The sequence below is a fragment of the Benincasa hispida genome, chromosome 2 (genome assembly GCF_009727055.1).
Source record: "Benincasa hispida cultivar B227 chromosome 2, ASM972705v1, whole genome shotgun sequence".
NCBI classification, from domain to species: Eukaryota; Viridiplantae; Streptophyta; class Magnoliopsida; order Cucurbitales; family Cucurbitaceae; genus Benincasa; species Benincasa hispida.
In genome coordinates, this window is record NC_052350.1 from 3,638,358 (window position 1) to 3,710,446 (window position 72,089).

The window sequence follows — 72,089 nt, forward strand, 5'->3', positions numbered from 1 at the left end:
CGCAAAAAGTAGGAGACTTCTATAGATCCTAATTTTAAAATATTCAAACTCATAGGATAATTAAATGCGTATTATTGGATTCGATGTTCATATAAATTACATCTATCTTGACTCGAGCCTACATAGAATGAGTCATGATTTATTGGTTTTCCTACAACGACCTAAATTTGATTGTTTTATTAATTAATACTCAGTATCGGTTGGTGGATAGATATAATTAATATGAAAATCAGAGATCGAAAAGGTTATATAATTAAGAGACTACATGGTCACGAAAGCTTGATTGTAATGACTGAATAACGCTAAATAATTTGTGATTAGATAATTCACCGCTTTAACATTTTACAATAGAATCTACTGTATACATTTTATTAATGATAAATTATATTTCTCTCTTGTTTTATAGTTAAATAATTGATTTTGTTGAAAACTTGAAGTTGAAAATTTAATCACTCGTGTATCGTGTAATCTATTCACTCATAGGAAATAATAATTAAGTACTGGTAGCTAATTCTCTCTTACAACCAAGTAGTAGGGGAGAATGCTGCGCTTTTACAATAGATATCTATCGAATATTGTGTGTCTCGAAAGTCAACCAACATATCTTGGATTTCCAAAGATCTGATCCTAAACATGCTCTTCTAATTATAACTACTACCACGAAACAGTACCTTTTACAAATGTGAAATAGAGTCAAAAGCTAGCTCTCCTAAACACAATTGGTCATTTAAGTTCGATCGATCTCATATTATTGATCTTTTAGTGTAGATGACTAAAGTATAGCAACAACTGTGAGCTCACTTGATCTAAGCTCGAGACTACGAATTAAGAATATGAAGAGCGTGTTATAGTCGCCAAATCAATTTGAATGATTAGAGCGATTCATAGGAGATGCATCATTTTTACGCATCTACGATTTTCGGAAAATGGAAGAAGAACGCAACTCTATCAGGAGACACAAAAATAACGGTAACTCTCGTGAGGCAGTGACGAAGGAGGGTGCGAAACTAGTCAACTTTTGAGTTCATTATATATAGTAAGAGAATAAACAAACAATTATTTATTATATATGAGCAACGATGTTCGCATATCGATGCACACGAAACAGAGTCCAGGCTAGCAAGTACGATAGGAAGCAGAGACGTTTTTGAAAAATGGCGGAAGAGTCATTTTTGTCGCCATAATATTGTTCAGTTCTTCACTTATGCCGATAAATCCTTGTGTACATTGATTATTCTATCGTACTATCTGGATCTATCCATAAATCTATTACGGGTAATTTTCATCACGGTTCTTCAGAACTCAAAGACAATTATATATAAGAATTCATCAAGATGGCGAATCTCAGATACTGCTCGTGACATTCATTGATGCCTTTATTTCTACATCTGTTCACTCTCTTAATATGCTATGAGTAGCTAACTAGTCGAATGGGTTTGAGAAAACAGCTACATGACCTAGGAAGTTCTTGTTCGATTGTCTTATTTATGTTGTGCAAAATACCCCCTTTAGAGTTACTCGAGAGAGAGCTTAAAGAAAGAACCTAATGTCACGAGAGAGCTAGGTTAGAATCTGGACTCGAGAGAGCAAGATTAGAACTGCATAAATAAGAGATAGGGACTTAGAGATAAGCTCTGTTTGTCAACCTGCATCGCATGCATCCTAGAGATGGGAATGATATTATGTGGTCACATATTTTTGTGGATGTCATGTTGTCATCGCATAAATAGAAATAGAGGTTTATGTATAGACCCTGTAGACTTATCGCATATATCGCATGCGTTCTAGCCTTAGAAGCCGTGGTATTCACACCGAGAGGTGGTTTACTGTTGTATGCATGTTGCATGATCGCATAGCATGAACACATTCTAGGGAGTGTTAGCCGAAACCCTTCTCAACCCGTTCACCGCATATTCATCGCATCTCCTATTTACCAACTCTTTTCAAACTCTGTCGTATTTATTTACTTTTCATCAACGCAAACAACAAACCTAACACTTTATTTATTTATTCAGTTACCGCAAAGTGTTTATAAAAATTACCAATACAATCTGTTTTCACAAGTCCCTGTGAGGAATTTAGACTTGAATTCCGCTGGGAAAACTTGAGTGCACAATGCAATTCCATCAACGCATATCATCCACATTTCCACTTCATAAAATACAAGCATCAATGGCCATTGACGCATGACTATCAACACATATCTTAAGAACATGCATCACATACCGCGTCCAAGGGATTTTAGTTGTCGAGTAAAATTGACTTCTAATTTCCCGTCATCACCTATACAAAGAGTTTGTATAAGATCTGAACCACGAGATGACTAGACTCTGTATATAACGTCGTTGATACTAGAGACTTACATCTCACCTAAACGACCATAGGTGGCACGACTTCAATCCTCAGTGTTTTGGGAACTCCTGCCTTTGAGGGCGGTTCTTTGATTAGTATAGGTAAGAGTGGCCAGATTGCCAACTCAACATGTCTGCCTTTTTGGGGACTTGTCTAATCTTGGAGCTGGGAACTCAATCCACAATATAGAATTCACTCCTTTCCTGAGGTAGGGATAAGTAGAGAGATTGCTCCCTTAAGGGCTGATTCCGGGGCTTGAACATAGTGGCCACAACTTCTCTTTGGAAGAGAAGACTCAGTCATAGTAGGACTATGATTTATGTTCATTAAAGAGATCAATGGTACTTAAGGAGATAGATGTAACTATAGGGGCATAACGGTTATTGGCTCAGCTGTACAAACAAGCGATCTGTGAAGCTGCTGATTGGTTAAGATGGACACATAATATATCTATAGTAAGGAGAGTTCAGCTATCGGTCTTTAGTGGAGTGTTTGGCAATTAACGGATGGTAGATCCCATGACTAAAGAGTTTAGTCAATTATTCACGTACCGTTAGAGCTTCAGAGCTATAGGTCCATGAGGTCCTTTGGTAGCTTGGATTCTGTTGAGGATCAGTTCTTGGTGTTGATTTGAAATGTTCAAATTGACAAGAGGTATTTTGATTATATATGATATAATCGGTATGATGTATGAGATACATCTAGTGGAGGATTGATGTAAATGAGATTTACATTAAGTACCATGGAATAGAAAAAGAACTATGGTTTATATGTTTAATGAGATGAAATATTAAAACTATAGGTTATAAATATAGTATGATAAGTTGGTTATCATTTATATTATAACAATATTAATTATTGGATAAATAATACTTCTTCTTTTAAATAACCAAAGTAGTGGTGGTTATTGGATCATGGTAACCATGAGTTTAAAGGAAAGTGGTTCCATTTTGAAAAAGAAGTTTTACAAAAAGTTTGAAAAGGATTTTGAGTTTTCTCTCGCGAAAAAGAAACTCACGAAGTCATCAAGAAATACAGATTTACTAAACGACGGGGGCGAGCTAAACGGTCGTAAAAAGTGCAAGCTAAATGATCCTGCAGTATTACTAAACAATCATATAGCTTTGCTAGACGATCACTGGCCAGGTAAACGATCGTGTAGAGTCTGTACGCGACAACTGAGCTAAACAGTCACATAACTTTGCTACATGATCGCATAACTTTATCTAAACGATTGGGCATCGACTATATGATAAGTCTCTGCCATCTCCCACTTGCCCAGTCGAGTAGGACCATTGTTCCCTCCCTTCGTCTGCCTCATACCAAGTCCGAACAAAGCTCACCCTCTGGATTCTCACACCGAGAATACCAAGGTCGCCTTTTGGTGGTCAGACTCAACTCGACACTGTTGAGGTTTCTGGAGGCCGTTCGTGGTGTTGTGGAGGTTGTTTTTGTTGCAGAGAGTTCGTGACTGAGGAGATCGTTGAGGACAAGCGCGAGTTGTTGTGGTGTGTGCGGTCGTTGTAATCTAGCACTCGTGGTTGCTGTTGTTTGATCAGAGTCACGCAACGAAGCATGGAGACGTTTCCTCATATGTGCATAGAGTTTGATCTCTGTTTATTTGTTGTCCATGCTGTAATTTCTACATTGTAATTTGTATAACCGTTTGTATTCAAGTCGACTGTAAATATATGTTCATTCATGATTGTAATTTGGAATAGTCTTGTTCCGCTACTCATGGAAATCGCGCTTCCGATTTCCTTCACATATAAGGGAGCACAGTCCATGCAGTAAAGTCATGTTACGTGAGCTTTCCAGCGAAACTACTGAAAGTTCAACAAGATTTGTTGAAGGGTCTACTTCATCAGCAAGAGTTATTGATGATAGTTCATCTAGTAGATCGGTTCCACCTCAAGAGTTGAGGGAACCTTGACGTAGTGGGAGGGTTGTGAACCGCCCGTTCGCTATCTGGGTTTCACAAAAATCCTCGCTATGGTAGCAGATGGCGACTTGAGGATCCGTTGTCTTATCAGAAGGTAATGGAGGATATAGACCGGGATGAATGGCTCAAAGCCATGGATCTCGAGATGGAGTTGATGTACTTCAACTAAGTATGAGATCTTGTAAATCAGCCTGATGGGGTAAGACCTATAGGTTGTAAATGGATCTATAAGTGCAAACAGGGTGCTGATGGGAAGGTGCAAACTTTCAAGGCTCGACTTGTGGCAAAGGATTATACCCAGGTAGAGGGAGTCGACTATAAGGAGACTTTCTTGCTTGTTTCCATGTTAAAGTCGATCTGTATCCTCCTGTCCATTGTAGCTTATTATAATTATGAGATCTAGAAAATGAACGTCAAGACAACCTTTCTGAATGGCAATCTTGAGGAGATCATTTACATGGTGCAATCCGAGGGATTCATTGCCCAAGGTCAAGAGCAAAAAGTTTGCAAACTGAATCGGTCCATTTATGGGCCGAAACAAGCGTCTCGATCTTGGAACATTCAGTTTGATGCTGCGATTAAATCGTATGGCTTTGACCAAAACTTTGATGAACCTTGTGTCTACAAGAAGATCGTCAACGGTTCAGTAGTTTTCTTAGTGTTGTATGTAAACGATATCCTACTCATTGGGAATGGTGTAGGTCTACTGACTGTAGTTAAGAACTGGCTAATGACCCAATTCCAAATGAAAGATTTGAGAGAGACTCAGTTTATTCTGGGTATAAAGATCTTTCAGGATCGTAAGAACAAAGTGCTAGCACTGTCTCAAGCATTATACATTGACAAGATGTTGCTCAAGTAATCGATGCAGGACTCCAAACGGGGCCTACTACCGTTCAGGCATAAAGTCACTTTGTCTAAGGACATGTGTCCTAAGACGCCTCAAGAAGTTGAGGAGATGAGACAGATCTCATATGCATCTGCCGTTGACAGTTTGATGTACGCGATGCTCTATACTAGGTCAGACATCTGCTACGCTATGGGAATAGTTAGTAGGTATCAGTTTAACCCAAGCCAGGGTAACTGGACCACAGTGAAAAACATCCTCAAGTATCTTCGAAGAACGAAGGACTACATGCTCGTGTATGGATCTAGGGATTTGATTCTTACTGGATATATGGACTCTGACTTTCAGACTGATAGGGACTCTTGCAAGTCCACTTTAGGGTCAGTTTTTACTCTCAACGGAGGAGCTATAGTATGGCGAAGCACTAAGCAGGGGTGCATCGCCGATTCCATTATGGAGGCGGAGTACGTAATCGCCGATTCCATTTGGCTTAGGAAGTTCCTGAAAAAGCTGGAAGTTTTTCCAGATATGTCTAGGCTCATCACTCTCTATTGTGACAATAGTAGTGTTGTGGCGAACTCCAAGAAGCCCAGGAGTCACAGGCGCAACAAACACATAGAGCGGAAGTATCACCTGATTTGCGAGATAGTGCATCGAGGGGGCGTGATTGTCATGAAGATCGCTTCGGAGCACAATGTTGCTGACCCATTTACGAAGGCTCTCACAACTACAGTGTTTAAGGGTCACCTTTAGAGCATGGGTCTATGGGACCGCCGCGGCTGGACTAGTGCAAGTGGGAGATTTTATTATATTTTGCCTTTGTGCCCTAGTTTATTGTTTTGTACTAGTTTTTGTACATCCCACTCGCTTTAGGACAAGTGGGAGATTATTGGGAATGATGCTCTAAAGTCTCATGTCTTTTAGTTTGTAAATAGTTTGAACCAATGCTTGTGATGTATAATATATGATATTTACTTCACTTCTTGACTTTGCATATTGGATGTTTTATTTGCTTTACCACAAACCAATAAACTAAAATCCCTGATGGTCTTTATGTAACTTAAGCATGTATATGATGACTGAAGGAACTCTTAATGAAGAGCATCCATAAGCGCATTCGGTTATTTCCAATTTCATTGTGACCGAAATACAACACATACATTCTAACAGATAGTTATGCAATTTAACACTAATTAACGACATGCTCTTATAAATAAAGAACAATGGAATGAGTTCTCATACCAGTTGAAGACTCTTTTCAAAACTCAAACTCAACGTAATAGAATAACCTCTATGCACTCTATCGCCCAACAAATTAGTTGGCTACGACAGCATGATCGTCTACACGAACAAACATGAATAAGTTAGAAGTGGGGACGACACCACTAGTTGGAGCCTTTGGTAGAGTGAGAATCCAAAGTGTGGTCTTTGGTGAATTTGGTAGAGGTCGGAGGAAAAGTTGATCGTGTAGACAATAAGAAAGTGAGAGATACGAAGACAGCTATCGTATAGCAAGGATGCTTATCGTTTAAACAAAGCTACACGATCGTATAGGTTTTACTAAGCGATTGTCTAGTAAAAGGTATACGATCGTTTAGAAAACACAACATGCTAGGCGATTGTTTAGGAAAGCTAAGCGATGGTTTAGGGAAAGGCGTGTGATCGTTTAGACGCTGGTGTGCGATCGTTTAGACGATGAGACTCTATCGTATAGGCTCTCAAGCTAAGCGATCATTTACGTTTCCACATCGATTGCGAATTTTCAAACTTTTTGCCAAATGAAACAAATTTTCATTTTATTCTTCGATTACTATAACCGAACACGGCTGCTCCCACTAACGCATGATTGAGGAGAATATGTCGGTCAATTATCCCATTATTAACCAATTTAATAATAAATGAATATAATCATATTATATTCTTATCCTATAGTTTAATATCACATATTTACTATAGTAATTTCTCCTCCATTTGATATAAATAACATTTATATCTAATTTCCTCTAAAAGAATGTATATCATACATTTAGCCAATTTTATCATATATAATTAACCAGTTCAATTATATCATATATAATCGAACTCCCTCTTGTCAATTTGAACATTTCAAACTGACCCAAACACTGATTCTCGACTTTATCCAATGGTTCGTAAATAGCTGACTAAACTCTTTAGCCACGAGATCCACCATCAGTTAACTGCTAGGCATTCCACTCAAGACCAATAGCTGAACTCTTCTTACCATAGATATATTTCTGTGTCCATCGGATATAACCAATCATGAAGATGATGCCCCTTCATAGATGCTCATAAGTACAGTTGGGCCAATTTACCGTTTAGCCCCTATAGTTACATCTCACTCCTTAAGTACCACTGATTTCTCTAATGAACAATACAACATAGTCTAACTATGTGTGAACACCTCTCGAGCCAAGAAAAGGTGTATGGCGCCACATCGTTCAAGCCCTGGAATCAACCCTTAAGGGAGCTCTCTATCTACTTACCCTTGCCTCGGGGAAGGAGAGAATTCCATCTTGTATAGCTGAGTTCCCAGCTCCCAAATTAATCGAATCCCCAAAATAGTAGGTTTGAATCGGCGACCTGGCCACTCGCACCCATACAAATCAAAGGACCGCCCTAAATGGCAGGAGTTCCCAACTCATTTAGGATTGAGGTCATGTTACCTATGGCCATCCTAGTGAAGTGAAGTCTCTGTCATGAATGGTGTTATATAACGAGACGTTAACACTTCGTGATCAGGTCTTATACAAACTCTTTGTATAGGATGCCCCCGCTCGCATGTCCCCTACACGAATGATCAGGATCAGATCATCTGTGACAAGTCACAACACTTGTGATCATTCCATAAAGCAAACCACATTCGTAGCGTTATCAGGATAAGGTTTCCCTCATATATCCATATACTACAGACCATTTTGGTTATCACTCAAGACATGATCCAATTGTATGTCACCACATACATGCTTAAGTTAAATACAGATAACTAGGGATTTTATGTTTATTGGTTTGTGGTAAAGCAAATAAAACATACAACTGAGCAAAATCAAGATGTGAAGTAAATATCATATATTATACAACACAAACGTTCGTACAAATAGTTTACAAACTATAGGACATGAGACTTTAGGGCATCAATCCCAACAATCTCCCACTTGTCTTATAGCAAAGTGGGGTGTACATAAAATTAGTACAAAACAATAAACTAGTCCATAAAAGCCCAATACAAAAAAATCTCCCACTTGCCTTAGTCCAGTCACGAGCGATCCTATAGACCCGTGCTCTAAAGGTAACCCTCAAACACTGTAGCCATGAGAGCCTTTATAAACAAGTCAGCAACATTGTGCTCCGAAGTGATCTTCGTGACGATCACGTCCCCTCGATGCACTATCTCGCGGATCAGATGATACTTCCACTCTATGTGTTTGTCGCGCCTGTGACTTCTAGTCTCTATGTGTTTGTCGGTCTTTAGTGGAATACCTGGAAGTTAACAGATGGTGGATCTCATGGCTAAAGAGGTTAGTCAGCTATTTATATACCGTTGAAGCTTCGAGCCATAGGTTCATAAGATCCCCTTGGTAGCTTGGATACAAGTTGAGAATAAGTTTTTGGATCAGTTTGAAATGTTCAAATTGACAAGAGGGAGTTCGATTATATATGATATAATTGAACTGGTTAATTATATATGATATGATTGACTAAATGTATGGATACATTAATTTGGAGGAAATTGGATATAAATATAATTTATATCAAGTAGAGAAGAAAACACTATGGTTGATATATGATATCAAACTATAGGTTATAAATATAATATGATTATATTTTTTTATTTTATTAAATGGACAGTTATGGGATAATTGCCCGACATTTTCTCCGTAACCATAAGATAGTGGGAAGTTCAATTTGGTTTTCGTAACTGAAGAATAAAATGAAAATTGTTTTCATTTTGAAAAGAATATATGCATAATTACTCACGGTGTGATTTGCAATCGATCGCATAGTAATTCAGAGCCTATACAATAGCGCATCATTTACTAAACGATCGCACACACGCATGCACATTCTATAAACAATCGCTTAGCGTCTGAGCCTTACTAAACGATCGTATAGACGATCACCTAGTTTTTCCTACATGATTGTGTACCTTGCCTAAACGATCAAGCACCCTGACTATACGATAGTCGTTCCCTTCTCTCATTTGCTTGATCTTTGTACACGATACCTTTCCTCCTCACCTCTACCAATTCCCGAACAAAGCCCACACTTTGGATTTTCACTCTGAGAATACTAAGGGCTCCAAGTGGTGGTGTCGTCCCCATTTTCCTGTTGGTCATTGAAGTCGTTCGTGGTAGACGACCGGGGTGTTGTTGAACGATTACCTGACGTTTTAGCAAGAGCGCAAGGAATTCGTTCATGTGAGAGCAAGATTTGTTCTAAAGAAAGTTTTCAACTGGTAAGTCCTCGTTCTCTTGTTTATTTATCTGAAAGCATGCCAGTAATTTAGTTGTTAATGCATATCTGTATGTTTGAATGTATATGTGGAAACTCTGTCACAGTGAACTGGAAAGATCCGCTTTCACTCAAAGGTACTCTTGTATAAGAGTTCTTTTAAAGATTATCTTGGTATTCTCGGTGTGAAAATCTAAGAGTTATGGGCTCTGTATGAATTTGGATAGAGGGATGGAGGAAGTAAACAATCAAGTATGCGATGAACAATCGTATAGAAGAAGAAGTATATCGTATAGACTTGATACTCGATCGCATAGAGGAAGAAGTCTATTGTATAGATTTGATACTCGATCGTATAGGCTCTGTAAGACTATCGTGTAGTAAAACTCCTTTTACTCAGTAGAATTATATGAGATGAATACTTAATGATTTGAAGAGCAATTTTTCCTTTTTATCTCATAGTTAACATAAAACTGTGTATAACCACCCACTCAAGTCCGTTATTATCATACAATAGCTAACTTATCATATTATATTTATAACCTATAGTTTTAAATTGCATCATACGCAATATATAAACCAGAGTTTTTTTTTCCTATTTTATGGCATTTAATCTAAATCATATTTATATTAATTCATCCAATCAAATAATGTATCAAATACATCATATCAATTATATCATATATAATTGAATTAATTTAATTATATCATATATAATCAAATTCCCTCTTGTTAATTTGAACATTTCAAACTAACCTAAAATCTGATTCTCATCTTGAATCCATTGAGCTACCAAGGGGACCTTATAGACCTGTAGCTTGAAGCTCCAACGGTACGTGAATAACTGACTAAACTCTTTAATAAGGATATCCACCATCCGTTAACTGTCGGACATTCCACTAAAGACCGACAATAGCACTCTTCGCACTATAGATATATTTTTGTGCCCATTGGATATAACCAATCAACAGTGCGATGACCCTTCATAAATCGCTCGTAAGTACAACTAGGCCAAATTATCGTTTTGCCCCTATAGTTACATCTAACTCCTTAAGTACTACTGATTTCTCTAATGAACAATAAGTCATAGTCCCACTATGATTGAGTTCTCTCTTCCCAAGAGAGGGTGTGGCCATTATGTTCAAGACCTGGAATCAGCCCTTACAGGAGCAATTTATCTACTTACCCCTATATCGGGGAAGGAGTGAATTCTGTCTTGTGAAGCTGAGTTCCCAACTCCTTAATCAGACAAATCCCCAAAATGGTGGGCTTGTTGAGTTGGCAATCTGTCCACTCTCACCCATAGAAATCAAAGGACCGCCTTCATGAGTAGGAGTTCCCATCTCACTCAGGATTCAGGTCATGTCACCTATGGTCATCCTAGTGAAATGTAAGTCTCTATTATCAACGGTATTATATAAAGAGACTAATCATTTTGTGGTCCGGTCATATACAAACTCTTTATATAGGATATTCCTACTCACATGTCTCCACATGAATGATCAGGATCAGATCATTTGTAGCACTTTACAACATTTGTAACTCCTACAAAGTGAGGTTGTACCCAACCTTATCCATCTACTACAGACCATTTAGGTTATTATTTAAACAAGATCAACCTGTATGTCTTTACATACTTATTTAAATTTACATAAAATAACCTCAGATCTTAGTTTATTGGATTGAGTAAATGATTATAAAATAACACTTATTTTATTAATAACAATATATTTATACAAATTACACACTACGAGACTACAAGGAGATTTAGGACACCATTCCTAACAGCCCCACCCTTGCATTGGCCCGAAAGGGGCTCGGTTTAGTGATTGGATCACAAACCAGTTGTCATTAGAGGATCAGTGGGACTTAAGGAGCAAGATTTAATCTTGAGGGTTAAACAACTTTTGACCTAGTCGTCATTATGTGTGAAGGGTTGACTTACTTATCATGGTTATATCAAATAGATACATAATATATCTACAGTGAGGGGAGTGCAACTACAGGCTATAGTGGACAGTCCTGTTAGTTAACGAATGTTGATTAACTAGGTTAAAGAGTTTGACAGGTTAGACTCAGATCGTTGGAGTCCATGATCTGTATGTCCATCGGGTCTCCTTACTAGCTCAATACGGACAAAATTGAAGAACTAGGTGAAGTAAGAATTTGAAATGTTCAAATTCGGGTTTTAGGGAAAATTGTATTTTATATGAGATATAACTTACAATTAAATAATTAATTAATTATTTTTTAGAGCATACTTGATCATAGTATGAAAGTGCTTTTTAAACCTGATTAATGTGATTAATCAAAACTAGGTGTCATAAACAATTTAATATGTGATATTAAATTTGTTTATTTTTTTTAATTGAAATTATTTTAATTAAATAATTTCTTAATTTGAAAAATTGTATTTCATTTTTTTAATAAAAAATTAGTCAGTGGAAAAATCCAATTGTTGGATTTTCCTACTAAATAAGTGGACTTTGAAGTGACAATTCCCATGCTTGACACCTAAAGTTTACATGCTAGTGGAGTTTGAGGTGGAAGACATGCAAAATGGGATTTTGCATATGTTTTATCTATAACTGGCTTTATTTTTTAAATTTACAAGACTAATGCTTCCACAACTTTTGACCTAAACTCTTCCACCTCAACTCTCTTTTACTCTCATTCTTTCTATAGTGAAATTTCCTTATTTTCACTAACATAATGGTCCCACCACCGTGTTCTTCAACTGAAGAATAGGAAGATTTTTCGTTGGTGGTGTCGATCGAGCTCGGGAGAGGAAGTTTGCGGTGAAATCTTTAAAGGTAGTATTTTCTATCCCTTTTGCATGCTTATTCTTGTTTTTATTACAATTAGAACGTTATCAATTCTTGCTTCCGATGTTCATGTATTTTTTTTATTCCATCAATTAATAGACGCACCCAGTAGATGGTCACACATATGCTTATTATCAAGTTCGAAATCTTGCATTTGCAAGATTACTTGCTCAAATAATTAAGTTAAAAGCACAATTTCCTAATTAAGAACATTCGTCTCGATAATGCTGGTGAATTTATATCTCAAGCTTTTGATGATTATTGTATGTCAATTAGGATAAGTTTGAACATTCTGTAGCTCATGTTCATACACAAAATGGTTTGGCAGAATTATTCATAAAACTTTTGCAGTTTGCTAGACCATTGCTTATGACAACTAAGCTTCCTACATATGTATGAGGACATACTATTTTGCATGCAGCATCACTTGTACGCATTAGGTCAGTAGCTTATCATAAGTACTCGCCATTACAATTAGCTTATGACCATGAGCCAAATATTTTCCATCTGAGAATTTTTTATGTGCAGTCTATGTTCCAATTGCTCCACCACAATGTACTAAGATGGGTCCTCGAAGGAGGTTAGGAGTATATATTGGATATGATTTCCCATCGATTGTCAAATATCTTGAACCCCTGACGGGTGATGTATTTACTACACGATTTGTTGATTGTCATTATAATAAGACAAATTTTCCAATATTAGAGAGAGGAATTAAGAAGTTGGAAAAAGAAATTACATGGAATGCATTGTTATTGTCTCATTTATATCCCTGTATAGATCAGTGTGAATTTGAAGTTCACAAGATAATTCATTTTCAAAACATAGCAAATAAGTCACCATATGCATTTATAGATAGAAAGAAAGTAACTAAGTCACATATACCAATTGCACATATTCCATTAAAAATTGATATCCCAACACAACAAGTTGTCACTAATAAGTCTGGAACACGCCAGAAGCAAGGTAAACTAGTGGGTTCCAAAAAATAAAAAACCTCGAAAAACAAAAATAATAAATAGTCAAGAAGACTTGGTTGAAGATATAAATACCTATGAAAAAAATATTTGACATGACTACTGAAGAATGTGAAATACTTAAAGATAATAATAAGATTTCAATAAACTATATCATGATAGGAAAAAGATTGAATAGAATTAATGTAGTTATTGACAACATTTTTGCATATAATGTTACTCTTGATATTATATCTGAAAGTGAAGATTCTGAACCAAAATCTGTTGAAGAATGTTGACATAGAAAAGATTGACGTCAGTGGAAAGAAGCAATTGAGGCATAATTAAATTCATTTTCAAAATGATAGGTTTTTGGACCAGTAGTCCGAACCCTAAAAGGTGTCAAACCTGTGGGATACAAATGGGTATTTGTGAGGAAAAGAAATAAAAATAATAAGGTCACAATATATGAAGCAAGACTGGTTGCATAAGATTTTTCACAAAGACATGGTATTAATTATGAGGAGACGTATTCTCCGATGGTGGATGCAATTACATTAAGATGTTTAATTGATCTGACTATGCTTGAAAATCTGGACAGGCATCGTATGGATATAGTCACAACATATTTATATGGATCTCTTAGCAATGATATTCATATGAGAATCCCACAAGGATTTAAGGTACCTAAACATATAAATCAAATTCCTGGAAATTGTATTCAATAAAGTGACAAAAACCGATATATGGATTGAAACAATCAGGACGAATATAGTACAATCGCCTTAGTGGATATTTGTTGAAATAAGGATATCAAAACAATCTAATATGTCCATGTGTTTTTATAAAGAAATCACGACCAAGATTTGCTATTATAACTATATATGTTGATGATTTAAATATAAGTGGAACTCTTTAAAAGCTTTCAAAGGCAATAGAATATCTTAAGAAAGATTTTGAGATGAAAAATCTTGAAAAATAACAAAATTTTGCCTTGATTTGTAAATTGGGCATTTAGCAGATGAGATATTTGTTCATTAATCGACTTATACAGAAAAAGTTTTGAAAAGGTTTTATATGGACAAAGCTCATTTATTGAACATTCCAATGGAAGTTCATTCACTATATGTGAAGAAAATATATTTCGACCTCAAGACGAGAAGGAAGAACTTCTTGGTCCTAAAGTAACATATCTTTTGTTAATAATACAAGATTAGATATTGTATTTTCATTAAATTTATTAGCAAGATATAGTTATTCTCCAACAAAAAGACATTGGAATGGAATTAAGCATATACTCCATTATCTCCGAAGAATGATTGATATGAGTTTGTTTTATTCAAATAAATCGAATTTTGATCTAGTTGGTTATACAGATTTTGGATATTTATCTAATCCACACAAAACTAGATCTTAAACAGGTTATCTATTCACATATGGAGGAATTGCTGCATTGTCGCGGTCAGTGAAACAGAGCATAACGGCTACTTTCTCAAATCATGTTGAAATTCTTGCAATTCGCGAGGCTAGTCGAGAATGTGTACAACTAAGATTAGTGACTCAGCACATTCGTGGAATATGTGGTTTGTTTTCTAGTAAAAATCTTCCAACAATATTATTCGAAGACAACACAGCATGCATATCTCAAATCAAAGGAGATAGAACAAAACATATTTCACCAAAGCTTTTCTACGCTCATGATCTTGAAGAAAATGACAATATCACTATACAACAAATTTGTTCGAAAGATAACTTGGCAAACTTATTTACAAAGGTATCACCTACTACAATCTTTGAAAAATTGGTGCACAATTTTAGAATGCGGCGACTTAGAGATCTCAAGTGATGTTTCTATGAGAGAGAGTAAATATGTTGTATTCTTTTTAAGAATATTAGATTATGAAATATGTATTCTTTTTCCTTTACTAAGATTTTTTTTCCAATGGGTTTTTTCCTAATAAAGTTTTAGCGAGACATATTTCATATATATAATAGACATCTAAAGGGGAGTATTATAAATATTATGATAATAGATGTCCATCAGACGCTCATGCTCAGTGTCTATTAACTATGTGTTATGCCTTCATTTCCTAAAATATTGTCTATGTATCTCAAGATTACACATCACCAAATTACCTATAAATAGTGGTATTTGGTGAGTTTTTTAAGACATGGGTAAAGTCCATTAAAATTGGAGAAAGTGGAGAATTTAGAAAATTTTTTATTTTTTATTTTGTTAATTTATATATTATGTTTAATTATATTAATATTTATCTATTTTATTATTATATTATATTTATTATAATATTATATTTTATTCGTATTCATGTTTCCGTTGTCTTTGTCAAGTTCACAACAAAATAAACTTATTATAAAAAAAATGATTAAACTTTTTAGGACCCGTAACACGCAAAAGACACACGAACGTGGCTTAACCCTTAAGCAAAGTCGACGTCATCAAGTCAAGTGGAAATATCAAATATGCAATATGCATCCACATAAAGCGTGTTAAATGAGATGGCGACACGTGGACTAACGGGAATGTAAACAAAAATAAATCGAATTTGTGAAATTTAAAATGATAAATAAACATTAGTATCATTTCTTACACGACAGTAGATGCCCCAACCCCAACCGCCTAGAGAAAACGTGGTGCACGGAGAAATCACGTGAAATTGCTGAAAATTCGTCCAATTACAAAATTGCAATATATTGATTTATTTTAAGATACAATTTTATAGTACTTGTATTATTTGAAAGTTGCTCGTTCAGAATTATTTTTATTTGTTTTTCATGGAATAATATTAATTTACCCCTAAACTTTCTTTTTAATCTTTTTAGATTAAAATAAGATTCGTTAAATTTTAATAGATATACATTTTACTTTTTATTATATATCAATATTTTTTACTATAGAAATTAGAAACGTATGCACACACAGTATTTTTTCCCCTAAAATTATAGTTATTATTTAACTAATTTTCACAAAAAAAAATAATTTCGAAGAACTAAGTTTAAGATTTATGTAAAGTATAAATACTAAAAATGAAGAAACTCTAAAGTATAAGGACTAAAATGACATCGAAGATTAAAAATCATTCATGTATTAATCAAAACCATTAATATTCATTTGATTTTCAACATTTATCACTAATATTTTTTTTAGCACAACAAATGTGAAGATGAATGATCAAATGTTCAACTTCAAAGTAAGGACTATATTTCAATTACGGTCGAGTTAAACTCACTCTAACCTCCCCTTAATATTACATTATTAATTTAATGAACTACTTTTTTCTATTGACAATATATGAGGTGAGGGAATTGAATCTACAACTTTAAGATTAGTAATATAAATACTATGTGAGTTGAACTATGCTCCTTTGACGATTTAATGAACTTTAATAAACATGTAAAAACGGTTAACAATTTAGTTTTCATACTATGAAAATTGTTCAAATTTTAATTTCTATATTTTTAATTATCTGATTTTATTATTCCGTATTTTCAATAAATATTAAATTTAGTTATTCAAATTAATTTTTATCAGAATTGATTAAATAATAATAATAATTTTCATAAAGAAAATAAACTATGTGCACATATTTTCAAACTTTACAGTAAAAATGCTATAGATAAACTAACAACTAAAATGGAACATTATATTTTAACCTAACAATTTTTAAATAATAGAATTACATTTACTCGAATGAGGTTTTAAGTGGCAGAACCCGGAGTTTGGGTTTATTAATTGATTTATTTTCCTTTTTTATTTTCGATTTTTGTTGGTTTATTTTTGTAAAATAATTTTTGTTTTTATAAATAAAGAAATATTATATATATATATATATATATATAATATATATTGGGAGCTCACCGGCAGATCTCATATCCCGTTGGGACAGGTGACAACAGCCGGATATTTTTGGGCGTTGTCCATCTTGGGAATTGCGAGCGAACGAACGAACGAACGAACGAACGAACGGAGAGTCCCATTTCGTTCTTCTATTCTGAGCTCACCATCAATCAACCAAGGGGAGACACAGAAAAGAGGTTATAGATTATTTCTAGTAATTTATTCTTTTAAATGCATTTCTCTTTTTATTGATCCTCTTTTCTTCTTTCTTCGTTTTTTAAATTTCTTGATCTGCTTTTCTGCTGATTCTCTGACGCATCTGGAACTATGAGCTTCCATTTCCCTCCATAGATTTTGTTATATCAATCACCTTCCTTCTTCACAGGTTTCGTTGTTGCTGCTTGTTTTAGATCCCAATGATTTCGATCCATTTTTGTTTTGCATTTGTATTTGTAACTTGTTCAGATTTGGGATTCGATTAATCTGGAAATTCTGGGGTTTCTACGCGCTATTTCTTTAATTTCTGAGCTTGCTTGGCCAGCATTCAGACGAATCTGCATCATTATGTTATCAGAATGTTGCGTTTTCTTTCCATATTCTCTATGTTTTGGTTGGTATCGAATTTCGTTTGTACTTTGGATTTATAATTACTGACTAGAAGATGCTCGACGGTTTATATATGTAATTGTACTATATGTAGTCAAGAATTCGACTATCCATTGACGACTATGTTTTTTGTTGATTGCTAATTTGATTCTTGCTGAAAACATAACTAATTTGCAAAATATTTCCCTTATTAGAATTAGTTGTTGATGAAGTTGATTTGCTTGTTGACAGGTTGCAGTTTTTGTGTCTCCTCTTCGAAGCTTAAAAAGGAAAAAGGTGTTTAGAGAATTTAGAAGCATATGGGACCGATGGATTACGAAAGTAACAGTTGGATATGGGATGGTGTATACTACTACCCACATTTGTTTGGTGGTTTAATGCTCACAGCGGCCTTGCTTGGATTTTCCACGAGTTATTTTAGTGGGATCGGAGTACCATCTTTGCCATTCTTCTGGTCTGATTTTGGGATTTTCCACAAAAGAAAGAGTGAAAAAAAGCGCATTAGGGTTTACATGGATGGTTGTTTTGATCTCATGCATTTTGGTCATGCCAATGCGTTGAGACAAGCTAAGGCTCTGGGAGATGAATTGGTGGTGGGTGTTGTAAGTGATGAAGAAATCATAGCAAATAAGGGCCCTCCAGTGTTACCAATGGAAGAAAGGTATTGGCGAAATCTTAATTATTTTGTTCTACCCATCTCCACTCCTTATAAATTCCAGCAAAGCATATAAAAGATTGTGCTCTTTCCTGCCAGTGTAATCATGGGCAAGATACTAGATGATCAAAAGAAAACACGTTATGAATTTGTAGGTTGCCTTGTTCTACTTAAATCTTTGGCACATTAGACCCTTTACTGAGAATGTTTGGGAATGGGTTTTGTTTTATTTTTGTTTTCTGTTATTGGAATTATTTTTAACTTTTCATTAGTTGCCTCGTGCAACCCACTCTACTGAAGTCACAAAATTTAGAATGTGTACAGAACTAGAAATTTTCCTCAATAGTTTGCTCAGTTTCTTCTAACCGAAGGCTCCTTTTAGGCTGGCTCTTGTTAGTGGTTTGAAGTGGGTGGATGAAGTTATTGCCAATGCCCCGTATGCAATTACTGAGCAATTCATGAACAAACTCTTTAATGAGCATAAGATTGACTATATTATTCACGGAGATGATCCATGCCTACTTCCAGATGGAACTGATGCTTATGCCTTAGCTAAGAAAGCTGGCCGGTACAAGCAGATCAAGCGTACTGAAGGAGTCTCCAGCACCGATATAGTAGGTACTGTGTTTCTCAGTCTTCTGTAAGCAGTTTCTGGTTCCCCCCCCCCCCTTTTTTTCTTGCCATTCTCTCTCTCTCTTGCTATCCCCATTCATCTCCTTGGTGCATATGTAGGTAAGTATCATGAGAAGCACATGTTATGATATATAATTAAATATGCCTTTACCCATGAACTTAAGCTTTTGGATCAATTGGTGATTTAAGATGGAAATCAGAGCAGGTTGGTTTAGGATGTTCTGTGTTCAAGCCCCTACGATATTTGTGTCTTCCTCAATTAATATTGATTTCCACTTGTTGGACTTTTTTCATATTTCAAGCCCACAAGTGAGGGGGAGTGTTATGATAAATAAATAAATATGTCTTTACCCATGAGCTTAAACTTTTGAGTCAATTGGTGATTTAAGAGTACATACTAAATTTGCTTGCTTTTTGAGTTCTTGAATGTAATTGGGTTTTGCATTTTCTTATACTTCATTTTAAAAAAATTTTCACAGAAAAATTTAACCTGTCATTAATTTCTTGGTGTAGGAAGGATACTCACTTCCATGAATGATGCTACGAATTCTGAAGATCATAATGAAACATCCCAGAATGGAGATTCTAGGAACGGAAGTCCATCCCATGGTGCTCTTTCTCACTTTCTACCAACATCACACCGTATTGTACAGTTTTCAAATGGAAGGGTATGGTTCTCTAGTGACCTAACTATTCTTGAAGCATTACATCAGACCATTGCTTTCCAATGCATACTAGTTCTCCTATCTGGTCAATTAGGTGTTTGTTGTGACAAAAAATTGGCAAGCCCTTGATTGAGTTAGTAACTGATGGGTGTGATAATCTAGAATTCTCGTGTAGAGAGAACTTATTGCAGTTATGCTTTTACTTAGGTTGTGGTAGTCTGGTTGTTAGGGAAACATAGGGGCTCGTTAAATATCACGGAAGCTGTATTTGTGATAATATTCTGAAATCTAGGAGATTCTATCATTTAGTTTGCATGATGTGGGTCTAATATTTATTATTCATTTTCAATAATATCAAATTTCTAATTATAATCCAACGTTTGAACTTTATATTTTATAGTTTATCTATTCATATATAAAGAATTTGATAAACTGGATGACAGAAAAGGTCAATTCTTTTGTAGAAAAGGTTTGTGGACAGTAGACAACACAAAAATGCCCTAAAATGTTGTTTTAGTAATGTTTCAACGAATAAATCACTTCTTAAAAGAGTACAATGGAAGTGAGGGAGTACATGCAATGTTTCAAGTACATGAAAATTTAGAAATGCATGCTAATCCTAAAAAAAAAAACATGCAAGATAAAAATGTTTCGAGAAACCATTTTCAAGAATTTTGCATGCCAAACTCTAGTCCTTATGTTAGTCTATCTATTTTGTAAATTTTGGGTGTTTAAAAAATTAATCTAGGATGATTGTGTTCCTTTCATGCCTCTATGAATACATTTTTCCAGATTCTGATTGTGTTTGGCCTCTGTATTAACCTTCTCTATGTCCATGTCCTGTGAGTAAAAATAGTATTCTTTCCTCTCTTCGAATTTTTCTAGCTAGGGTGGTTTTCTCACCCCTGCTTTGTGGTAAATTTTCTGTTTTCTAGCCAATCCATTAATGCTGACAAATTATCATCTCCAATGATAGGGGCCTGGACCAAATGCTCGTATTGTGTACATTGATGGGGCTTTTGATCTTTTTCATGCAGGTCATATTGAGGTATGGTTCTTTACAAATTCCACAATCGCTTCTCTATCCATCCTTCTCTCCAGACTGCTTTTATGTTTAACTTACCTTGGTTTGGTTTTTGGTATTTCATGATGATGTGTGTGTGCCACCACAATAATTGATTTGTGTTATGGAAACTTACTATTTTGAATAGTATTTGTGTTTTCATTTAGCGTTGCACATGCCTTGTCAGTATTTCAATACGCCATAATTTTAAACTATTAGGATTTAGCTGGGAAAGATTATGTCACTTAGGATACTGCTCTCAGAATTGTGCAAAGCTTTTAAAGTTTAGCTAAGGGCCGTAAAGGTTTATGACTCATAGAGGTCAACTTTTTCTGTTTGTAAAAAATCCTTCACGATTAACTCATAAACATTGCAGAGGTTAGTAGCTATGTTACACCTGTGGTGTGACGTGTGAGTCTGACACTGATTAAAGGACAGCAGGAATATGAAAAATTGTCTCAGTTTAATTTTTGAAGGCAGAATTTGCATGAGATCCATCGCGCTTAGTGTGCTTTATTTGACAGCTGCAGATTTCATTATGAGCTTGTATCATTTGTTAATGACCTCATGCCAATACATTTGCATCATTGCTTTCTTTTAAAGTGAACAAGTGGCAATTGAATATTCTCTGCATTCTTTTCCCCAATTTCAATTCAATTTTGTATGAATTTGATTTGCGCTTTACATGCTCATTAGTAATAACAGAAGTTTTTCAGACTATCATTTTGTGATCTTATCATCTTTTCTCTTTTCAGATTCTCAAGATTGCTAGGCAGCTTGGAGACTTTTTACTAGTTGGCATACATCACGATCAGACTGTGAGGTACCTTATTTTTCTTCTCAAGAATTGACCTAGTTGAGTTTCTGGCGCATTTCTCTCTTCCAGATGTTTTGAATACCTTTCCTGAGATTATGGATATGGCTTTTGCCTTAGATGTTAATGAGTCGGAAAAGTAGAAGTTAATAACTCATCTTCTCCTGCAGTAAACTCAGAGGGAAACAATTTCCAATTATGCATTTACATGAACGCAGTCTCAGCGTCCTGGGTTGCCGGTATGTTGATGAGGTGATCATCGGCGCACCTTGGGAAATTACAAGAGACATGGTAAGTTGTATGCTCATGCTCCTGTTTTGGTTTTGTTTTTCTTTAAACATAATACGGGGATGTCATCCTCATTGCTCCCCCCTCCCTGCATGGGTGAGGAGCAAAGAAACAAATAGAATTTAGAATTTAGGCCTGCACCGATTGATTACTTGTTAGAGTCATCGGCTTTGAGCATCATCTGTGAAGTTCTAATTAACTGAAGCACTCTTTTGCTGGCAGATAACTACTTTCAATATATCTTTAGTTGTGCATGGGACTGTTGCTGAACACAACTCTTTTGCTGTAAGTACATCTATTCTTACTGTTGATGAGATGGGACTTTTCGTTGTGTTTCTTTAAGTTCATATTTACAAAACCGTAACAAGGTGAGCTCGTTTGTATCAGGGCGACAGTGACCCGTATGCCATTCCAAAGAGTATGGGAATTTTCAAGTTGCTTGAAAGCCCTAAAAACATTACCACTACTTCAATAGCCAAAAGGATAGTCGCCAACCACGATGCTTTTAAGGTACTCACTCTATGCTCCTTTTATTCTTGACCCTTACCGTCAGAAAGGAATCTATGTACTATGGTTTTATAGAAAGTGAAAACACCACTCTTGAAGTATAGTGGTAAATGTAATTACATTCTCAAGCTTTTAATTGTAAAAATTGAGCCCTCAAATTTATGCAAGTGTTAAAATTGGACCCTTAAACTCATTATAGTCGTAGAAATTAAACCCCCAAATGATAGAAATTGAACTTACAATCTTCTACCATTGTTACAATGCCTACAATTACATAAGTTTGAGGGACTAAATTTTTGCAATTGAAATTTTGAAGGTACAATTGCAACTACTACCATATTTTAGAGGTGACTTCTGCAATTTACCCAAATATAAACATGCTATTTGCTGTCAATAAAGAATACTTTTAGAAGTCTAATTGAGAATGCATTTGGACGTGTTTGCATGACTTTTGAAATGCTTTTAAAAAGTGTTTTTAAACACTTACAAAAAACCCTTTATATTAATCAGACACTTGGACGCCTTTTTCTGCTTTCTAAACTTTTTAGTCTGATGAACTTGTTGGACTTATATACCGCAGAAACGCAATGCCAAAAAAATGGAAAGCGAGAAGAAATATTACGCAGAGAAGAAATACATATGTGGGGATTAAATGGTTTTTACTTTTTACAATTTACTGTTCGGCGTTTAGTGTTGGTAACTCTTGTTTCTGAAGATCTTCAGTACAGAATTTTCCCATGAAGATAGGTTTTAGAATATGGAAGGAGTTACATCCTTTTTCGAAGAATACTTCACCAGAATTTGACATGGCAATTAACTTTGTAATTTCATTGTAGGCTATAACCTGCAGTTAGAATAGATAAAAGTGGGACACTCAAAACTGTGAACTACACAATGATTTGATATTATGCATGTAAACATCTAAATCGTATAGGTATCATCTTGTGCCTTTAATGGCATTGTTTTCTTCTTTTCCTATTTTTTTCCCCCCAAGTAATGTAGGTGTTGTATTGTTTGAAAGAAGCAAAAGCTATATTTATTATTTGATTGCTATGGGATTAACATTCATTTCCCACAACTCATACTTTTTGCTGCATATTTGATTTGTGTTTGTCCTTACACCAGATTTTTGTATCTAAGAACTCATGGATATTTATACAATCTATAAAACAAATCCTGATTAAGTAAGGTCGTTACACCAGATTCTTGTATTATTTAATTTGTTAAGGTTTACAAGTTTAATTTTTGAACTTTGATGTTTGTTATTTGGTTTCTGAATTTTCAAAGTTTAATAGTTCTATATTTTACGACAGGGAAGTTCTCAAACTTTGAAAAATATCTAATAAGTCTTTATATTTTTAATTTTGTGTCAATAGATTTTTGAATTTTCAATTATGTGCTTGATAACCTATTGAGCTTATGTACATAGATTACATAGATCAATCGATCAATTAATTTTTAAAAAATGTACATAGATTACATAGATCAATCGATCAATTAATTTTTAAAAAATTGAATATGACAGAGATTATTAAACACAAAATTGAAAGTCACATTAGACATTTTCTAATTCACAGGTCTTGCAATCAAAATTTCAGGACTGAAACTTCTAATGCAACCATCTGTATGCTTTTGGAAGTTTTTGAGTTATGTCAACTTTATAAAGGGGTTTCTCAATTGGATAGCAGTAACTAGTCTTTTTTCTGGGTTGAGCACATAAATAATTAGATAAATAACTAAATGTTGATGGCTGAATTTCAAAAGAACCTATAATATAGTTTCTTTGTAAAAATACCTAATACTTCATTTTAGTAAACTTTGTTGGATTCATGATATTATGCTATTTTTTAGCAACTACTTCAATGCCTATAAAAAAGAACTAACAAAAAATTCTTATAAAAAATAAAACAACATAAACAAAAATTTTAATTGAATCAAATAAATTCAAATACTAACAATCCCTACTAAACACAATTTCACATTCAAAATCACTAATTTCTCTCTATTTATCTTCAAACTCAGACATATATGTGCATGTTGTGCATATGCATCGATAAAATGATACTAATGTTATTTACTATAATACAGTAGAGATGTATATATACATAAATACAGTTATATCCAAATACAACTAATAAAAAAATATCAACTATCGAGGGATAAATAAATAGTCGAAAATTATTAATTCCCCCCTAACTATCTCCAATCTTACATACAACTTATAGGACCTATCAAGGGGTAAATAAATTTTTGGAAAAACTTGTCTTATGGATGAATTCCACAAAGTATATATGCATGGATATAACGGGTTAGATTATAAATAACGTGGAGTATATATGTAAACTTATAATAATATTCAAGAAAGTGGGATTACAATGGTATATATAGACGACTTATAAAATTTATGTGGCTGCGTTACAATGGGATATAGAGAAAAGATTTTTTTAGTAATGATTGCATGCAAGAATTAAAGCTAATCTACCTCAATGGCTTCGTAGAGCGCACTCCTCCATTTGAAATTAAAAATCCACCTTACCCTCCAATCTCAAACCCTTTAATTTGTTTCCATGACTACGATTGCAATTGGAATGTAGAACTTCTACTAGAGTTTTGTAGTAATGAGGTTGTTGTTGGGGTTGATGCCCTAAATCTCATGGGTTTCGTAGTTTGTTATTTTTTATACGAATTATTTATTTAATAAAATAAGATGTTATTTTATTCAACATTTAGTTGGCATTAACCCAATCAAATAAACTAAAATCCAAGGTTATTTCATGTAACTTAAACATGTATGTGGTTGACATACATGAATCTAAACGGCCTATATTATATGGATAAGGTTGGGTACTTTATCTTTGTGACATTACGGATACAACCCACTTTGTAATTGTTAAAATAGTTGTAAAGTATTATAAACGATTTGATCCTAATTGCTCATATCGAGACATGTGAGTGGGGGGTATTCTATACAAATGTTAGGTGACTTTCGGCAATTAATGAATGTTGATTAATTTAATTAAAGAGTTTAGTTAATTAATCTCGTATAATTGAAGTTTCTAATTTATAGATCCATAAGGTCCCCTTGTTAGTTCATTAAGGATAAAACAAGGAATAATTGCTTTTGGAATATTTTGAATTATTCAAATTATTTAAGGAAATTAAAGGTATTAATTATATTGATGTGATTAGTATAAAATATAATATATATTGTTACATTATAGTATACAGTTAATTATAAATATAATTTATAATTAAAACTATATAACATGTAAGAGATAAATATTTAAGATTCAAATATTATTTATATGAATAAGATTCATATAAATACTATAGGTTAAATTTAATGTGATTAAGATGCATAATATATGGTTAATTAATTAGTGGTTAGTTAATTAATCATATATTATATTATTAATATTATGTGATATTTCAACTCCCCTAGAGGGGTTATTGTAACTCCCTTCCCTATTCTGTCTTATCTGTGTTTTTGCACAGAACTACCAGGTAAAGAGCAGAAGTAGAAAACACAGAAAAATATAGAAATCTCTCCCTTAACAAAAAGCTCTCAAGATTCCCTGCAATTTCACATTCCTTCTCCCAAAAACTCTAAAGGAGACCACACATCTTTATTCCTTGTCCGAGAATAGCAAGATCACTGTTTGAAAGTGTCATGAGATTTGATTTTAGTTCTTTGAAGTGTTCGAACGTTCGTGGAGAGGATTTGTACATGATCTTGGAGGGAAAAATTTTGTGAAGAAAGTATTCTACAAAGGTGAATCTTCACTTCTTTTTCTTCGATGTAGAAATGCATGCGTATAGGTTTTAATTAAATGTTTATGTATGTTTTCCTTCTCTATATTCTGGTAATTTCTAAATTGAAAATCAATTCCACGAAGTTCACACGCTTCTACGAGGAATTCAATTCCTCCAGTTGCACATAAGATATGATGAAAGGTTCACAACGTCATGCCTAAATATATGCACAAGTTCTATTTCTTTCAATCTAGTAGAAGGCACAATTGAGGTAGATCCGAAGGCAAGAAGAGAACGAAACTTCATCAAGACACTGTACTTTTCTCTCACTCCTTCACCCTAATCTACCCCATTTGTTTTTGTTTTGTTGTTGTCAATGAAGTAATTCTGTAGTATAATTAGAGGACAAACAAATGGTAAACAGAAAAATAAAAATGAGAAATCTCAACATAAAATATAGACAATAATAATTATTATATATATAAATATATTTGCAATATTCCGTTGATCTTGGGTTATGGAGAATATATATTATTTAAATATTCCTGAAAATCTCTTACTTCTAATAGAAATAATCATATTTCTACTGTGGCACTATATTTGTAACAGATATATAGAGGTATAACTAGAAAATCTGATACGTATTTTTGGAATATTACCACCGTTTAGTCGTACCTCAACGATGGATATTTTAAGTAGGTATTTATTATACTTTTTTTTTTCTTTTTTTTCCCTTTCTTTTCTTGTGAAAATGGCCCAATAAATTATGGGCCATATCACAAAGAAGCCCATCCATATAGCTTCAAGTGTGAAGTCCCATGAAAATTAGAAGAGATGATTTTTGGTGGAAAAAGTAAGATGCAATTATCTATTGAGATTTGGGAATAAACTTTACTTTGTACTGCCACACCATGCATTATCCTGTCTGCCACATTCAATTTAACCCTATCTGCAGTGAGTCATAAATCACACAACATTTATTATACCTTTATAAACAAATACATGATTGACACTTATCTAAGGAATATAACCGTCTTTTTTCATTGAAATCAACTACTTTTAAAGTCAAAAGCCACAGGTACTGAGTTATTTCCCAAGACTTTCCTCTCTTTTTTAAGGACAAATGTCTTGACATAATTATTATTCTCTATTTCCTTTTAATATTATCGTTCTATACTATCTTCATTTATTGCTTACGATAAAAAAACGATATTTAAGAATTACATAAAATCTATAAAGGGAATACAAACTATTATTGAATTAAATTTTATCCTAATCCCTTACGTAGCATCACTTATCAGGCATTACATAAGTACCCTTCTTAGTATTTTTACAACACTTCCCCATATGCTATGACTTAATTTATATATCTATATATGCATATAAACCTTAGTTGAAGAATGAAACTCTCTTTCAAATAAGAAACTAACAAAATCAAAAGATTACTATTGTATTAGATACCATATCAAGCATTGTTAAAAGTAAAACAACAGCAACAGCTTGCCACGTTGAGGGATTGATGGGTCCTATACAAATTTGTCTTATTATCATCTATGTTCCATTTTATCGTGGATTGTTCAAAGTAAGGCATAGGCCACATGTATGCCCAAGCTCAAGGGCATCTCAGGACTACGTCTAGAAGTCCACACATACCTAAATGAAAAGTTAAAGGCTCGAGTGTTGGATTGGTCGTGCCACTCGCCAAACTTGATCCCTATCACTTAAGGGATAATAATTGAGCTGAGCTTGTTGACTGAAAACATGTAGCATAGAAGATTACAACTAACGTCACAGATATTACACATATACCAAGTGGATATGAGACGATGGACTCCATAATAGTCCCATTCATTCCCATCCAGGGGTAAACAATATTCTGAGTGCTTAGCTAAACTAAACACTTCATGTACTAACTTAGACATCGCAGTATGATCAGGCTCAGCAGTACACCAGTACGAGTTCTTTTGCATGTCGGTCCAAATGTATTTGCAAGTCTAAAGGAGCTCCATTCGTGGACCTCAATGAGATTTGCATGCCAGCAATTTTCAATGAATTACTAAAACTCCATTTGCTAACTATTTAAATTTTAGCTTTCAGGCTTTAAATTTTATTTTTATTTTCTCACAATTTCGTAATCATGATTTTTATATTTCCAAAGTGAACATTTGAGTTCTTAGTCAAACTAAAGAAATAAAAGTTTTTAAAAACTATCACTAACACTCATTTTGATAACCATTTGATTTTTTTATTTTTGAAACTTAAGCTAATAAACACTACTTACATCCATAAATTTCTTATGTTTTGTTATCCATTTTCTACTATAGCCAAGTTTTAAAAAACTAAAAGACGAAGTTTCAAAAAATTTGTTTTTCTTTCAAAATTTGACTAGAAATTCAAACGTTTATTTAAGATAGATGAAAACCATAATAAAAAAAAATCTAAAGAAAACAAGCATAAATTTTAAAAACTAGAAGTAAAAAAATAAACCAAAACCAAATTAAGCTTAAGATGAAAAAAAAAAAAAGTAGCAGTATTTTTTTAGGCTTAATTTTTTAAAAAACAAAAAATCAGAAATAAAAATCAAATTATTATTAAAGAACAAAATCCTAAAATATAAATCGAAAGAACCTTTGATTTTTGATAAGATAGACTTATTCTTTATGAGTTCAACAATTACAATTGGAGGGACGAAGAATATAATAATCACATCTTATCAATTCAACTATGCTTGGATTGGTGGTGAAAAATCCTATCTTAAAATTACTAAATCAAACTTAAATGGTTACATAAGATATCTCAAACTAAATCCCATCTCAAAACAAATTTTATTAAAAAGAAGAAGGGAGGAAACAGCCTTTGATTGCCTAGTAAATTTGTAAAACGAGTTCTTTATAGAATTTCTTTGAGAAAATATTATTTAATAGAGCATCTCTCAAAATGACAAATGAGGAACTTCCATTTTCAAAGCGTTCAACCCCCCACCTAGGAAATCAGGTTTTTTCAAATAATTTAAATAATTAATTATAAAATTAGGACCCATAAAACTATCACAAAAAAAGATTACTAACTAGACATGGTAAACAAATTAGATAATTTGTATATCCCATTCATGAACACATTAATAAAACGTGAACGCGATACACAATTTAAAAGCAAGTCATGTACTATGTACACAAATTACATTACTTGGACAATATCTCTATCATGTTTGTGCTTGACAAACATGTATATAGTACACGATTTACACCGTTCGAGAAAAACATGAATGCGTACAAAAATTTCGTGGCCAACCAACATGAAACTAGGTGATGTGGATTGGTAAATTTGTGTACATGGTATACAAGTATCCTACCCAAATTCCTGGATAATTTTCTCCTTCACAAATCACAAATTTATTCATTTTTTTCGCATTATTGAAGATATCCTTTACATAATTACCTTATATTTATCCTTTCTTAAACTGAAAACAAATAAATAACATTACCTCATTGTCATTTCGCATGATCCCACCCAAGTTCGAACTAGACTGTAATGATAATTGAAAAGTGATTTTTTGACAAATTCAGCAACACTCCAAAAAAAAAAAATCCTAATCATTTAAAATTGTCCATCAATTATCCCTCAAACATTAAGAGGTGCGACAATAATTTTGTTAAAACTCTACTCGATAACAATTTCATTTTGAATTTAAGACGTGCGATAATAATTTTGTCCTATATACTTGATAAAATTTTGAACCTAAAATAAAGACTCTACTCGATATCAATTTCATTTTCAATTTTTTGTTTCTTAATTTATGCTGGTTTTATTCTATCGTCACAATCTTGGTTTTCACTTTTGAAAAAAAAAAAAAAAAAACAAAAGGATGTTCATAAACTTAATTTAAAAAATAAACATCCAACCAAAATAGTTGCCAAAAAAAAAAAAACTCTAGTTTTCAAAACATTTTTTGAAGAAAGTGGACAACAAATCTAGTGAGACAAAGATACACATAGGTAGTAGTAATAGTGTTTACCAACTTAACTTTCAAATACTAAAAACAAACCATTGTCAAATTAGACAAATTAATTTTGAGTAATATAACAAAAAGTGATGCCAACCCTTTCAAAATCACTCCCCCAACCCCAACAATGCCCTAAAGCAATTAGACAACTCTGGTTCATTAGAATCCAACTAGGAAGTTCTTTTTTTTTTTTTTTTTGGGGGGGGGGGGGGCATGATGATGAACAAAAGAGCAATGGCAACAGGGCAATCATGTTTATACCCAATATGTTCTTCAACTCAAATTTGCTCCAAATTTATCCTACTATCTAACAACCCCATGATATCAAAATATGGTATTCTTCACTATGTACGGATCTACCTACCATCAACGAAACCAAGTTATGGGCGAAGAAGTTTGTTGTGGCAGCTGTGGAATCATGCAGTGCTGTTGGTGCCATTGATGAATAGCATTAGCTCCATCCATTCCACCATAATAGCCATAAGCTTGTTGACTGCTGCTCAAGTTGTCTTCTTCAATCTCCATTGTTGCCTCTCCAACTTCTTCGGCTTCCATCAACTGTGGAGCTTCCTCTTGGGGGACATCCATGCTTGTGGGAGCAGGAACCTGCAAACGAGGAACCCAAGGAACAACAGCAAGATTCTTGTTCTCGATCCCCATTTCCTCATCATCTTCATCAAATCTCACCCGGCCATCATAACGATTCTCACGAAGAAATTCGCCTAATAATTGTCAGATACATGGAGATCAGAATCATTGTACATCGTCCCATTTTAAGAGAAGATAATACAGGAACTTAACAATCTCTCATTCTTAAGATAAGTTGTTCGTTCATCAATCCAACATCAGATCGGCTTAGAAGCTAAGTAGTTCAAATATAGGATTCAAAAGTCGAAACGGAAGTGAGAAAAATACAAAGAAACTAGGTGGAAATCAGTACTTACTCTTGAAACCAGATATAATGTCGGAATCGACAGATACCGAAAGCGGAGAAGACTGCAAGAAAGGCGAATTAACAGGCTTAAACAGAACAATAGCCCTCTCTTGATTGTCGCAGAAAGGACGATCTTCCATAGCATAAGCTGAAGCAGAAACAGAAGAAACATTCGGTAGTTCCTCAATCCTCAGACTATTTCCATCTACTACAAAATTCTCAGGAATCAAAGGCTCTTTACTTAAAACAGCAATTTCCGGCGGTTCTTCTTCTTCTATAATAGGCGGTAAACCAACATCCTAGATAAATCGAAGAAAATTCTCAAAACAAAGCTCCAAAAACTCAATCGAAAGAAACAACAATCGCAAAATTTTTTTTTAAAAAAGTACCAGACGGCGAATCTTCCTGGCAGGCGAGGAGAGGGAGAAATCTGAGAACTCATCGTTGATTTGATCGAGATCTTTTCTTTTCATCTTCATCTTCATCGACTCCTATCCTAAATTTCTAGTGTTAATACTTCACAGAACTTTCCTTTTCCTTACCGAACCCTTTGAAAAAATCTGATTCCCTTGCTAAAAACTTGGATGAAGCGAAAATGGATTCTGAAGGTGTTTATAAAGAAGAGAAGGAAGAACACAGAAGAATTGTTGAAGAAGAAGAAGAAAGAGGAAAAAGGATTTCAGTTTTTCTGGCTGTCTCTAGAGAGCTCTGGAAAGGCCCCACTGATAGAGAAGGTGAAGCCCAATTTAATTTACCTTTTTTTCTTTTCTTTTTTTCTTTTTTTCTTTTTTATTAATTATTGTTATTACGCGGCTAATCAGAATTTTTTGTTAACGTGGCGTATCATTATTGGAGAAGATGGGGTAACTTATTTCACTTTCCCGCGTTCTTTCCTGGGCTTCACACGTGCCAGTTATTAGCACAATTATCTACTTCTAATTAGATGCTCGACTCATTCGATGTTTGTTTGATTTTTTTTTCAATTTTTAAGAAAAATTAAATATTTAGGCTATGTTTATAATAAAATTGGTGTAATACTATTCCATTTATGGATTGAGTCTAAATCGCAAATGTGATTGAATTGTTTTTCATCTGTTGTTACTAATAATTATGAATGCGACACATTTATTGTTACTGTTATCATTTGACCTTAATAGTAACGATAATAGTAACATTTAACAATAATAGTAATGATAAAGATAAATGTGACAAATTCATAATTTTCATATTGTTATAGTAACAGTATCTACAATGGGAATAATAACAGTAAATATAGTGGGTTCCAAGTAATTTTCGAACAAAATCAGATTGAGCACCCTTCGTTTCTCAATCAAATTATGTGTTCTAATTACAAATTTGGAGGAATATAGGTAAACAACAACAAAACATAATCAAATGTGACCCATTTTTTCAAATTACCATTGATGGATTACGTTTCACTTGCTATAAACATGACCTTGTTTGAAAGAAAGAAACACATAAAAAAAAAAAAAATTAAACATGAAAAAAGTTGTTTCACATTATTTTGATTTTATCTACAAGTTCTACCCAAGGTTCGAAATATCGTTATCGATGGAAATATCGAGGTTCCAATTTTATAGAAATATCAATATCGATAGAAAATTCAGGAAACTTTATGACGATATTTGACATTTTTTAATCATTATTTCTATAAAGTAAGACAATATTTAGAGGCATAGTGTAAATATCTGTGTAAATGTCAATTGGAGAGTAGAAATTTAAAAAATAAATGGAAAAATAATTTCAAAATAATGTCAAATATTGGCAATTAATTGCAAAATTAAAGGACATGAAATGTTCCATACAAAATAATTGTAAATTATTTCTTATAAAACCTACATATCTAATACCAAAAAGATGACCTTGGAGCATGTAATCTAGAATCTTGATAATTCTAGTAGAAACTATATTGATCCAAGGTCATTCTATATTGAAAATGTTGAAGATAGTTACTTAAATGAAAATGATAGAACTTGTATGACCAACATATAAACCCTATTGGTAGATACATCTCATTGGTCGATGATCTTCCTTCTTCAAATGGATAGTAACTATCCGGTGGAAAGTTAGGCTGAAAATTATTATGGTCAAAGTCTTAAAGGACCATCATAATCTGAGTAAGAATAATTACCTTGATCATAATCTGAAAAAAGTTTGAATGAAACTAAAAATAAATATATTTCCTTTTTATTAATTTTGGTTTCTTAGAAATGAAAGCTTTGAATGGAGGAAAAAAAAAAACTTACATCAATCTAATTTTGAGGTGAAATGATGTGAAAGTTCAATGGAAAAGAGTTTGAAGTTAAAAATAAATATATGTTATTATTTTTCCCAGTTTTGGTTTATTGAAAATGAAAGCTATGGTTGATAAAAACAAAACTTACTTCAATTCAGTTTTGATGTGAAATGATGTGAAAAATCAATGAAAAAAGTTTGAATGAAGTTAAAAATAAATATATGTTATTATTTTTCTCAATTTTGGTTTCTTTTGAAATGAAAGCTTTGGATGATTAAAAAAACAAAACTTAGGCCACGTTTATATGGGGGAATAGGTATAAATTAATCACAATTCGTTTTGTGGGCCCCATCAGATTACTTTAGAATTTGTATACACATTCATCTGTAATAGTAATTAAAAGCGGGGTCCACCATACCATCCGTAATGAAATTTTGTAATCTGATTGAGCTTCGGAAGTTCCTCAATCCAATTGTGTTCAAATATGCAGTGGGACCCATATATTTGGTAAGAATATTTTTGTGTCAATTTCCGTATTTTCCCTTTGAAATCAGGCAATACCGCTTTACAGATGAAAGTATTGATAGTGGTTTCGACCGCTTTAACTGTTTTATAACCTCCTTTCCTTGGTCTTACTGATCTACCGGTTACTCGAAGTATCGATAGCGATTTCAGCTGCTTTAACTATTTTATAACCCAATTTCTTCGTCTAACTGATCTACCGGTTATAATGGTGAAGGCGATAGCAGTTAAGAGCTTGATGCTTTTATTAGTTTTATTTTGTTTCTACGGTCCAAATGTTGAATTTTTAAATTCTTGATATAACCACATTAATGCTTTGATTATCGATCTACCATTATAATATTCTGTCGATAGGAAAATTTTAACGTGGTTGATCGATTAAGCCTCATGCATATGGATTTACCAGTTCCTTCATACTCATGCAATCCCACAAACTAGATATTGATGAACAAAAGAAAAAAAAATAACAGACAATCAAAATAGAAATATTAATTCCATTTCTAGAAAAAAAAATTATCACAAAATTAGTAGATGATCATATAAAAGAAAGTTAATGAGGTCGGATTCGCTATTCACTAAACCAGAAAAAAAAAAGAATATGCAAACTCCGACCCCCAGCCCCACCATAAGAAGGACCCTAATCAAAGTCACTAGATATAACCACCAGTGTTCATTTGGGTTTCTTCTTCTGGACATTCGTGTCGCTTGGCCCTTCTCTGGTACGAGTCTTCCTCGCCACCTCCGCGTTCTTTCCTGGGCTTCTCTTTTCGATCTTCAGGCAGTTGATCGATATCAATGATGTTTTGCGAGGGGATGACTGGTTCACACTTGGTTGTGAACCAATGAAATTAGTTCCCATTTTCGGAGGAGTGGGACTTTGTGGAGGTTGTCCTTCTATGGTGCTCGCATTCCTTTCATTCTTGTCCGCTAGTTCATCACCTTCACCGGTCTTTTCTGGCTTCGGCATGGTGAGACGGGTGTGAGTGTTGAATTCGTCTGAACTCTAAGTCCATTGTCAAATGGGTAGTCCGAGAAGCGACATTCCGAGGAGTCGTCATCTTCCCCAGACAGCTCCTCCGTTGGTGGTGTGATGGGGCTTGGTGGGTCAAAATTGGGAAGATCAGTAATCAAACCAGACATTCCCGTCCGAATTATAGCTTTAATCGAACCACATTTTCCTATTTTTTCGACTGTAAAAAATTGAAGAAAAATTAAGACGGAATATGAAGGGTTAGTGATGGATTAGGATGAAGATGGGTTTTAATATATAGCCAATTAACTCGTCTCTTTAGTTTATTTTACTAGCCTTCAATGTAAAGATTGGCATGAAGCGTGCATTAAATACTATTGATCAAAAATCGATTTCATCAGCAATAAATGCAAACGTGTCTGATGCGCATGACAGACACGTCATCATTTTTACCAATTGCATGTTCTTCACATATCACATAATTTTGGTACGTTTAATGGTCAGTAAAGTTGCCGAGAAATTAATGTGCCTTCAGGTTTTCTTCTATTGATGCACAATAAGCGGCACGTTATGATCATTATAGTGAGGTCATTGTCAAATGGGGTTTTAAATGAGCGGTAGTGATGTCGGTAATCTAATCAGTAAAGGAGTAAATTTCAACCAAGCTTCCAATGCATACTATTCGACAGTAGCGATAAAAGTATAGATTGAGTCATTGGTAGAAGTAAGCTCGTTGATCGACATATCAATATCTGTCACACTTAGGGTCATTCGATCACTGTCTACTAAGGTTTTAAATGATTGGTACAAATCGATAGCCGTCAATAATCACCATTCTCACAATTTTTAAAATAATTATTTTTAAGAATTATTTGATTTTCTTTATCTTACGTCAGAAGCTGTTGTTTCTCATTTGACATTGGTTAGACACATTCCTTGCTTCCGCCATCCACGGAAGTTGAGAGGTATAAATCTTGAATCACTAAAATTTCATTTTATTATCGACTCTATCACCTTTGGCATATTAGACCAATATTATTCTGGTTTAGACTTTTCGAAAATGAAATTTACATTGGAGTCGTATATGTATTTGATTTTTTTTTTCTATGTTCATTTTTCTATTAGTTTGTTAGATGTTCGTTTTCACTATCTAAACTTGTCCTATTGCTTGCACTTTATATATTTTTTGGGTTGTCAAACATAGTCTCCCATGGCTGACATTAATGGTAAAATTTTGTTCATACAAGTTAGAGTAAAAATGTCTTGACTTATTGATCAAAAGAGGGAAAAGGTATTATTGTTATACAAGTGTGGTATTCCTACTCCAAGCCGGATTTGCAGCTTGTTGTGCTTTATGTTACTACATTCCAGGTTGTGTGTTATGAACTAGATTAGACGATCAATTCCTTAGGTTGACTTATCAAATATGCCACTTGTAATCTTTAATTGAGGTGAATGACGTTAATTGTGTGAATACTCTTAGTATGGATAGACAAATGTTCCACAAGTTATGTTGTATTTTTGTTATAAGAGGTAAGTTAAAGATGAATAGGAATATTTGTGTCGAGGAGATGGTTGCCATCTTTTTGCATATATTGGTGCACCATGTCAAGAATAGAGTTGTTGGATTCACCTTCAAGAGATTTGGTCGAACTGTTATTAAATGTTTTAACGAATATCTAAAGTCAATTCTTCGATGTCAATGACTATTTTGAAAGATCCCCGTTCCCATCCTAACAAATTCAACTGACTCTCGATGGAGGTAATTTAAGGTAATTAAAAAGTACTAGTTGAGATGTCAGTTGGCATTTGTAGGTGTTTGTTTAGGAGGGTTTATATATTCTTCATTAGGGTTGCCTAGGTGCTCTAGATGGGACACATATCAAGGTTCGTATCCCAGAAAGCGTGAAACCTAAATACATAACCCAAAAGAATGAGATTGCCATAAATGTATTGGGAGTTTGTTTGCCGGATATGCAATTCATATATGTCTTATTTGGATGGGAAGTTTGGCACATGATGGTCGTGTTCTAAAGTACGCAATAACTCGGAGACATGGTTTAAGAGTCCCGCGAGGTATATTATGGGTTAAATTAGATTAATTTCTCTATTTTAATATGTTCTTACACTAAGTAAAATGGAAAAGTGTTCATGTCTTTATAATGGATAGGAAACTACTATTTAGTTGACTATGGTTACATGAATAGCAATGGATTTCTTGCACCCTTTAGAGGACAACGATATCTCTGAGAGAGTGGTTGGATGGTTCCATGCCTGTATCAATTGAGGAGTTCTTCAATATAAAACATGCATCGGTTAGAAATTGTATTGAACGAGCATTTAGGTTGCTTAAGATGCGTTGGTTCATATAACAGAGTCTTTCTTTCTACGATATCATCATGCAATGAGGATCATATCGATATGTTGCATGCTCCACAACTTCATTCGAACAGAAATGCCAATGACCCAATAGAGGACCTATGCAATATGGAACAAGGTCCTGTACTTGAAGACGAACATGGTGACGATTACATTAACTCAATTGATAAATCTGATGAATGGACGGACTGGAGGCAAAACTTGGCAATTCATGTTAGAGTAATCATGCAATATACGGAAGCTAACATAATCATTAAGCAATCTAATTACATTAGTTTAAGTAACAAGTATGCAAACTCATAGTTTCAAAACAATAGGGTTTCAATATTACTACCTTTGTAGATTTCCACTTAATCCTTGCAAGCTCCACAAAATTGGCCTTCAATCGCTTCCTTAGACTACTAAGAGTGTCTTCTCTACTAATCTCAGCCTTGGATTGAGTGGTGAAACTCTTAATTGAGATGGAATTGGAAGTGGTTTGGAGAGGGTTTGAGAGAAAAGCAATTGCAGCAAAATTTTCTTTCAAAATTCAGTTGCATCCACTTTTACACTGATGGATTCAGCCTTTTAATCAGATTAAGCATGCAAGTATTTCAATAAACAGCTGATTGACACTTCAAAGAGCATTATACAAGTGGGCTAGGTGTTAATTTGTGGATAAGTTTATTATGAAAGTGAATTTAGGGTAAATTCACTATTATAAATAATTTCCAATTTCAAGTACATTTAATTTAAAATTAAATTAAACATAATTTAAATTCAATTTCTGAAAATTAAATTTCTTTTAAAATTGAATTGAATTTAATTAATTAAAAAAAACAATAATTTAATATCAAATATTAAATTGATTAAAACACCTAATTCAAACATGGATCCCTATTCATGTAATCAATATTTAAATCTTTATTTAAATATATTCAACTCTCCAAATATGCTTAATTTCAATAAATTTAAAAGTTTAATTATATCCAATATAATTATCCGAACCCTAAATTGATTTTAAACATTTCAAATTCACTCAATATTCTAATCTAAGGTTTAATCTTTTAGGAGCTAGTAAAGGGACTGACCTACAAATCATGAGCTTCAATGATTTTAGATTAATTGGCTAAACTCTTTAAATCGAATTAATCAATATTCATTAACTACTAAGACATACCACTATAGCTCAATAATCGCACTATTCTCACTATAGATATATTTTTGTCCATTTGATTTAACCATAATCAATAAGTCGATCCTTCACAGGTCGTTCATATTTATAACTAGGTCAAAATTACCGTTTTACCCCTATAAATACATCTTGCTCCTTAAGTCTGATCCTCTATTGAACAATTGGTTTATAGTCCAACTAATAAACCATATCCCTCGCTGTCATGAAAGGGCAGAGCCCCTTTGTTCAAGTCCAGGAATCAGTACTTAAGAGAATAACCTATCTACTAACCTTAAGACGGGTAGGAGCAAATTCCTTCTTGCAAGACTATGTCCCCAGCTATCTATCCGGTTTTATCCCTAAAATGGGAGGTTTATTGAGCGGTGATTTTGAACCACTCACACCTATGCATAGATTAAAGGATAATCCTGAATAAATAAGAGTTCATAGTTAGCTTAGGATTAAGATCGAGTTACCTTAGGTCATCAATTTGAAATAGTCAGTTTTAACAATAAACGGTTTTTATAAAGAAAAGTGACTATTTCGTGGTCCAATCTTATGCAAACGTCTTTTGCATAGGATGTCTCTACTTGCATGTCTCCTCATGAACGATTTTGGGATCACATCGTTTGTATCAATATGCAAAGTGAGTCGCATTCATAATGTCCCCAAGATGAGGTGCCCAACCTCAACCATATACTTATATAGACCTTTTTGGCTATGTACTAAAACTTGATCCTCTTTTATGTCTCTACATAAAGTTCAAGTATTCATAGTATAGTTGTGAGTTTGTTTATTAGATTTTATAACAAAATGCAATTTCAATAACACCTTTATTGAATGAAGTCTCAATAATACTTTTATTGAAATAATAGAATATATTTAAAAATTACGAACTGCGAGTTTTAAGACATTTCCAACCGTTCAAATGTACAATTCGTGGCGGTCTGGAGCATTGGGTTGGCACATGACCAATGCAATACGTCTTTTCATTCAATAGTCCTATCATTGTTTGCTTATAAATGGAATTCAATTTTCGTATTATCTCTGTACACAAATTTTAGAGTTATGCTATTTCAAAATGTCTGATCACTAGTGTTTTCCATATTTTTTCTTATCTTGGTTCTTTATTATTTATTTTTATAATCATTTGTGTTTTGCATACATGAATAAATTTTTTTATACCTCTTAAATCATATTTATGTTTCTGTTCTGTATATATATATATATATATATATATATATTTATATATTATATATATATATATATACTTTGGTTTTTTTCCTTCGTTGTTTATATATTTTTTCACGAAATAGAATGGATGTAATTAACAGTTCGACAAGAACACCAAGAGGGAGGATCTAAACAAACATTTTTGGACTATGACTGAAGATGCAATACTAGTCCAAGCATTGCAAGAGATTAGTACAAGCACCCATTAGAGAGCAGACAATGGAATTCAGAATGGTTATTTGAATAAAATATAATGGATACCTGGTTGTACACTAAAAGCTTCACCATACATTGACTCTCTATTGTGTACAATGAAATTCAAATATAATGCAGTCACGGATATGCGGAACAAAAGTGGGATATGATGGAGCGATGAGACCATGACGTTTCAATATGAGAAGCCGGTGTATGACGAATGGGTTAAGACATTGAAATATTAGTTACATTGTTTTGTAAGTTAATATATGCATATAAAGTTTGAATGTCCTCTAACGTTCCTTTTTTTGTCATACAATCACACAAGGACACGACTAGATTATTTGGTAAACCTTTCCCCCACTCCCACATGCTTAGCGAAGTATATGGTTGAGATAGAGCTACAAGTTTGAATGCAGGTGCAACTAGAGTGGATGAAGAGGTTATTCGCCAGGACGATGCAACATCAGGGTATGATGGGAACGAAGTTGACTTGAACACAAAATTTGATCAATTTATGTCATAGACTGACGCGGTGATGGTACTGGATATCTGATACCCTAGTTTATAGTATTTATTCTCTCATTACTAAATAAACTGGAGTTTTAGTTTAAGTGGGAGTTTGTTGGGTTGTATGTCCTAAAACTCGCAGTTTATAAAGTTAAACATATTCTATTATCAATAAAAGATGTTATTGACACTTATTCAATAAAGTTGTTGTTGAATATGTAAATTGCACTTGTAAAGACTAAATCTAGTAAACTAAAGATCCATGACTATTATATGAATACTTGAACTTTATGTAGTGACATAAAGATCGATCAAGTTTGAGTAAATAGCCAAAACGGTCTATAGTATATGAATAAGGTTGGGTGTCTTATTCTAGTATCACTATCGGATGTGACCCGCTTTGTAGATAGTACAAACGAAGTGATCTTGATTCGTTCATGTAGTGACATGAGTAGTAGGGGCATCCTATGCAATGAGCTTGCATAAGATCAAACCAAGAAATAAGTCACTCTTATTTTGTAACGTTGTTTACTATTTAAGACTGACTATTTCAAGTCGGTGACCTAGGTAACTCGACCTTAATCCTTAGTTAACTGTGAACTCCTGTTTATTTAGGATTATCCTTATATTTGCATAGGTGAGGGTTGGCTCAACAGCGACGGCTCAATAGGCCTCCCATTTCAAGGGTAAGACCAAATAGATAGCTGGGAACATAGGATGCAAGACAAAATTTACACCTACCCGATTTAGGGATAGTAAAAAAAGTTGTTCTCTTAAATGCTGAATCCAGGTCTTGAACAAAAGGCTCCAACCTCTCATTGGCCCTAGAGGGATTCGGTTTAGTGATTGGATCACAAACCAATTGTTCATTAGAGGAGCAGTGGAACTTAAGGAGCAAGATATAACTTCAGGGATAAAACAACATTTTACCCAAACGTTATTATGAACAATCTGTGAAGGGTCGACTTACTGATTACAGTTAAATCAAGTGAACAGAAATATATCTACAACGAGGAGAGTGCAACTATCAAGCTGTAGTAGTGTGTCTCGATAGTTAACGAATATTGATTAATTCGGTCTAAAGAGTTTAATCAATTAACCTCAAATCGTTGGAGCTCATGATCTATAGGTTCATAAGGTCCCTCTACTAGTTCGTAAAACACGAACACCTTGGATTAGTGAATTGAGCGATTTTGAAATGTTCAAAATCAAAATTAAAGTTTTTAATTTGAAGTATTCAAATTGAATATGAATTTGAATTTGAAATATTCAAATTGAATTTAGGGCTTGAATTTAAAGTGTTCAAATTGTAAATTAGAGTTTAAATTTGAATTGTTCAATTTCAAATTAGGGTTTGAATAATTATATTTGATATAATTAAACGTTTAACTTATCGAAATTGAGCAAAATTGGAGAGTTTAAAATATTTAAATATTGATTTAAATATTAATTACATGAATAAGATTCATGTATAAATTAGCTGTTGAATTAATTAATTATTTAAATAAAATCAATTTCAATTTAATACAATTTTGGAAATTGATTTTTAATTCAATTTTAATTTAATTATTTATAATTAGAATTTGAAACTTAGTAGGGATTCTTTGGATCCCAATGCTTAGCCCACATGGTTCTTCCATTGAAATGTCAATTGGATATCTCTTTCAGTGTGCATGTACTAGTTACTTAAAAGGTAGAAAATTTTTGGGATTGAAGGTGTTGTAAATTGTTTTCTACAAAAAATTATCTATCTCTTCAAAAACCCTCTCCATCTTCCTTCTCAATCCACTTCAAATCAGAGTTCCACCATTCAATTTCAAGGCTGAGAATAGTAGGGAAGATCTCTTGGTGATTCATTGTAGATTTGAAGCTGAAATTTGTGGAGAGCAACTTGGATTTGGAGAATTCACCAAAGGCACAAGTTCTAAAACCCTTTTATATTGAAAATTTGTTTTTGCATGCTTTTAGAACTCAAATTAAATGTAATTAAGTGCTTATTGATTCTGATTGCTTCTGTTACTTTGCTTGTACAATCCATCAGAGGGAACATCTGAGCATTAAGCATATTAGATCAACTCGGCAGAACTTACCTCCACCATCATCAGTATACGAAAATTGCAAACGGAAGAGGGATTTGATATCAGGACACATATTGATATGGCAGACTCTATAGCATGTGCATTACCTAAACTAGATGGACATATACACGCTTTAACCACGAACAATACACATGACACAACTGATATGCGAAATCGCCTTATGAATGAGTTAAAGTGCATACAAGGAATTTCACTTCCCAGTGCTTCAGACTTATAAGCATATTAGGAAAGGAACACCACATATTGTGGGCATTTTTTTCTTTGGATGGGATGGAGAGGATGGCATTTGTGGCTGATGTACTCCAAAACCAACTACCTTGACTTCCATCACTATTCCTTGATTCACTTTAATATGTTCTATTATGATTGTATTCATTCATATTGTTTTTAGGAAAGTATTGTTTTTTATGGTTAAGAGTAAAAGCATCGTTTAAATTTTAAATAAGTGATATATATTATTCCTTGTCTGAATAGTAAGGGATAATTGCCCAAGTTGACATACATATTGGAATCTAGTTTTTTTAACATGATCCACCAACAATTCGGACACGTCTGAATGAGTTACATGATACTAAAAAAAAACTTACAACAATAAATATTGTTATCCAATCGACTTAAGACCTCTAGATCTAACTTACTGACTTGCTTCACACTCTAGGGTGGCCGTTATTGTGCTTAATTCTTACTGGAACTGCAACAAAACTTCAAAATAGACGACAGTGTGTGAGTAAGTGGAACTAGATTCTTCAATAAATCTGACATTTCAATGTGGGAAGGCATGGAATAAAAATTGTCAACTTCCCTCTTTCTTCCGTCTACCACCAACAACATCTAATGACCCCATATGGTGAATGGAGCATACAGGAAATCTACATTGCACCATGCAGGCTTGTATTGACTGAACACTCATAACACGTACTCGACCAACAACTAGTCCATTTCTCAAGCAGAACTAACCTTTGACCATGATTTTCGGACAATGTCTTTATACATCCCGTAAAGCTTGTTAAGGTTCTCATGCGACAACGACATGGAATGGTTTGGGAAGTGTTCATAAAGCAACAATATGATTTTCATGAAAAAAATGGACAATTCCATTGAGTAATACAAACCATTGTCGGGTATGGAACAACTAAGAAAGAATGTCGATTAAGGTCTTTTGACTAAACTGTTTGCCTTATTAGCAACATGATCATGTCCATCACCTGCATCACGTACATATATGTGAGATAATAAATTTATGTATAGAACGAAAACTACACATAAGTATGATTTAACACAGTAAACAAGATGTCATACATGTAAAAAAAACTTAAAGTTGTAATTAGAAAATGACATACATCACTATGGACCCAACTGCCAGATGTGTGCAGATCCTCCAGGGTTGATTTCTTAATGAAACCACTCATCTGTTGGGATTGATGTCCTAAATCTAGTGTATCTCGTGGTTCGTAGTTTTGTAAACAAAAATTATTTATTTAATAAAATAAGAGATATTTTATTTGACATTTAGACTGTTGGGGTTGATGTCCTAAAGTCTCGTGTCCTGTAGTTTGTAAACAGTATGTACGAACGCTTGTGTTGTTAATATATGATATTTACTTCACATCTTGTATATTTTGCTCAGTTACTTGTTTTATTTGCTTTATCACAAACCAATAAATATAAAATCCCTGGTTATCTGTATGCGACTCAAGTATATATGTGGTGACATACAAGTGGATCATGTCTTGAGTGATAACCAAAATGGTCAGTAGTATATGGATATAGGAGGGAAACCTTATCTTGGTAACACTACGGATGCAGCCCACTTTGTTGAATAGTCACAAGTGTTGTGACTTGTCACAGATGGTCTGATCCTGATCATTCGTGTTGGGGACATGTGAGCGGGGGGCGTTCCTATACAAAGAGTTTATATAAGACCTGACCACGAAATGTTAACGTCTCGTTATATAACATCGTTCATGACAGAACTTCACTTCACTAGGATGACCATAAGTAACATGACCTCAATCCTGAGTGAGTTGGGAACTCCTGCCATTGAGGGCGGTCCTTTGATTTGTATGGGTGCGAGTGGCCAGGTCACCGATTCAAACCTACCATTTTGGGATTCGTTGATTTGGAAGTTGGGAACTCATATCATGAAATTCATTCCTTCCCCGAGGCAGGGGTAAGTAGAAGATAGCTCACTTAAGGGCTAAAATTCGGAGCTTGAAATGTGGCGCCACGCACCTTCTCTTGGCTCGAGAGGTGTTCACACATAGTTGGACTATGTTGTATTGTTCATTGAAGGAATCAGTGGTACTTAAAAAGTGAGATGTAACATACAGAGGCATAACGGTAATTTGGCCAGTTGTACTTACGAACATCTGTGAAGGTCATTGTACTCATGATTGGTTATATCCGATGGACACAGAAATATATCAGTTGGTAAGAAAAGTTCAGCTGTTGGTCTTTAGTGGAATACTGGCCAGTTTATGGATGGTGGATCTCGTGGCTAAAGAGTTTAGTCAGCTATTCACGGACCGTTGGAGCTTCAAACCACAGGTCCATTAGGTCCCCTGGGTAGTTGGATAAAGTCGAGAACCAGTGTTTGGGTTAATTTGAAATGTTCAAATTAACAAGAGGAAGTTCGTTACATATGATATAATTGGACTGGTTAATTATATATGATATAATTGGCTAAATGTATGAGATACATTATTTTGGAGGAAATAAGATAAAATACTATAGTAGATATGTGATATCAAACTATAGGATAAAATTATAATATGATTATATTAATTAATTAATTAATTGGTTAATTATATGATAATTAAGCCAATTTTCACGTTTGGACGTGGGTAGTGGGCAGCATCAGTTATTGTAACCGATGAGTTAAAATGAATATTTTCATTTTTGAGTCATTTGATCAATAGCCCAAAAAGATTTCGTGAAGCGGGCGTTGGAGAGTTCTAAGTGATCGCCTAAGAAAACGAGAGACTATACGATAGCTCTTCTCTACCTAAACGATCATCCACCTCGCGCTAAACGATCACACACTGTTGCCTACACGATCAGATAGCTTCTCTAAATGATCGTATAGTGTGTCGTTACTAAAAAATCGTATACCTTTTCTTAAATGATTGTTCAGTAAATCCTACACGATCGTGTAGCTTCTCCTAAACGATAAGCATTTCTACTATGCGATAGCGTTTTCTTCCCTCCCACTTGCTTATCGCCTATACGATTTGTGTTCCTTCTTCTTCTACCAAATTTACCAAAGCCCACCCTTTGGGTTTTCACTCCGAGAATACTCGGGGCTCTTTAGTGGTGGTGTCGTCCCTGTGGTGTTCGTGTTCGTGCGGTTGTTCGTGCTGATTTTGTTGACGCTGCTGCTGGGCGTTGGTAGATCGCTTGGAGGGTTCTGCTGCGTTGGAGTTCCGAAGTGTGAAGAACGTCTTCAACTGGTATGGAACTCTTTCCCTTGTATTTATCTTGTTCTTAGCATGCCATTAATTAGAGTTTGTTTGCATAACTGTATGTGTTGAATGTATATATTTATATTTTGGTTACTATGAGATCGGAGCAATCTGAACACGCTCATGGAACTCTTAGATATAAGATCCTTCAAGACAACATTAATTCAATCCAATAAACTAAGATCTAAGGTTATTTGATGTCACTTGGATAGTATGTGGTTGATGTACAAGTGGTTCACGTTCAAGTAATAACTTAAAAGGTCTGCAATGAATGGATGAAGGTTGAGTGTCTTATCCTGGTAACACTATGGATACGACCCACTTTGTAATTGTGATGTAAGTGTTACAACAATATGAACCATATTGTTCATGTAGAAACATGTGCGTGGGGGTATCTTGTATAAAGGAGTTTATACATAGACCAGACCATAAAATAATTAGTTTCTCTTTATAACACCATTACTTGAAGATACTAATATTTCACTAGGATGACCATAGGAGACTTGACCTTAATCCTGAGTGAGATGTGAACTCTTATTTATGACGGCAGTCCATTGATCTGTATGGGTAAGAGTGACCAGGGAGCTGGGAACCCAGCTATACAATATGAAATTCACTCCTGCCCATTCCTTGAAAAAGTAAATAAATTTCTCCCTTAATAACTGGTTCCGAATCTTGAACAATGACGCCTTAACCTCTCAATGGCCTGAGAGGTGTTAGTTTATAATTGAACTATAAACTGTTTATTCATTAGAGGAATCAGTGGTACTTAAGAAGTTAGATATACTATAGGGGTAAAACGGTAATTTGACGTAGTTGTAGTTAGAGCGATTTGTGAAAGGTCAACTCACTGTTGATTGATTATATCCATGGACACATAAATATATCAAAGAGTGCAACTATCGGTCTTTAGTGGAGTCATTAGTAGTAAATGAATATCGATTAATTGGATTAAAGAAGTTTAATCAATTAATCTCATATCATTGGAGCTTCTAGTCTGTAGGTCTATAAGATCCCCTTGTTAGTTTACTAAAGGATAGTAATGAGGAATGATTAAATTGTTCAAATCAAATGAGAAAGTTTTATATTAATGAGATTAATATATAATGATTAGTTATAGATGTGATCTATAATCTAAATTATGTAAAAGAGATATATTTGAATAAGATTCAAATATTAGATACATATGAATTAGATTCATAAAGAAATGTATACATATAAATATTTAATATTTATATGTTAATTAACTCCATATTAAATATGATTTAATACAGTTACTTAATTAATTAATTAATGGTCAATTAATTGATTAAGAAATAATGGAGATTGGAGGTTAGCATAAATATATGATATTTATGATGATTAATTAAATGTATATTAAATGGGATTAAATATATAGTTATTTAATTAATGTGCCAATTAATTAAATAAGGATTATTTAATTAATTAGAACTTAGGACATAAAAGAAAATTCTTGGAGAAGGGGTTAGCCCTTCTCCATATATATACATCCTTATAGCCACTTTAGGAAAAGGTTTTGTTATCACACAAAAACCTAGCCTCCACCTTCCCTTTAACTTCTCTATAGTCTACCATTTTTCTCCTCAAAGTTCTTGGATACCACACTTCTAAGTTCTTTGAATCCTAGAGAATAGCAAGGTAATCTCGTTGGTGGTGTCCATCTACGTTGGAGAAGTTTGAGATTATTGACAACAATGGAAGAAGAAAACTAGAGGAGTCAACAAAGGTAAGTTGTGATTCCTCTTATTCTTCATTTTTCAAGCATGCCTATGTTTTTTGAATGTTTATGTTACAAATGCATGGTTTTTTTTCCTTTTTTTTGTTTTTTTTTTAAATCGATTATCTAAATGCAAGACGTTCACACGCTTCTGCGAAGATTTGATCCCTTCAATTGGTATCAGAGTCAGTTCTTGCAATTTTGATTTTTGATTTTTATAAACAAAAAGTAGAGAACATGGTGGGTGCATTTGTATATTGTTTTGTAAATTTCATTTGGATATTTTTGGCTTAATAGATATTTTCAGTATTTGGCACATAGACTTGTTTACTTGATTTGATCATGTAAGAGCTCATTGTTTTTAGGCATTTTTACTGTAAATTGAGTTTGTAAGCATCATTCATGGCAAAAAGATGCTGTGAAAAGAACCCAGGAAAATAAAGGAGAAACAAGAAAAAATGGAGAGAAATAGTGCAGGTCAGTTTTTCAGGGACAACTTTTACTAATTTGTTGATTTTTTTATTTCTAACCATTGGATCATGCTGAAATCAGTATATTCAAGACACCCAGGATCTTATTTTGAACGGTTGGATCGTCGTTTTGTGTTCTAGTGTATCCGTCGTTGCCGTCAAACTAAAGAAGTTTTTTTTTTCTCTCTGTTTTCTTTTAGAATTTTCTAAAATTTAAGGTTTTAGATTTTATTTTTTTGTAATTAAATTAGTATAACTCAATTATATTAATTTAATTATTTTATTAGGATGCCAAATATCGGTTTGTTAATTTCTTTTATATAATTGAATGTGCATGAGATGTATGTTTAATTTGTATGATATATATATATATATATATATATATATATATATATATTGCATATTGTATGCCATATAGATTATTAAAATCCCACCTTAGGATAAACATGTTCATGCATCATATCTAAATATAAATGTTATAGTTTTAGATGCATGATTAATATGAGCATGCTCATGCATTATAATATAATTGTTATATTATTTGGATGCATGTTTTGGGTAAGCATATTCATGCATTATAAATGTTATAATGTATGATGAATATGCATGTTATTTTTCATGAATGATAATTATAAGCGTTATAATTAAGTGAAAAAAAATGAACTTTGCTGCCTGTTTCTATGCAGCGGAGAGAGATTCTTTAGAGTTTATGAGGCAGGTCCTGGCAGATTTTGCAAGGTTGTCTAGTTTAGTTGCAAATGTTAGGAAGAGTTCCATATTTATTGGGGGTGTGGAGTCTGGGGAGCCGGAGGAACTAGCTGCGTTTATGGGTTTCTCTCTTGGTTCGCTGCTTGTTAGGTATCTAGGTTTACCTTTATTGGCGGGTAGGTTGAGGGTTGTGGATTGTGCACCTTTGATTTAGAGGATTACAACTCGTATTAGAAGTTGGGCAGCACGGTTCCTCTCATTTGCTGGGAGGTTGCAGCTTGTTAGGTCTGTTTTACAGTCCTTTAAGGTTTTTTGGTGTAGCATCTTCGTGTTGCCTGCATGTGTAACTCATGAGGTTGATCGTCTTTTACGTAGTTATTTATGGAAGGGTAGTGCGGTGAGTCGGGGTGGTGCACGGGTGGCATGGGAAGAGGCGTACTTGCCGTTGGGAGAAGGGGGGTTGGGTGTGAAGTATGTGGCCTCTTGGAACCAGGCTGCTATTATGAAGCTGCTCTGCCTTCTTTTAATTAAATCGGGATTATTATGAGTGGCATGGGTGGAGCCGTATGTTTTGCGTGGGCGGTCTTTGTGGGCTGTTCGGAGTGAGGTTGAGAGGTCTTGGTGCTTGAGGGCTATCTTGCGTAGTAGAGATAGATTTAAGCATCGGTTCATTTGATGGTCGGCGATGGTCGGTATTGTTTTTTTTGGTGGGATCCTTAGCTGCCGGGGGGTGCGATTTTGGATTCATACGGATCTACGGTAGTTTATAATGCAGGGAGTAGTTTGGAGATGCGGTTGTCGGAGTTCATGGATGGTGAGAGAGGTTGGAGGTGGCCCACAGTGTCTTGGGAGTTGCTTGAGATCTGGGGTCTTCTTCAGACAGTGGGGCATAGGGTGAGGGGGGAGGATTATTGGGTTTGAGTGCCAGATGCTAGTGGTCGGTTTTCTATCGTTAGTGCGTGGGAGAATTTATGTCCTCGTTGTTATAGGGTGGCTTGGGCTAATATTTTGTGGGCGAGGGGTGGTATTCCTGTCTCTTATACACATCTAGATGTGTATAAGAGACAGGGTTGGGTACGCGGGATTGGTTGAGGAGTTGGGGAGTGTTGTCCTAGAGGGGGTGTCTTTTGTGTGAGGGAGGTATGGAGTCGCGAGATCATTTATTTTTTGAGTGTGGGTTTGGGAGAGAGGTGTGGTCTGAGGTGTTTCATCAGTTGGGTTTGTCGCATCGAGTGGCGGGTTGGGATGTAGAGCTGATGTGGTTGTGCTGGGTGGGGTCGGGTAAGGGGGTGCATAGTAAGTTGTTATGTGTTTTCTGGTGTGCTTCCATCTACTACATTTGGCAGTAGCGTAATCGGCAGCTGCATGAAGGTCAAATGAGGTCGGTGTCAGCTCTGTTTCACCTTATGATCTCTGCGGTTCGTGCTCGTGCTGCTTCCTGGCGGGTTGACCTTCTTGGTCTTATCTAATGTGTTTACAGATGTTTTTTCTTTTTGATCTTTACGTTGTTCTTTGTTTTACTGCTATCCTTAGTTTGTGGGATTTTGGGTTCTTTTCTCTGGCTTTCTCCTTGGTGGTCTGCGACTTTATTTTTATGTGTTTGCCCTGTCTTTGCTTGTGCTTTGTTGCTTTGATGCCTTGATCCTGGACTATGGGATCCCCCTTGTTGTTGTATAATAATATCACTTATTCTAAAAAAAAATGAACTTTGCATTGAGCATGACATTACTTAGATTAATATAAACGTTATATTTAATCAAAGTCGTCCTAATGCAAACGAAAAAGGTTTTCGACAAATTCATTGTTTTATAAAGGTTATAAGTTCAATGAATTAGAATTAAAATTGATAATCAAGAGTTGCATGCATACGTAGGTCATAATTAATTTTAAATGGTTTAAAATTAATTCATCTGGACTTGTATTAAATGGGGTTCTAATGAGATTAGAAATATGATAATTTTTTAATTCATTTTAATAGGATTAAAATGAACTTGGTTAAAAGATTAAATTTATACAATAATTACCCACAAGGAACCTTTGTCTAAGAAACATTTTGTCCAGGCTAAGGTATTTAAGCTGAGGAAATTGAACACCTCTACCTGGGAACGGTCCTAGAAGGTAAATGGAGCAAATATTTTATAAGTATGCAATAAGTGATCAATTTTATTACAGAGTTTAATGAATGAGATCACATATTGTTAAATATTTAATATAAGTGTTATATTGAGCAAATTAACAAAGAACTTAGCTGAAAATTGATTAGCCGGATTTTACTAGGTTAATAAACCTAAAAGGTAAAACACTTGGTGGGAGGAAAAAAAAATGTATATGATATGTAATTTTTCCACCTACGCTCTCCCTAAAAGTTCATAGGGTGAGATTCATGTTCAGCCCCATGGTACCCTGGGCATACCCTTCCTTTAGGAAGGTATTTACATGGGTCAATATCAAGATGAATGGAGAAAGTGTTTATAGTGAGGGGGATAAGGACGTGTGACAATATATCCTACGGTCTCCTTTGTTAGTTTGTAATGTTTCTTTCATGTTCGACCTCGTGGTGCCTTGGGCGCACCCTTCCTTAGGAATGTATTTGCATGGAGGAAAGACATTACAAACTCTAGAAATGATTTAAATTGTTCAAATCAAATGAGATAATTTTATATTAACGAGATTAATATATAATGGTTAATTATAGATGTGATCTATAATCCAACTTACGGAAGAAAGATATATTTAAATAAGATTCAAATATTTGATACATATGAATTAGATTCATAAAGAGATGTAAACATATAAATATGATATTTATATGTTAATGAACTCCATATTAAATATGATTAATATAGTTAATTAATTAATTGATTAAGAAATAATGGAGATTGGAGGTTAGCATAAATATATGATATTTATAATGATTAATTAAATGAATATTAAATAGGATTTAATATATGAGTTTTTAATTAATGTGTCAATTAATTAAATAAGAGTTATTTAATTAATTAGTACTAAGGGCATAAAAGGAAATTCTTGGAGAAGAGATTAACTTTTCTCTATATAAATACATCCTTATAGTCATTTTAGGAAAATGTTTTGATATCACACAAAAATTTAGCCTTCACCTTCTATCTAACTTCTCTCTAGAATTTTCTACCATTTTTCTCCTCAAAGTTCTTGGAGACCACACTTCCAAGTTCTTTAAATTCTAGATAATAGCAAGGTAATCTCATTGGTGGTGTCCTTCTACGTTGGAAAAGTTTGAGATTATTGACAATAGTGGAAGAAGAAAACTAGAGGAATAAACAAACGTAAGTTGTGATTTCTCCTATTCTTTCTTTTTCAAGCATGCCTATGTTTTCTTTGAATGTTTATCCTACAAATGCATGATTTGTTTACTGTTTTTTGTTTATTTAAAAATAGATTATCTAAATGCAAGGCATTCACACGTTCCACGGGGATTTGGTCCCTTCATCATCAACCACTATACTTGTGAACCTCTTTTTTTATTTTTATCATCAGCCAACTATCAAAGAACTTTCACTCTAATAGTAGTCGAAAGATTGTGTAAAGGATGATATATCATTTCTAAACTAGACTTACCATGCACTTCAGTTATCTTACCTACCGCATTGTCCACTAAAAGAACGACATCTGTACTTTCGTTGATGGTTGGCTCTGATGATTCTGTACTGGTGGGTGTTATCTTAGTCTTTTTACATCGATCGTCATGTTTCGTCGACAGTCATCTACGAATAACCTACCATAAACGATTATAGTAATTGATTTCAAAGGTCAAATATGAGATATTGCCTTCACAGAACAAAATTCACTAAACAAATGTAACTCAATCCATATATTACCTTTGGTGGGACAAACAACATAGATGTTGTCTTGGAATGGAGGTTCGACGATCCCAATATAGGTTTGTTCCCCTTCGTGAGCTTTGTAGGAGGTGTGTATACTTTACGTTGCTTAACCATTCTTTACTCTTCCTAGTCATCGACACCTATAAATATAATGAGTGAGGCAATGTTCATATACTGAAAGAAACAACTTAACATTACCTGAACGTATAACTGAAAAAACGAAAATCCTTACAGCGCATGCCACATCTTTGGATTGAATTGTCGTCTCTTGAATGGCCACATACTTACTTGAATGTGTGTGTTGTGGGTTAGAATCATTAGAGGCAAGTTCAAGCATTGTATCTAAAGGAAGGGAGCATACGTATTTAGTATTTTCACACAGACCTACATGTGGTTTGGTTGGTAGTAGGTTGACTAAGGGAACTGTCTCCGGTGATTTAACAAAGGACATATCCTGGCTTTTATAAAGTTATGAAGTTCATCATCATTAGGTTCATTCATCTGAACTTCGGGTCCAATTGTGAGGTCATCCGGTTGTTAGCATTGTGTATTAGTGGGAGGGAGATTTACAATGTCCAATATTTGAAGTGAGTCTATGATATGTGATGGTTGTGACTCGAACATTGTTGTACTAACATCTGATTCAAGTCTCAGCACTATGGGACAATCTCTTTCTTGTGGTCCAAGCCTACTCGATTCAGTTGTAGGTGACAGAAGTTAAGCATCTGAATCGGTTGAGGTTCAATTTTTATTGTGAATGGAATGGATTGGATCACATCTAACCTATGAATTGTTGTCAAACTCTTGTGAAAGAATGAGATTATTGTGTGAAATGGATTGAGATTCATATGAGGTAGAAGGATCTTCTATAGTTGAGAGAATCGATTCTACACTTGTATCAATGGGCAGATAAAGAGAAGGTTGCAGCTGTGGATCAAATTCTTCAACAGAACATAGGGGACTAGATTCATTACGGGGCTGACATAGATTTTTAATAGGGCTTTCATCACTATTATGATTGGAAGAAGCTTTACAGGGATTCTGGATCATACGGGGATCAACGCATTGAAGATTATGGCTATGGCGGAAGAATTCTTCAACCTAGTTACAATAATGCCACATATTAGGACCTTATTAATAAAAATAATAATGTATTCAATAGTTCAACATCCGAAGATATAGTATTAAGGTTACCTTTGAGATTGAGTTAATAAATTCTTGCATCGACCATATGCGACTGAACATATCCGACATCATGCTTGTCATAGCATTCATTTTATCATTCACCTCATCCTGCCCGCCATTGATAATACAAAGGTGATACTCTAAAGCAGTGAACCTATTATCGTCAGAGGCAAATGTCGATGGCACCCACTCTGTAGATGGCTGCTCCATGCCACCACTACTTGCTAGCATGGAAGAAGGCGCAGTGGTAAGGTTGATATGTGGAATGATCTAACAAGTCTGCATCAATGTTGACTGTATTATGTAAAGAAACATAAGGATTAGGAAGAACAAATTCAGGTACAACACCCTATTGGCCGCACTGTATGTTCAACAAGTTCTTAAGGCACATATAAATGTCTCTCGTGCATTGGCATGCCTACATACACTCACTCTTGATCTGACATGTGTATGACATTCATAACAATAGTCTATCATCATGCAAACTAAAGTGTAAGTACTATAATATGATAGTGAAATGAATTTATGTTGAGTAACTAACTAACCGATGCACACTTGAACTGTTAGCATAAATACTTTATATCTATATTGAATAGATAAACCCTAGAATCATTCATGTCAAATTGTCAATAATATATACATACCGGATTCCATTGAAAGATTGATGATGATTAAGTGGCGGCTATTGTCTTCCTCAACTAAAGCTCCAAATGCCCTAAGTAGGATCTCTCTCTAGATGAGATTCAAGAAAGACTGAGTGCTTATTGCTTTGGTATATTGGGGACCATAGCCCTAAGGTCTCTTTATATACTAGTTCAATTAGGGTTCTCATTAAACCCTAATTAACTAGGAATAGGCTTCTACCCGTTAAGTCCATACTCAATTAGGAATCTAGGGCCTTAATTAATTATATCACATAATAGGGCCCAATCTAATAAAATAACCCAATATGATAAATTATTAATCTACATACATAACTCATACTTTAATTAAACATATTATCATTTAAATATGTCTAACAATCTCCCACTTGGGCTATGTCTGTGTACCTAATATAACTAAATCACATAAACCTTAAGTGCGCATAAACAGGTTATTTCAATAATAGAATTTCCCTTTAGTTCAATCTGGTCCATTTCCTGTATTAGCACGGAATCAAGGCGACTTTCGTCACTACCCTTGTAACTAAACCTTCCTTGATCACCAATTCCAATACATTCAATGACATAGATCAAGTATGGATGGATAGCATGGAAACTACATGCAAAGTGATCTAGATCATGCCTATTTTTGACTGATCCAAATTCTTTAATGAGACCATTCTAAAAAACTTTATGCTAAACTGCATGCATGATAAACGAGTTTAGATATAAAACATAAACCATCAACTTTATTCTATATAGAAAATAAACAAAATAAGGTCAAAGAACATCCTCAATAACAAACTCCCACTAAACCATGGAATCAGAAAAGTGACTAACACCCATGTGAGCAACATGCTCATGAAAAACTTTAGGTAGTAAACCTTTAGTCAATGGATCTGCCACCATACAGTTTGTTCCTATGTGTTCTATCGAAATTTGACCATTCTGAACTCTTTCTTTAACAACCAGAAACTTCACGTCTACATGCTTTGATTTGCTTCTGTTGTTGTTGAAATACATCACAGCCGACTTATTGTCACAAAATAATTTTAATGGTATTTCTATGCCAACCACTATCCGCAGCCCAGTGACAAAATTTCGTAACATATTCCATGATTGGATGCCTCATAACATGCTATAAACTCCACAGCCATGGTAGAAGAAGTCATAAGTGTTTGTTTAACACTTTTCCAGGATACAACTCCTTCAGCCAACATGAAGATATAGCCCGAAGTGGATCGCAAAGTGTCTTGACATCCAGCATAATCAGAATCAGAATACCCAATGATCTCCAAAACTTCTGATCTCCGATAATGAGCATATAATCTTTTGTTCTCTGTAAATACCTCATAATCCGTTTGGCTGCTTTCCAATTTATCCATCCCCGGGTTACTCAAATATTTGCCTAACACTCCAACTATAAACGGAATATCTGGACGCGTTCATACTTGAGCATACATTAGACTTCCAATGGCCGATGCATAGGGAACCTTCTGCATCTCCTTAGTCTTGAGTGTGGTCTTGGGGCATTGACCTAAATGAAATTTATCACCTTTAACGATCGGGGTATCTCCCGACGCACAATCTTTCATGCCAAATCTACTCAAGATCTTTTCAATGTAGTTCTTTTGTGGCAATCTCAAAATACCTTGAGAACGATCTCGCAGTATTTCAATTCCTAATACAAAAGAAGCATCACCAAGATCCTTCATCTCAAAATTTCTTTTGAGAAATCTCTTAGTGTCATGCAATAAACCTACATCGTTACTAGCTTTGAGTATGTCATCGATATATAACACCAGAAAGATTGATTTACTCCCACTGAACTTGTGATATACACAATCTTCCACAATGTTCACCTCAAAACCAAATAAGGTTATCACTTTATGGAATTTGTGATACCATTGACGAGACGCTTGCTTGAGACCGTAGATGGATTTCTTTAATTTGCACACCATAGACTTTGAATTACCAGACATAAAGTTTTCTAGTTGCACCATATAAATCGTCTCATCAATGTTCCCATTGAGAAACACAGTTTTTACATCCATCTGGTGTAGCTCTAAATCAAAGTGAGCTATCAGTGTCATGTTTACCCTAAAAGAGTCTTTCGATGAAACCAGAGAGAAAGTCTCTTTGTAATCAATGTCTTCCTTTTGAGTAAAATCCTTTGCAACAAGACGAGCCTTATATCTTTTGATATTGCCATGTGAATCCCTTTTGATTTTAAATATCCATTTACAACCTATAGGTTTCACTCCTGCTGGCAGTTCGACAAGTTCCCAAATTTCATTGTCTTTCATGGATTTTATTTCCTCTTCCATAGCACTTATCCACTTTTGAGAGTTAGAACTTTGTAAAGCTTGTTGGAAGTTGTATCAATGGAATGGCGAACATCATCAATATCAAGGAAAAATTTGTATCAATGGAAGTGTGCTTGTCTTTTTCCATCATCATAAGTCCAGTATAGTATAGAAGTGAGACCTTCACAGCATCCTCGTCGGTCTCAAACTCTAAATACAGATGCTCCTTTTCCAAATAAAAGACGGTAAGTGTCTTTCGATCAGGGAAGTACTTATCCTAAAAACGATTTTCCTCAATTGTTGGTTGGGGTACTACATGTACAAAAGGCCATAAACCTGTCATCAAAAGGAACTCTATCTTCCCAAAAGTCAGAATGGTTCCTCTTGTGTTGAACGTAATGCAGTCTTCTCGGCCGGTAACAACCTCTCGTAGTAAGGCCTCGTGAACTACACCTTATTAAAAATGATGTTTAGGTCAATGTACAGATCGAATATTGTTTTCCTAAAAGCTTCAAGCTGCACATGAGTCAACTTCCGCTTAATAACAGCATTTGCATTCTTGATATGGGATAGACTCGTATACTACACTGGAAACCATTCTTCCCCAGGAATCTTGTAACGAGGTTGTGCCATTGCTTATCTAAAATTATTTTATTCCATGGAAATTCAGTCAATAAACAATACATTTCAGAAACTTTACTGCATTTACCGATACCGATTATATTACAGTTCTACCGCTACCAATAAACTGATATCGATTTATCAATATATCCTTCTTCCTACCGATTTACTACTATATGACCTAATCGACATGATTGTCAGTGAAGCATGTCCATAAGTTTAAACATAATATATAAAAATTCAAATAGAGTCTATATGAGTACTGAGAACAAATGGACTACTAAATAAACTAGTGTGACTGGATTAATAACGACTTCGTACTGCTTGAAAAGTATCGACAGCAAACCTACAAGTTCCCGTTTCAAACAATATTGGAATGTATACATTCCTCGAAGCCCTAATTGTATGTGTTATAATAGTTATTCAAAGACGATTGCCAGTTAAAACGAAGTAAAAAAATTGAAGTAAAAGGCAGAATATGTGACACTTACATGAGGACGAGGAAACAAAGGATTGGAAATCAGAAGCGAAATGGTGAGGAAGTAAAGAAGTGTGGATTAAAACGGTTGACAGATTGTTTGAAATGGGGGTGAATAGGGGTGTTCGATGTTGTCAATTTGAAATGGCGTGATGAAGGTAGTTTTGTCATTTTCTTTCCACCTTTGAATTAATGATTTAAAATAAACAGCCCCAATCACAATCATATTGCTTTTGAAAAATTAGATAAATAAACATTAATAATCACAATCACACTGTGTACAATTGAGGCCCATTTTGATTGATGATCCAATTGGAATCAACCTAAATTACACCATTTTTCATTCCCCCATGTAAACATGGCCTTACATAAATTCATTTTTTAGGTAAAATTATATATTGATGCGTTAAACTATACCATTCATATAATCAAGACAAGTCTATAAACCTTTAAAAAATTCCATTGAGCCTAATTACTTTAAAAAAAAAAATTGAAATTTCGATATTTCACAAATTTTCCATCTAAATTTTGAGAATCAGGGAAATCAAAATTTCAAACTGGTCAAAATCTTGAAATTTCGAGATTTCGATCGAAAATTTAAACTACGGTTGTATCCATAGTTTGAAATTTCAAGTTAATATTTGAGACAGAATAAAGTTGTTTAGTCATAAGATCTACGGTATAAGAAAGCAATAAATCATGAAAATGATGTTTTTTTAGTCATAACATACATAAACTCTTTGGGTAGGGTAGAGTTAACAACTCCATTCTTACCTTCTTTAACTCCTTTAGACTAAAGTGTTGGAAAAGTTCGTAATGAAGAGATTCAGTATAGATTTTAATAGCTTCCACTTGTTCTTAAAAAAATAATTACTGAAATAAAATTGAGATGAAAAATATTTGGGACAAGAATAGGACGATTATTAAGAGAGGGTTTAAAAAAGTATTAACATTTAAGTTTAGGATATCTAAAATATAAAATGGGTTAAAATGCTAGGATTTTTATTTGGGCTTTATATATGCGTTGTTAACGAAGAAGGAAAAGTAAATTATGAAACCAAATAATTACACTACAGTTTGCTTTGAATTGACAAAGGAAATAACTTTCAACATTTGGTCTTTCTATTATTATTCATTTAGCATAATAAGGTTATGTGGTATAAATTCATAATTTTGGGATGCATAATTATGAAATCTACTTTCTTTTTACTTTTTTAATGAAATCTTTTAACTTTTCAACTATAAAAAATTGCACACTAATTGCTCGAGTCGGAAAACATATAACCAAATAAATTTAGTAAGACGAATGATTAGATATCTAATCTCATGTCTATCTTTCTTACTGCACTAAAAACAAAATAAAATAAATCAATTTATAAAAAATAAATTTGCCACATGGCATATTTCTATTGGGCTGCACCTTTTTTTCCCCATTTAGTGACATGTTACTTTGGTAGAAAATACCGAGGAAACCCTTTCTGTTTTTAGTCCAACAACCACTTGAGTGGAGAAATTCAAACGTATGTTTAACCCAATTGACATGTTGGAAAAAATCTGGAATAAAGAAAAAATAGGTTAAAATATCATTATCTATTCTAATATTTTAAAATTAGTTCAACTTTAGTCTCTTCCAATTGTTCAATTTTGCTCCCTCCACTTCCAATAAATCTTAAATTTAATACCTATTACTAATTTATTGTTAATTTTTTAAAAAAGAAAATTATATCTATTTTAGAAACACATCACGTCTTATATTTCCATACATGAAAATTATTATTATTATTATTATTATTATTATTATTATTGAACCAATTCCAATAAAAATTAGAGTGGATCCAATTTTCAAAATTGAAAATTTGGGGCATAATTGATGCTACCACCAATTTGCTGTAATAAATAAATAGAGCACTGTTTTTCTTTTCCTATACAATAAATGTGCAGAAAAGACCACTATAGCCGACAACAGCTCCTGAACGTACAATACAAATAATAATAGCATAACGGAAGGGACTATCGTAGCCCTATCACAAACCACAGGATAAAATTACTCAAATTTACAAAACCAAAATTATTGACAGTTTTGCAATCCAATCATATGTCGGTCATATAAGATATTAAGAAATAAATGTCACTGAAATCCCATAGTGTATGTAAATACAAAATATTCACACACACACACACATCAGAGGAAACAGTTATAAGGGAAATGAGATATGATTATTAGAAGATGATCAGGATGATCAGGATGATGCAGGTTCTTCTGGAGAGAGTAGAAGAATTATGGAAGAATAACTAAGCATGGGATAAAGATTGGCGTCAAGGAAGTGAACATATTGTTGGATTGCCACATCTCTTTCAGGAAGGTCACTTGTGAGGAAGTCGAATGGCGAAATCTTACCGGTGTCGACCAATGGGTCCCATCTGTATCCGGGTCTCTCGGGCAATGTCACAGTGACAGGTAAATGACTGGCATTGAAGGCAATATAAACTTCTCGTTTTACCGAATCAACCTGCCAAACAAGCCATCTCAAAGTAAGAATTAATCTTAGAGTTTATATAACAACTGACATGATCCCAGAAAGTTGAAAAGCAATATGTGATGTGTTAGAGTACTGGTGTTGGAGACGGGAGACCAAAAATATGAAGAATGAAGATAATTTTGACAACATGGCAAGTAGAGAAAAGGAGGATGGTTTGTGTTTGAGTGAGCAAATATTGATTAGAAAAAGGAATTACCTAAGATGCACGGATACAGATACGATGCCACACTGACACGATGATACATCATTTTTTAAAAATTTAGGAAAAGGTCACGGCAAAGATATGTTTATTAAAACGTTTAAAACATATATCATTTATAAACAAGAAGAAAATTCAAAGTGAATGAGTTTATTCATTTCTATGCTTAAAGAATAAATTTGATGTATTTCACTCTCAAATTTTATTATTGTCATATATGTGTTGACTTCATATATGTAAGAAGTGTTTGATGCATGTCTACCAAATGTTCGTTCTATTTTGACTTTGTACAACTAGTGTCTAACACATGTTTTGCACAAACAAGTGTCCGGTACATGTCCAACAAGTGTCAGAGTGTCCAAGTGTCCAACACGTGTTGGACACGGACACGGACACGCTAGCCAAACTAAAGTGTCCATGCTTCTTAAGAATGTACCAATGTGAAGGCCACAAAACGGCTTGCTTCAGTCCAGTCTGGCTTTCCAGGAGAATGACCATGCCATTGCAATCTCTCATCTGTTGGGAAATCATTTAAGCCAAGTGACTCACATTCACTGCAAGATCAAAGAAGGCATTCAAAGACAGGATAAATAGACATGTACAACACTGAACTTACGAAACAAATCAATTCAAAAGGCACTTACTAACGGAATGTGGTCATAAGACTACAAAATCTATGGAAGTCAGAGGATGACTCTTCCATCTTATCCCACCGGAAATAATTGAGCTGTAGCAAAGTTATCAGCTCAGGTCAACTGAATTGAATATCAGCTCAACAGAAAAAGTTCAGAAAATAAGATAAAGGAACTACATAGTTATCGTGGCAATACGTATTGTTGTTCCCCCCCTTCGTGTGACCGTATTCATCACCCATTAATATCAATGGGACACCCTGATCAGATAAGCATAGTCAGAGAAAATTTCAATAAACTAATTTTTTAAGACATCTTGTCGATAAATTGGACAAACTCTATTGTACATGTTTTTAGACTTATTATTACAGTAGGGAGCAACCATAAAAATAAATGTTGCCCCACCTGGTGTAATATACTAAAACTGTGGCCTGGGTATACTATGTGCATGTAAATATGTAACCTTACCATATTACAAGAATCTGCGTTCGCGAGAAGATAGTAGTAACCCACTCAATTAAACCACGATTTAAAGTTAAAATAAGAGGAAGAATCTACTTCAGAATTGAATTAATTTTACTATTGAAGCACAAAAAACCCACACGTTTATTTTCACCGCAGATTAAAATGTCGTGAAGTCAAGTTGTCAATTCGTATTAGGTTGTGTTCAATTTGTTGGAATCTTTCGATACCACCCACCTTCAGATTTCCAAATTCCCGTTTTTTTTTTTTTTGGCCGACAGTTCAGAATGTCGGCTATTTTAAGATATTAGACATCTAATAGGCCTTTTATCTCACCAAAATTTGAACCGGTTCCCTGGATCCTCATAACAAATCACTATTTTTTTGTCTTACTGAAAAGAAAATAAATTACTTTGTAGTAGTTCCATATATAAAATTAATTTATGTTAATTTCAAATGTCAATATTCACAAAAAATTATTTCATGTAATTTTTTCTCAAGTCAAGGCTGATATTGGGATATATAGTCAATCTTGTGACATTCCTACAAACATATCTATATTATAGAAACAACTTTCATCGAGAAAAAAAATGAAATAATACCTATGAACATATTTTTAAAAGAAACACACTAATTTTATATTAAGGTATCATCAGAATTTCGTACATGTGAACAGGGTTTAAAAAAAATGAAATAATACCTATGAACCTATTTTTAAAAGAAACACCCTAATTTTATATTAAGGTATCATCAGAATTTCGTACATGTGAACAGGATTCTAACGCAACCTTGATTTATTAAAGAATTGGGAAGTAAGCCAACATGATGGCCTACAAGGAACAAAAATAGTATTGCCGTAAACATTACAATTTCACATACATGCATGGCTAAACTTTGAACAAGTATTCTAGCTCATGAGTTATGACGGAATATCTGGCACATAACTAGAGCAATGTCTAACCCAGAGAAGTCTATGAAGAAAGAAAATATGGTGCCCCTATTATCTGATTGACACATCCAGTACGATATGGGCAAGAAATTCTTTGTGCATTAGTTCAATCAACGTAAACAATTAACAGGTCATATATCATATTAGTGGACCTTACTTGGGAAACCATAAGGCAGACAAAGAAATTTCGCATTTGTCTTTTCCTCAATTTCTTTACTGAGATGCTAACAAACTCTCCCTCCTATATAATATAAGAAACGGGCACATTAAAAAGGAAGAAAACAAAGCAAAAATAATGATAAATAAACAAAATCCAAAAATGCATATCGAGTATATGACAGGCTCCAAAAAGGTATAAGCTCTCTGAAGACACCCGTATGGAAAAACTAGCAGCCTTTAATACTTATTAGTTATTTCTTAAATAGAAAACACAGACCAGTACATTAATTGATGAAGTAGATCAAAACATAACCCAATCTCTATCTGTGAGTTACTTCAACTTGTTGAACACTAAATGGCAAAGACTTTCAGGCAAGAATACTCCTACTATCTCGTGAAAATTTGATACTAATATCTTTTTAGGAAAAAACTGTTGCAGAGGAGTCCAACAGGACTCTGAAGCCATTAGAGGAATCGAGCTTTAATAACCATCAGAAGGCATTAAAGAGATTTTGGTCTGTTTGATAAACAACACCTAATCCCAATGATTTTATGATTTTATCTTACATAACACATCAACGATGATCTTATGAGATGCATACCTGTCCACAGTTCCAGCTATTATTATGATTTTCACCGTCATTGTTGTCTTCACCATTTGCTAAGTTATGTTTACTATTGTAAGTCACTAAATCAGCCAAAGTGAAACCATCGTGTGCACAAATAAAGTTGATACTATTCCATGGTTTCCTTCCTCCTCCCTGTAAAAACGTTGTTAGATATTCAACTCAATATGCAAATGAAAAAACATTGCTAGAAATCTACTCAATATGCAAATATCCCATACAACACTAACTAATGGGGCAAACAAAAAACAAAACCAAAGTTTAGACAAAAGATCAACCAAACTGTAATTGGTAAAGAACCCCGACCTAAAGAAAGTTCATGGAAGCCTTCCAATTAGCCAAAAGATCAACCAAACTGTAATTGGTAAAGGGACATAAAATTTGCACCATTTTAGTGTGTGCAGAAAGACAGCGTACAAATATATCAAAAGAGAGTGTTGTGTCACTGAATATCCGATTGTTTCCCTCACTCCATTAAGTTTTTCTTCAAAAAATAATAATTTTAAATTTTAATATCCATATGCACAAAAAATTATTGCATACTTGTGTAATCATCAGGAAGATTTAATATGCTATATAAAAGAACTAGATGAATTAGAAAAACTAAAAGAAAATATTATGATATGATATAGTTCAATACAATAAAAAAAGAAAATTCAATTTGTAATATTTCCATCCACTAAAACCAGGCAGTATCACGCATCAACATGTGCAATACACAACTCACAGAGCTTTTGCGCGTATAGTCCTATTCCCTAACAATGTATCCCTTATGCTGATTTCTAATTTTCATGCCCCACAGGAAGCCTTGTGCCAAAGCAAACCTCCATCATGATGCCACTATGAGTGTACAGTGGTTCTTTATTTGTTACTTCCAAATCCCAACTCTATTTTCTTCATTCTAGAAAATATATCCAAAGCTATTATGCTATCCTTGTTATCCTTCCAATAAAATGTTGACAGAGATGGACTAGACTATCTGAAGAAAAGTAACCTTATTTGATCAAAGACAGGAAAGAGAAACTCAACGTAACCTGGTAAAGATTAGGGCTCCCACAAAGACATTCAGCAAAAGCTCCAGAAAACCCATCTGTGCCTTTGATGAACTGCCGTACAATGTCTCGATACTGAAATTGATCCAAAAAAGAAAAGTTGTGATCAAACATCATAAACAATAAAAACTATGCAGGTATATCTAATATAATTAGAAGTTTTAAAAGCTCGTTGAGAGTCATTGAGACTCCTGAGAAATCTTAAAGTAACTTGGTTAATTGACGATCCACCAAATTCCGGTCATTATTTTTTATTACTTTTGTATTTAGGCAATGTGGCAGTCATTTACTTTTAACTTTCAATTTGGTAGATTAGACCTCTCAATACTTGCCGTCAAATATAGGGGAATGATGAAGAAAATGGCAAATATCTATGCAGACCTGCCCGTTCCATTCTGACCAAACACCCCAGTGAGGGAATGTGCCAACTTGGTAGAGGCCCCCAGCATCCCATGCTTCTGCAATGAGCTTTCAATAAGAGGAAAAGGAATAAGACTAATCCATAATGATAGCAAAAAAAGAGGAACGAACAGAATCAATCACTCAGTTTACACACTACTAAGTACGATGAGATGGTGAGCATCAACTTCAATCAATACAAAACTCCAACCATGAGATCAGAAAGAAGACTAAATGCTTTAAACCATGTCTTTCCGGAGGGCATATCTCATTTATATCACATAAACAACACTCTACAACAAAATAGAATGCACAGAAGGAACAACATACAAATTTTGGATTTTTTTAAGAAACCGAGATTTTAATAAAAATGAAAGAATTTACAAGAGCGTAAAAAAAACCAGCCCAACAAAAAAAAACGGAAATTCTGAAAAACTACAGAAAGAGACTCCAATCCAACAAAAACAAACTATATTCGTAGTTACAAGTACGACAAGGCTTAGTGATCGATGCCCACAAGGAGGCATTAAACCTTTTGCCACATCTCAAACCTTGACATGTGTCCTAGATATACTTTTCATTCAGAATAGAATGAAAGAATACATGGACAATCAAAAAATAAGCCCACAAAAATGGGAGACCACTAAAGAAAGGGCCCAATTTTTCAAAGCACCAAACCTAACAGGAGCTGGCAAGAAACTGACTGTAACATTTTCCATCCCCTAACACCCTACCTCCTTAGGCCCGATTTCCACATTGTTGAAGGCACAGCAGAGAGCATCTCTGTTCACGGGAGCAAAACTACTCATTCAAACAGCTAAACTATTACACCTTCTAGATTTTGATCTAGCGACTAATGCACCTTTCTTCCAAATAAGATATTCATCCAACGATCCAATAGCTGTCATGGAAAAGGACTTGAAAGACCGCCGTTGAATTTTATCTTATCCAGTTCAACCAAAACCACCAAAAAGGAGGAAGGGTAGGGTGCATCTGTCACCACTCAATAATTAAAAAAAATGCCTAAAAATTAGTGTATCAAATTCTAAAACAAATTGACCATATATCTTATTCAAGAGTTGATTGATAAGGTAAAAATGGGATGATATTATTCGCAACAAAATATTATCGTCAATAGAATTTTATTAACTCACAAATATACGCCATCCTCATATGGTATGTTGTAATAGGGATAAGAACATGGATGATGATTTTTTGTCAAATAATTCTCTTCACTTCTAAAAGTGTCTACACTAAAGAGTAATGATCTCACTGCATTTGAAGTTATCTATATCATTGTTAGAGAATTATGAAATCAAATTAAATCAAACCGAAGATGCAGCAACCTGCCCATTTATAGTTCTCTAATGAACTTGCAGAGTTTTTCAAAATTGTAGTTCAAACAGAGTAGCAGATTATAATAACAAACAAAAAAACAAAACAAAACAAAACAAAAACAATAACCATCTAGGTCATGTTTACAATTGTCCGTGAAGCAGACAATCAAGTAAAAGAGAGGAATTTAGGGTAAATACCTTCACTCCTTGAAGTACTGGGTCATTACTTATCATATCAATCAATGGAGGATTGCCAAGAGGAGAGCCAGTTGTGAGTACATCACCTTCAATTGGATTTCCAAACACATTTACTGCATCCCACAAACTGTCCACAAAAGAGGAAAAGGATGAATAATGAGATAAGTATCCATACAAAAATTAAGCATACAGACAGAAAGATCAGCCAATAACCTGCTACCTCTGGTCATTATAGAAGCAAGGTCGAAGCGAAACCCATCCACATGCATTTCTGTCACCCAATATCTGTGGCCAAAGGTTTGGATCTCAAAAAACAAATAAATTATTCTGAAAATGCATGATATGCAGACAGTCAAAGGGAATAGTCAAGTACAACAAGTACACTTGTGTAGTGGTCAGTTGATATATTTCTTGAAGAACAAAAATATTTCCCAAGGAGAAAAACATTAAGAAGATGAGAATGATTAAAGGCAAGAACTTGTCATCTCAACACTCCTTACATGAGGAGGGACGAATTGAGGAAATGACCACAAAGGTAAAGCCAAAAGAGTTGATAGACTAAACCGACAATAAGATGCAATAATCTGGCAGATAGTATTTTCAAATTTAGAAAGCTGGACATGCATAATATAGTCAAAGGGCAGCCCACTCCTTTGTTATTAGGGCGGCACTCTCCTTTGTTATTAGGGCTGGAATATTTTGTTCGAGAGTATTTTTGAGACTCTAGTTTTGGTTTCATGGGGCTGTCAATTTGCATACTCAATGTGAGAGATTCTTTTAGACTTTTGATGTGTGTTTCGCTTGTTAAGGTGATCTTGTTTGATGACCGAGAAGATCCTCTTTCACTCACTGTTTCAAAACAAGGGAGAGGCTCTTTGATTCAAATCCATTTTAGCAGTTTTGTGGAATATCTAGCTCAAGGGAAGTAGAACTTTTTAGAGTTGAGAGGTACATGGAAGTAGGTGTGGGCTATGACTGGATTTATACCCGTCTCTATGTATCTATCTATAAAGAGTTTTACAGTGGGGTGCCTCTCTCTCTCTCTCTAAATATATCTATATTCTGTTTCCTTCCCTTTTGCATTTTCAGTTTGTATCCTTGTTTAGTTTGGTTTATTATGCTGTTACTTTGTTAAGTTTACTGTAATTATTTCTAAAAGTATACATTTAATGTTTCTTTCTCCTTTTGATGGACCTCCTTCCATGTGTTAAACCGACAAGTGCCAGAAATATGGTATCCACGACTATAGTACATCTACCTCAAGCAATCCACAATGAACGTACGCACAGCTGGATGATTGCAGTTAAATGTGTTTCCACATCCCGAGTAATTATAAAACTCTCCCTGAAAAATCATGGTTGAGATATGAATGATGTGATTACATAAAATAATTGAAAAAAGAAGAGATAAATAAATAAAAAAATTTTAGCATGAAAGCATTGAAGAAGGAAAAGAAGAAAGAAAGAAAGAAAGAAAGAAAGAAAAAGATAGGGGGAAAAGAAGATGATGAAGAAGAAGACTAAACTGAACCATAACCGTTGCTTGATCTTCCGCTTAAATTTTAGCAAATGGGTAATGTTATTATTATCCTACTGGTTTAAATGTAAAACAGCCATCGAGTGTAAGTATGAGATATACTGAACAGCAAGGCTCTGTAATCTGAATGCACACAGCAAAGTGCCAAAGTCTTAAACATATATAAAGAATTATAAATTAGAACCAGTAGTTAGTTTCTAAACATTTCTCACTTTCAGCATTTATGAATTCAAAAGGGAGAATTGGTCTTTTCTTTTCTTTTCAACAGTAGTGATATGCTTGGTTTTTCCTTCCTCGATACTTTTAGAAATAGATTGCAGGAAATTAGGGGTTTTCATTCGATAATTAACTAAGGAATTAGTGGTAAATATAAACCCACAAATGTTTCGAGCAGTTGAATACAAAAAATCTTGTATAGTTTTTTTTTTTTTTTTTTTTTTCTTTGAGAAACATAAGAAAATCACATAAACTTTGCAGAAATCTGAATTAAGAGAATCGAAAGAAAATCGTTTTCTTCCATCTTATAATGATGATTTGTTATTTTCCTCTGAATAAAATATGAGGGAGGAAAATTAATAATCATAGAGATACATACCATTGGTGCAAGCATGTAATACACATTATTATCAACCCCTCTGAAAGAAATAGTGGGGCCATTTTCATTCCCCTCGGCCGTGTGATTGAAAACTACATCCATGATCACCTGAGAAAAAAAAAATGTCAACTAAAAAAGTGAAACATAAGTCATATTTCAAAGGTAACCACGAAACTATTTCATTCTTCCACCTCAATTCCACGCTTATGTGCTTCTCTAATGAGAAGCTTGAATTCATTTATAGCATCCTGGCCACAGTTTCCTATGCTTGCAGAAGAATATCGTATCATTGGTGAAAAGTAATTGACTGTTGAGTATCCCCAAAAGTTCATCCTGCACAAAAAAATTGAGTCCATGATGTGATCTATTGACAAGAAAAGGGCAAAAATTCTAAAAAGTTGGTATATGGATTCCATTATACTTATTTGTTCTTGAGGTGTCCATCACAAACAATCCAACATAAAAACTAAATTCTCTGTCATTGGAATGATTTTGGGTATAAAAGAGTGACAGATTATCGCTCACAGCATACTAATTAAAACCAAGCAAAGTCATTATTACAATATAACAGGTCTTCAAGAGTGTGCTCTTATAAAATAAAACTATGTGTGAACTACAAAGGAAAATTTGAAGCCATTATACTATAGCAAAAATTAGAAGTTCTCCAAGAAAGGTATCAAATAGTACTTATAGTCACCCAAGACAGAGTTATAGCTGAAGTATTCCAACTCGTTGAATTCATGGCATGGCATTAACTCTATACAGTTGACTCCAAGTTCCTGAAAGTTGATAATTAGAAGAGTTGTGTCATTGACTCATTAGGAGACAACGGAGAACATGCAATACTAGTTAAAGATAGCAACATTTGAGGTAATGGAAGGGCGAAGCCAGAGCAACCTAATTTGCATTTAGAAAGAAAACAAATTAAACGAAGAAATTATTAGAAGCTAACTGGAGTAATGGACAGAAAACCCCATCAGACCCTATCAGAAACAAAATCCAGTATTTCACTAGGAGACCCATATAATATTATATATATATATATATAACTCAAGGCCAAGGAGATAGTCTATAAAAATGGTATATCAATAAATTTAAAAATTTTCCATATTTGCACATTATTTATTTATGTGACATGTTTGCCAATATGACAACCCATGTTGCTATCCATTTCAATTATCCATTTTGCTACCCATTTTGCTCTCCCCTGACACTAGCATTTACCCTTTTAGATAAGAGCTACATGAATGATGTTAAGAAAAAGGCATGCAGAAAGGGGTAGAGAGAATTGATTTGTTATTGGAGCACTCTAGAAATGTACCTTCAAGTAATCTAGCTTCTCAACTAGACCAAGATAGGTTCCAGGAAATTCTGACTGGCTTGATTCGTGCCTGGTGAACCCCCTTACATGCATTTCATATATTATGAGATCTTTTTGTGCGTGCTGCAGAGGTAAATCCCCTTCCCAATCAAACTGAAAACATCACATCAAATATATATTATATAAGCATATTAGATGCCCTCAACATAGAAAGCAATTTTCTATTAGATGGAACTGCATTGTCTCGCAAAAGCATTAATAGGAGGAGGCTACTTTTAACGTTCCTTGGGGCCCATTTAATAATCACTTTGGTCTCTGTTTTTTAGTTCTGGTTTAAAATTAAGATTATAGGGTCTACTTAATAGGCTTTCGTCTGGGAAAAAAAACCTTTTTCTCTAAAAGAAGGAAGGCTCACCTTGATTTAATTGGTGTTCGTTGGTATCCCAAGGAAGGGTTGAAAAGGGTAACGAGAGACCTTTTGCAGGTAGGGTTTGAGGAGGAGCGAGATGAGTCACATTTAGTAAATTATATTGAAACTTTGCAAGAAGATTGGTCTGAAGATAGGGAACTTGGGGAGTGAAACTATTCGCCCCTTTAGTTCTTTTTAAATGGCTGTGGCAGTTCCTTTAGAACCACTTTCTGGACTAAAAAAAAAACAATTTCATTGATGATATGCAATTACAAAAAAAGAGGACCCCCATAAAAGGGAATCTAGAAATACTCTTTTCCAGTTAAAAAGGAGGGAAGAAAAGCTATACTAGAAGAAGAGAAGGGAGAACATACACCAAGTTACAATCGTACTATTTATAGCATCAAAAAGTTCGTTGTATGAGTGTTCCTTATCTGGGAAGATTCTGCCATATCTTTCTTGTCAAATATTCCAGCAGTAGGTTCTAATAAAATTCTCCCAAACAAGCTTCTTTTCCCTCTTGAAAGGATATGACCGCCTAGGGTGTGGGAGAGGAGGAGCTTTGGATCTTCCATTAGAACCTCAAGCACTATAGCATTAGGCAATCATTAGAAATTATGGCACTCATTCCAACCGTTGGAACTTTGATCAGGATCTATGGGCGACATTAGGAACCCCTGGAAGTTGGAAGTGCTATCTCAATGCCTTATGGGCTTCTTGTTCTTTATCATCTTTCCTGCAGGGTTGGTCGTAGCATTAAATCATTAGGGAAAATGGGATCATTCTAACAATTAGAACTTCGATCAGAATTTATGGGCAACTTTAGGGGAACCCTTGAAAGTGACACCTCTCAATGCCTTCAAGGCTTTTTGTTTATAATCATCTTTCCTGTGGGGTTGGTTGCAGAGTTTAAATTTGGGAGGATACTTGAATTCAAATGGATACCTCAAGTTGCAGTTTCCCCTTCTTATTTTGTACTCCTCTCTAACATCCTCTGATTTCCTCAACTATCTGATCAAGGGGAGAGTCTGCTCTTTTGCTTTTTGTTTTTACAGACTCTCCTTGGTTAGCTAAAAGTGGCTTTCTCTATTTGTTGTTACTATAAGGACAAGGGAGTCTATTTGTATTTTGAAACTCCGATTGTCGTAGGCTTTAGTGCTCGCCATGCTTTGGGTTAGTATCAAGTCCTGGGAAAATTATTCTACTTTCAGTTTAGCATGCTAGAGATTTCATGCAAAGATTTTTCCAATAATATATATATATACACATAGCAATAAAAGATTTATGAATCCCATCTAGTTTTAAAAGAATATACTGTAATAGTCTAATAGATGCAAAACAAGGATCGGGTAGCACTATAGAACTATATACACAGACACAAATTAAAGAAATCTGAAAGAGAGAAGCATAAATACATTTTTTATCTCTTCATTAATCGTGGGTACCATCCCAGCCATTTGGGGCCAACAGTTGTCATTGGGTCCCAAGGCACCAAACTCCCCTCTGCTAATAACGGCCTGAGAAAAGAAATAGAAAGTCAGCAACCCGCTATACATCATTTCATACAAATTACAATCTAGTCACAGACTCACAGTAAGGAGATAATGCAACTAATAAATATGGGATAAAAGTTATTATTTCAAAATGAAAACAAAAAGAAAATGATGAAGTCGCGAACTTTAGCATATGGATCTAACAAAATCCGAGAAGGGTCAAA

At 34.2% G+C, this 72,089-nt stretch overlaps 3 protein-coding genes across 3 annotated transcripts in view; 1 reads left to right on the forward strand and 2 right to left on the reverse strand.

The window, feature by feature from the left end:
* The first annotated feature begins 17,259 nt into the window (after positions 1-17,259).
* On the forward strand, positions 17,260-23,554 carry LOC120071498 (ethanolamine-phosphate cytidylyltransferase-like). Its single transcript, XM_039023813.1, has 10 exons — positions 17,260-17,445; positions 18,086-18,515; positions 18,892-19,127; positions 19,656-19,810; positions 20,784-20,855; positions 21,626-21,693; positions 21,855-21,975; positions 22,195-22,257; positions 22,360-22,482; positions 23,060-23,554. Exons 2-10 carry the CDS (start codon positions 18,154-18,156, stop codon positions 23,129-23,131), a joined length of 1,272 nt encoding a protein of 423 aa, XP_038879741.1. The 5' UTR covers positions 17,260-17,445; positions 18,086-18,153; the 3' UTR covers positions 23,132-23,554.
* A 6,674-nt stretch (positions 23,555-30,228) lies between these two features.
* Positions 30,229-31,890, reverse strand: LOC120072359. The gene is made up of 3 exons (XM_039024842.1): positions 31,559-31,890; positions 31,180-31,468; positions 30,229-30,957 (listed from the first exon to the last, which is right to left on the reverse strand). The coding sequence occupies exons 1-3, from the start codon at positions 31,652-31,654 to the stop codon at positions 30,602-30,604; spliced, it is 741 nt and encodes a 246-aa protein (XP_038880770.1). The 5' UTR covers positions 31,655-31,890; the 3' UTR covers positions 30,229-30,601.
* Positions 31,891-60,029: 28,139 nt separating this feature from the next.
* LOC120071202 (isoamylase 1, chloroplastic) overlaps positions 60,030-72,089 on the reverse strand; it is a 13,265-nt gene continuing 1,205 nt past the window's right edge. Inside the window, exons 2-18 of the mRNA XM_039023323.1 lie at positions 72,051-72,089; positions 71,788-71,889; positions 69,964-70,116; positions 69,330-69,421; positions 68,834-68,975; positions 68,643-68,750; positions 67,770-67,855; positions 66,725-66,796; positions 66,512-66,638; positions 64,959-65,045; positions 64,560-64,652; positions 63,502-63,660; positions 62,898-62,981; positions 61,509-61,589; positions 61,342-61,424; positions 61,134-61,251; positions 60,030-60,468 (exon numbers count right to left, since the gene is read on the reverse strand). The exon at positions 72,051-72,089 is cut by the window's right edge and continues 144 nt beyond it. Coding sequence (XP_038879251.1) covers positions 60,199-60,468; positions 61,134-61,251; positions 61,342-61,424; positions 61,509-61,589; positions 62,898-62,981; positions 63,502-63,660; positions 64,560-64,652; positions 64,959-65,045; positions 66,512-66,638; positions 66,725-66,796; positions 67,770-67,855; positions 68,643-68,750; positions 68,834-68,975; positions 69,330-69,421; positions 69,964-70,116; positions 71,788-71,889; positions 72,051-72,089 — 1,896 coding nt within the window. The 3' untranslated portion in view covers positions 60,030-60,198. The remainder of the gene's footprint in view (positions 60,469-61,133; positions 61,252-61,341; positions 61,425-61,508; positions 61,590-62,897; positions 62,982-63,501; positions 63,661-64,559; positions 64,653-64,958; positions 65,046-66,511; positions 66,639-66,724; positions 66,797-67,769; positions 67,856-68,642; positions 68,751-68,833; positions 68,976-69,329; positions 69,422-69,963; positions 70,117-71,787; positions 71,890-72,050) is intronic.

Bases quoted from the DNA above. Each gene is read 5' to 3' on its own strand.
- LOC120071498 (XM_039023813.1), top strand. From the start codon at position 18,154: ATGGGACCGATGGATTACGAAAGTAACAGTTGGATATGGGATGGTGTA. The intron at 20,856-21,625 runs GTATGGTTCTTT...TTCTCTTTTCAG, and splicing joins TTCATGCAGGTCATATTGAG to ATTCTCAAGATTGCTAGGCA. The intron at 21,694-21,854 runs GTACCTTATTTT...CTTCTCCTGCAG, and splicing joins CATCACGATCAGACTGTGAG to TAAACTCAGAGGGAAACAAT.
- LOC120072359 (XM_039024842.1), bottom strand. From the start codon at position 31,654: ATGAAGATGAAGATGAAAAGAAAAGATCTCGATCAAATCAACGATGAG. The intron at 31,469-31,558 runs GTACTTTTTTAA...CGATTTATCTAG, and splicing joins CCAGGAAGATTCGCCGTCTG to GATGTTGGTTTACCGCCTAT. The intron at 30,958-31,179 runs GTAAGTACTGAT...GACAATTATTAG, and splicing joins CATTATATCTGGTTTCAAGA to GCGAATTTCTTCGTGAGAAT.